This window comes from Ovis canadensis, chromosome 11 (assembly GCF_042477335.2).
Source record: "Ovis canadensis isolate MfBH-ARS-UI-01 breed Bighorn chromosome 11, ARS-UI_OviCan_v2, whole genome shotgun sequence".
NCBI classification, from domain to species: domain Eukaryota; kingdom Metazoa; phylum Chordata; class Mammalia; order Artiodactyla; family Bovidae; genus Ovis; species Ovis canadensis.
Genome location: NC_091255.1, coordinates 23849739 through 23919948, shown reverse-complemented (window position 1 = coordinate 23919948; position 70210 = coordinate 23849739). Strand labels below are relative to the sequence as shown.

Genomic DNA, 70210 nt, shown 5'->3' with positions numbered 1-70210 from the left:
GAGAATCAGATCTGAGAGGTGGGGTGGGAAGCTAAAACGAGGATTCCCATTTTAGGGGAACAGGAAGCAGAACCTGGATTTTGATCCAAACCCTGAAATGAGTTCCCTCTGTCCAGCAGAGGGATCACTCACTGCTTTGCTCTCCTTCCCGCCTGTAACACTCATTGATTTCCTGGATGGCCTCTAACAATCACACACGTCAACGGTGCAAGGACTTCCTCCCCAGTCGTGGCCCCCCTCTCATCTTCCCCAGCAGGCCAGCCCCGCGATCTCTACCCAAAGCAAGAATCCTGGGCGCTGCCAACCCCAGGAGCTGGGCAGAGCTGGTTCGACAATTCTGTGGGGGTGCAGACGACGGCTAGGGAGGCTCTGGGGAGAAGTCGGGTCCCTGAGTCCTTCCTCTTCCCCCTGCATCTGGCAGCCAAGTTGATGAATGAAAGAGAAGCTGAGTAAGTTGTAGGAACATCACAAGTTGACTACCATTTAGCTGCTGGGCTGTGGCAAAGAGAGTGCGTGCTTGCTCAATCTGTATCTTTCTCTCTCTCTCCCTCTGGCTCTGGCTGTGTACTTCTCCGCTGCACATTTGATCAGAGCTCTGCCCTGGAATTAAGCAGAGCTGCGTGGGGGCGGGGAGGAAAAGACGGGAGAGCACAGCCCAGCCCGCACGGCCTGAGTCCAAATCCTCCCTTGGCTGGGTGCCTGGGGGTGGGGGGGTGGTGCTAGCTCACTGTCTTCATGTGCCAGAGGGAGGAGGGACGGGGGATGGATGGCTAGATCGGGGTTTGGTAGGGGGTGGGGTGGCACAGAGTGCACTGCCTGCTGAGGAAATCGAGGTGGGGTGCTGCAGGGAAATGAGAGTAGAAACCCTGTAAACAGACAGTTCAGGGGTCAGCTCATCTCGTAAAGAGTTGGGATGTGTGCATGAGTGTGTGTGTGTGTCTGTGTGTGTGTCTGCGCACGTAGGCGCTAAGATGCTTTACAAGCATCTCTGAGTCTTTGACCAGTGTACATGTGAAGTTTGGTGCAACTGAACAGCGTAACCCAGGGGCACGTGTCATCACAGGCGCATACCTTTGTGTGCAGAGGCTGTGCACCTGCTCATCTCGTCAGCCTCCCTCCCCAGCGCCTGACCCTCAGCTCTCCACGCTCCAGACTTCTGTTTCCTGATCACACTGTATTCCCCCCTCCACTTTAGCACTTTATAAATAATCTGCTCCTTCTTCCTACAACAGCCTCTTCTCTCCCCTCTCCTCCCCATCTCCCTGGCCCACACCGACTTGTCTTTCCTTAAATGCAGCTCAGAGCTCACCTCCTCCAGGAAGTCCTTCCTTTCCCTGCAACACCCAGGGCCTAGGCTAGATGCCCCTCTTTCCAGGCCCCACAGAGCCTATGCTCCCTCCACCGCATCCCTCACAGCCACCTTTGTGTCATAATCCCATGTGTCTGCCCACTTACCTCTTTCACACAGTGGTGAGGTCCTTGAAGACAGAGACGATTTTATTTAGCTAGCATAGCTCCAGATACATAGTAGCTGGTTAATAATTTATTAATTCAATAACCATTAACTGATGTCTTGAGAGTCCTTTGGAGATCAAACTAGTCCATCCTAAAGGAAATCAACCCTGAATATTCATTGGAAGGACTGATGCTAAAGCGGAAGCGCCAGTACTTTGAACAGCTGATGCGAAGAGCCAACTCACTGGCAAAGACTGATACTGGGAAAGATTGAAGGCAAAAGAGGATGGGGATGGTTAGACAGCATCACTGACTCAATGGACATGAATTTGAACAAACTCTGGGAAATAGTGAACAGACCGAGGACCCTGGTGTGCTGTGATCCATGGGGTTGCAAAGAGTCGGACACGACTTAGCAACTGAACAACAACGAGCTGATGTCAGGTGAGGGGCACACCATAGGGACACTCTTTCAAAGAGGAGACAGACAAAGCAACACGCTCTGATGTGTGCTTAGATGCAGGAATCGGGGCCTTAGAGACAGGGATGGGATGTGGGCAGTGTCGAGGAAGGCTTCAGAGAAGGAGAAATGTCCAAAGTGAAATGGAATGAGTGAATGAGGATGTCAAGGCAAGTACTAAAACTGGAGTCCAAGATTTGAGCTACAGCAGCAGCCACGCTGAATCAGGATGGAACTCCCAAAATAATGACCTGGGGAGCCTCACCCCCTCCATCAAATGGAAGATTGGTTCCTAAGCCCATGGTGGAACTGAGCCAGGTACTGAAACTTCGGGGATGGGAACACTGTGAGGAGGGAGCTGGGCCCGTCCTCGCCTGGGGGTACACTCTTGTCTGTGTCCTTGGGCCAGTCACTAGCTCTCTCTGGGCCCTGTGTTTTTTTCAATGTATCAGATAGGAGGAGTGTAAATTCTGACCTACAATCCTAATCAAGAACATGACCTCATCCCAGAGGGGATTTACTGTGTAGTGATGACTGGGTCAATCCTAAAGGAAATCAGTCCTGAATATTCATTCGAAGGACTGATGCTGAAGTCAAAGCTTCAATATTTTGGCTACCTGATGCAAAAACCTGACTCATTTGAAAAGACCCTGATGCTGGGAAAGACTGAAGGCAAAAGGAGAAGGGGACAACAGAGGATGAGATGGTTGGATGGCATCATCGACTCGATGGACATGCCTCTGAGCAAACTCGGGGAGTTGGTGATGGACAGGGAGGCCTGGCATGCTACAGTCCATCGGGTTGCACACAGTCGGAGATGACTGAGCAACTGAACTGAACTGAACTGATGACTGGGTGCTCAAGATGCAGAGGGCAACGGGATCGAGACTTGAACCCTGACTGGTTCCCCAGACTCTGTTCATTCATTTTTCTCCATGAGGTCATGTAACACTGTCACACTGAGTCTGGGAAGACTCTTGAGCTGGAAAGTTAAGATGGGTGGGATTTCAGTTGGCGGAGAAGAACACCAGCAAAGCGGGGAGTACAGCAGAAGCAGAAGTGTGGAGAGAGGGGGTCCGGCAGGAAGAGGGACACGCCTGGTGGTGCTGGCGGCCGGCTTGGCCCGGCCAGGGCAGAGGATTCAGGCTGGGGAATAGTAGGAGATGCAGATGGTTCTCGTGTCATAGCCCAAGCCCCCGCTAGTTAGGGAGAAGTTGGCATGACAGCTGAAGGAACTCCAGCCTCAGCAGGGACTAGGGCACAGTAGGAGCTGGGACAATCACAAGGAGCATGAGGAACAAAGGTGACCAGGGCATTGGCCTCCTAGGCTCAGGAAAGTCTGGGGAGTGAGGTTCCAGGCAGAGCCCTTAAGTGAACTCAGCCCCAAACCTGACTATAAAGACTGGGTATGATCAATGATCTAAGTACAGAAATCAATGAATATGGATAAATAATCCCACTGATTTTCTGAATGCATATGCCAAGCATTCTGGGCACCAGGGTACACTGATGAATAGTTCATAAGAGCTTACATTCTATCACAGGAGACAGATTAAACAAATTATAAAATTAAATGTCAACTGCGGTGGATCAAACTATAACAGGGTGGGACTTCCTGGGTGGTCCAGGGGTCAAGACTCTGCGATTCCAACGCAGATGATATGGGTTCAGTCCTTGGATTCCCACATGCCACGGGGTACGGCCAAAACAAAACAAAACAAAACTAGAGCAGGGCATGAAGATAGCGCGATGGGGCAGAGTGAGAGTTGTTATTTTAAATCAAGTGGCCGGGGGAGGTGTCTCGGGGGAGGTGTCTCAGTGGAGGTGATAGTTTTACCTGAACGAAGTAAAAGAGCAAAATGCAAGTTCCAGGGGAAAGGCGTGCCAGGTGGAGGTAACGGGAAGCGGAAAGGCCCTGAGGCTGGGATATGTTTCATATTACTGCAGGGAGTCCTTTGTGGCTCCAGTGTAATAAAATAGAAGGAGAGTGGTAAAATGAGTTTGGGAAAGCAGCTAGGGGTCAAATTATCTAGGGCTTCATAGACCATAGTGAGCTGTGTGATTTCAATAACAGTAACAGCCAACGTTGCAGAGCATGCGTTTTGCCCAGTACTACTGGGCAATCAGTATGCATTAGGTGGTAAGTGACTAGGGCTTGCTATGATTATCCGCGTTTAACCAATGAAGAAACAAACCGAGGCTTGGAGATGTGGGGCCCTGAGCATTTGCTCTTAGCTGCTGACAGTTTCCCAGCTCCTGGCTTGATGCACGCATCAGTGGGTGTATGTGTGTACAAAGTCGCTTCAGTCGTGTCCAACTCTCTGCGACCCCATGAACTGTAGCCCACCAGGCTCCTCTGTCCATGAGATTCTCCAGGCAAGAATACTGGAGTGGGTTGCCATGCGCTCCTCCAGGGGATCTTCCCGATGCAAGGATTGAACCCATGTCTCTTATATCTCTTGCACTGGCAGGCGATTCTTTACCCCTAGCGCCACCTGGGAAGCCTTTGGTGCTGGTCCTGGAATCTGACCTGGGAGATCAGCTTGCAGGGTTGAGGCAAGAGATTATTGTAATAGCTACACACATGCAAGATTGTGTATTAACCGGGTGTATATCTTTTTTAAAATTAATTGTTAGCCACACCAGGTGGCATGTGGGATCTTAGCTTCCTGACCAGGGATCAAACCCGAACCTCCTGCATTGGAAGTGTGGAGTTTTAACCACTGGACCTCCAGAGAAGTCCCAGCTGGGTGCATATCTAAGAGCACGTAGGTTTGAGTCTGGCTGCTGAGGAAGGAGAGGCTGCGGAGAGAGCGCAATCCTTTCATCGCAGGCTCCTGTGCCCCTAGACCCCCGTGCTGGCCTCCACAGCACTGCCCCCTCCCCACACTGAATGACTGGTGGATGCTGGAGTCACAGAGGAGGGCTACTCACTGTAGCCCCTCAAGCCAGGAGTGGTAGCTTTGTCATCTATGTAATCCTGGGATCTTGCACCTCATAGTACAGTGATTCAGTGGGTTACATACCTGAGCTGTGGCTCAGCTACTTTCCAGCTGTGTGACCTTAGGCAAGAAACTTACCTGTTCTGAATCTCAGCTTTCTCATCTGAAAAACAGCAGTAAGAACAGTAGTAGTATCTACTTAACAAGGTCCAGATAATACATGCAAAGTGCCCAGCACAGTGCCTGGCAAGTAAAAAGTGAAAGTGAAAGTGAAAGTGTTAGTCCTTTAGTCATGTCCAACTCTTTGGGACCCTATGGACTGTAGCCCACCAGGCTCCTCTGTCCATAGAATTCTCCAGGCAAGAATACTGGAGTGGGTTGCCATTTCCTTCTCCAGGGAATCTTCCCGATCCAGGGATTGAACACAGGTCTCCTGCATTGCAAGCAGATTCTTTACTATCTGAGCCACCAGACACGTAAAAAGCACTCAGTAAATGTTAGCTATTAATAGGACTCAGCGTTCAATATGGGTTTGTGGAATTAAGCCCTTGAACTTCCCCACCAGGGTCTTGTCTGTCTATTCAACCTATATATTCTGCTACCTAGCACAATGCTGCACACACAATTTAGAGCTCAATTTAAAAAAAGTCAAGGTATTTAAGAAAATGAAGGTATTTGCCGCTGTAAAATGAGAGAGCTAGCTTAGAAAATCCCTGAGCTCCTCCCCAGCTGAGCCAGACTAGGATTCCAGGGGGATCCCAGGAGCCCGGCACAAATGGTGAGCTCCCTCAGGCCCACACTGGCCCGTCCTATCTTCCTCTATGGGCATGCATGCACGCTAAGTCGCTTCGGACTCTTTGTGACCCTATGGACCTTAGCCCGCCTGGCTCCTCTGTCCATGGGATTCTCCAGGCATGAATACTGGAGTGGGTTGTTGTGCCTTCCTCCAGGGGATCTTACAAGTCCAGGGATGGGACCCACGTCTGTTATGGCTACCTGTATTGGCAGGCAGGCTCTTTACCACTAGTGCCACCTGGGAAGTCCTCTTCTATGGGCAGGAGTCCTGAAAAACAGGGACAGATGTCATTAGGTCCACCACGGTGGCAAGTCAGGCAGAAGAGGAAGTGGGGGCCAGATTCTGTGTGGGTCCCTGGTGGGCATCCATGCAGGGCACCGGGCCCACCCTCAGCCCAGGTGCCTGGCAGGAGGCTGGGACCATTCCTGGGCCCATGAAGGTGGATCCACATAGAAAGTAACTGGGAGAGCCTGAGGCTGAAGCTACATTCTCTGATGACAGCGAGTTGCCTCCCCACAACACTTCCTCACTCTGGGCCTCAGTCTTCTCCGTAAGATGAGCAAGAAATGCTCACGTTTTTATGCAGCATATCTTATCACAGCTGTAATCAATCCCATGCTTAGTGTCTGCCTTCCCCCCACCCCCAGAATGGAAGTTCCATGAGGACAGGCTAGGTCTGTCTTGCTCACTGTTTTGAGCAGGGGCTTGACATCATAAATATGCACCATCTCTTGTAGGGACAGAGGGAGGGAAGGAGGGAGGAGGGGAAACTGAGCGGGCCAAGGAAGATGAGCTTCTTGTTACCTAAGGGCTGTAGGTGGCAGGGAGTGGAGAGAAGAACCAGAATACCGAGCTCAGTGCCCAGTCTCCAGAGGAGGCCAGGAGAGTGGGCTGAGGTTGCTGATCCACATCCTGGGGAAAGTGGGTCCTCAGCTCAGAAAAGCAAATGTGTCTGTCCTCTGGACTGGGCCCCTTCCTTAAGGGGAGGTGGGCAGAGGTGGGAGACCTCCCTACCCCCCAGTTCCTCTACCCCAGCAGGGTCTCAGGAGGCAGTTTGTTTCCCCCTTTCTCCCACACAGAGCCTGATTGCTGGCTTGCCTCTCAGTGGGATGGTTAATAAGCCCTTGGATGACATTAATTGCCAGCAGGCATTAGGGGCCTAATGAGAATCGTCTGCCTTGACGACTCCAGCACCTTCCATCCCCAGGGCCTCCAAGGGCCAGGCCAGCCGGCCCTAGGCTGCACCTCGGAGCTCCAGACAGATGTTGGGTGTTGGGCGGGCGGTGCGGAGCCGCTCTCTGCAGGCCCCAGTACCAAGCTGAGGAGCCACAGCCAGCAGGCTGGGAGGAGGGAGGCTTCTGAGAATGATCCAAGCCTATTTTCCAAACAGGAGATGTCACTTTTCTAGATGAAAAGGAAACTCACCATGTCGGAGATCTAGGACCAGTCAAGCAGACTGAGGGACAGAGAGGAAGCACCCCAGGGGGCCTTGCTCTGACCTGCCTCTACCCACATTCTCAGTCTGGATGGGTGAAGAAGTTTGGGGGGGGTGACCCTAAAAGTCCATACACCACCAGCCCACCCCCAAAAGAGCTATGCCCATAGGACTAAAGACCCTCTTCCTCCAAATTAGAGTGGGATTGAGACCCAGTCCTTGGAGTGTTGGGGCTTGATACCCAACGAGGCTGTAAAATCATTTCTATTGATCCGATGCCTGGCTGACAGCTGACGGTTGACTTGTCTGGTCTGATCTGGGTTGCGCTCTAATGGAACGGGCCTGACGGTGGGAGAGAACGCCACCCCAGCCCCCCTCCCCACCCACCATCAGCAGGTGCCTGGGTGAGTGTGCAGGAGGGCAGTTCCCCACCCCCACGCCACGTCCCTTTAAAGGTTTGCAAAACAACTTGTGGGAAGGCACATTCCCTCCTCTCCGCGCCCCCTCCATCCCCAGCAACCTAGAGGTTTTCCGGGGACCGGCGCCCCAGACCCCATCCCCAAACGAAGCTGGGCGCGGCCAGGCTGATTGCCATCCGGAGCTCTGGAGAGACCCCACAGCCAGACTCTGGGGGTGTGGATAGGGTACCCTCGCCCCGCGCCTCTGGCCGAGAGGCTGCAAAACGGCTGTGACGCCAGGCGAAGAGCGAGCATCCTTTGAAAAGGGACAGCGGGAGGCTGCGGTTGGCGTCTACCCGGGGCGAAACGCGGCCGCCGCAGCCGGCAGGCGGGCCCCACTCGGGCCCCAGCGCTAGCCTACACTGGGGAGGAGAAAAATAGGGGCTCGCGGAATCGCGAGGTCGGCCCTCGCCCAAGTCTCATTAAGGAACCGCGCGCGCCCCCAGGCTGGGAATGCGGAATGGACACGTGGACTGGGGAGGGGGAGTCCGGGCGGGGGAGGGGGGTCTCCGTGGCGCGGGAGTCGTGGGCCGCGCGCTCCGAGGCCACGTGACCACGGGGAATCTGGGAGGGGAGGGCAGGAGAGCGAGCGCGCCCGGCTCGGCGCCCGCTGCCGCCGCCGGGGTGGGCGCTCGATCCCGGACGGGGGAGGAGGGCGGGCGAGCGCTAGTGTGTGTCTCTCTCGAGTCGTTTACGGCGGAGCAGCCGGCGCGATCTCCGAGGAGGTGGCGGCGGCGGCGGCGGCGGCTGCTTCGTGCAACTGTGCCCCCCCCCCACCTCCTCTTCCTTTTTGCTCCTTGATTTTTCTTCTCCCCCCCCCCCCCACATTCGTCCATGGGGAGCCGGCCCTCCTGCCGGCACCTCCTCTCCGCTTGGCTCGGTAGGCACCAGCTGCCGCCTCCCCGGCCGCGGGCTGCGCCGGTGCCCGGTGCCCCGGCCCCTGGCGTGGCGCCCGGGTCTCGCCGCCCGCAGCCCAGGCTGGCGCGGCGCTCCGCTCACCCAAACTGACTCCGCGAGAGGAAGAGAGAGCACGAGCGGATGCCCGGCTGCACCGAGACCTCGGGCGTCCGGGGGCAGGGCGGGGGCGGCGGGGAGAAGGAGGCGTCGAAGACTCTGAACCCCGGAAAAGTTCAAGGTTTGTGCAGGCTCCCGCGGGGAAGGCGAGGAGCGCGGCGGAGCAGCGCGCCCCTCGGCTGAGACAGCGAGACCCGGGAGGAGAGGGAGGCTTCCCGGGGTTGCCGCGGGCTGACCGAACCCCTCTCCATCCCACTACTCTCGCGGCCAGGAGGCTGGAGTCGGCGCCCGGGCAGGAAAGGCTAGGCTCGGGCGATGTAGCCCGCCTTCCCGCTCAGTAGCTTCTCCAAACCCCATCTTCATGGGGCAGCTCGTTCCGGCCGCCCCACCCTCGCCCCAGCCGCGGTGCCGCTGCCCGGGCAGGCGGAGCTGAGCCTGCCCGTTTGGAGCCCGGGCCCTGGTCGAGACTGGAGAGCGAGCCAAGCAAGGGAGCTCGGCGAGGGGACCAGCCACTGGCCGCCCACCCCGGGGCCCTCGGTGCGGGCGTTGTCTAGGGTCGTGGCGACCCGCGCTGCCGGTCTCAGCACTGCACGGAAACTTTTCCTTCTCTAGATGGATTAAAGTTGCTTGGATTTTCTCTTTCATTGCGAAAGAAATTATTCATTTGCGCCTAACCTGGGATTTTTATGCTGGAGCTCCTGCTGCTGTTGCAGGCTGTTCGGGAGGAAGAAAGCCGCGCTATCCATGTGGGGTTACTACCGAAGCCGAAGAAACTGGGGCTTGCTTTGGGAATCTACACCCTCCAGCGAGTTCGGATTCGAGCTGGGCCGCGGGGCTGGGGAAACGGACACTGGGCTTTAGGCAAGCCTGCGAGACGCTAGTGGCCACCCGGCCCGGGGACCGCACGTGCGACTCCCCCCTCTACTAGCCGCACTGATCCTGCAGGGGGCACCAGACGGGGGGAGTTAGAGGCTCCTCCCGCCCCGAGCGGCGCCCCCACCAGTTCTGAGGGTGTAGCCGGCGGCGCCTGGGACGCCCCCTCCCCTCAAAGTGCCCCCAAATTGCACTCCCTGGCCCCCGGAGCCTCAGCAGAGACAGCCGGGCGCCCACGGCCACCTGAAGTTGGATGTGAACGAGCCCAGCCTGGGACCAAGTCGTCGTCGACCGCTGCCCCCTGCCGCCCCCTCCTCGGCCGGCCATGGCCCCAGGGATGCCGGGCCGCGGCGGCGCCGCCCTGCTCTGCCTCTCGGCGCTGCTCGCCCACGGTAAGTGTCGCGGCGCGGACTCGGGAGTGAAGATGCGGCGGGTACCGCTGGAGCCGGCAGACAGGAGCCTGGAGAAGACGAACCCCCACCCCCTGGACTCGCAGCCGCCGCTCCCGGCTTAGCATCTCGGGCTGCAGCTCGAGTTACTCTAGCCCCCGCAAACCCTTTGGCTGCGAGCCCCGCCCTGGGGAGCCGAATACGGCCCCGGAAAAGGGCGGGAGGGTGGGGGGGTATCCCTTCAACCCTCCCCGGATTAGAAAGAAAGGTCCAAACCCGGGAGTCTTGGGGGCGTGTCCACCCACGGAAATCTAAAGGGACCCGAGGGATCCGGCGGATCGCGTCCGGGCCACCCCTCCTGTCGCTCCCAACCTGGCAACCGGCGGGGCCCCGGGGAGCTGCTGGGGTCCGCGGGGATCGTGTCTACCCCGCCACTGCCGCGCCGCCCACTGCCTCGCTCCCTGCGGCGGTGTTGGAGAAGGGGAGTGGACTGACAGGGGCCCGGGGAGCCGCGGCGACTCGCCCGCCCGCCGTCCTGTGAGCTGCATCTAAATGGCCGGCTGAGCCCAGCCGGAGGGCGGGGGTCTGGGCCGCGGGCGCAGGCCGGGGCGGCCAGCGGAGGGAGCGGGCTCCGTGTTCTCTCGCTCGGGTTCTGCAATCTGTTGCGTCTGCTCCCCAGGCTCGCCTCGGGCTCCGCGGTAAAGCGGGTGGGAGAGGGAGGAGCCGGGGTTGGCGCGCTTTGGCAGTGGGACAGCAGGGATACGGATGGGGGCCCGAGGGTCGCGGAACAGCACCCCCCAGCCCCGGAGTGGGAACTCAGATCCGACGGAAGGAGGCTGCAGCGGGCCTTACGCAAGCTGGAGGCGCTCCAGGGGGCCGGGGGCGCTGACCGAGCGGGAAGGGAGAGAGCTGGGGGTGGGGAGGAAGAACGAAGAAAGAGAGCCTCCGACCCCTCCCAGCGGGAGACGAGCGGAGCTGGGACACCCTTAGCCAACCCTCAAGGGGGTGGGGGACCTGGTTGCCCCACACCGAGGGGTGAGCCTGGCCAGCCTGGAGGGGGGCTAGGATAGAGGGGGCAGAGGGCTCTCCGCATGGGCGGAGGAAAATCCATGTGCCACGCTCAGCTTTTGCCCACGTCGACCGGGTTCTTAGGAACCTGACCAGGCGGGCCGTGAGCGCGGTCAAGGTCTCTAACCGGCGGCCTCTCTTACCCTGAAAGAAAACCAGGAATAGGCTCTGGGAATCTAGGGTCCTGAGGCTAGGAGTGGGTGGGGGACGGTCGACTTCCCTCTACTAGTAGACTGATTCTCCCCGGCTTCAGGGGAAGGGGGTGGCTCAGGGTGGGGGGCTATTTTGCGTTCATTTCACCAAGAACAGCCAACCTCGGTGCTTTATCAGAAGAATGGGTTGGGGGAACGGAGCTGGGAACAAGAAATCCGGGGCTCTGCATGTAAGACTGCGGGTTGTGGGGGAGCTGGGGAGGGGAGCCTCTGGATGCCTGAGCACTGGACCCGCAGGGGCTGTGCTTGTGGCCCGTTCCCAGGGCCTTTGGGGTGCAGTAGGAAGGAAACACAGCTCAAGGCTGGGTCTAGGCATGGTTCTGCCCCCACCCCCTGTGTCTTGCTACCAGAATTCCCTTCCAAAAGCCAAGCGAGGGTCCCACCTCCAGGCAGCTCAGACACTCTCAGTGGGTTCCCACGGTGCACCCTCCTACCTCGGAGCCTCCCATTAAGGATCCTTTGGCCTCCCTCACCAGCTAGAATCTCACCTGCTTCCTAAAACCCAGCTCCAGTAGGGCCTCGGTGTCCTGGCTTTGCTTCTCTTGGAGTAAATCTATCTACCTTGCCTTCTCCTTGGATATCGGTGTCTTCTCTGTGCTCAGTCAGTTCTGAGTAGTGCAGGCAGGTGGTGGCCTTTTTCTGCTCTGTCCCCCACACCGCCAGGGCTTAGCACAGTGCCCAGGACACTTGGGGCCCTGGGTGGACAGGTGATTTGTTGTTGTCCAGTCGCTAAGTCATGTCCGACTCTTCGCAACCCCATGGACTGTAGCCTGCCAGGCTCCTCTGCCCTTGGGATTCTCCAGGCAAGAATACTGGCGTGGAAACATACACACTAACATATGTAAGATAGATAGCCAGGGGAAACTTGCTGTGAGACTCAGGGAACTCAAACCTGGGCTCTGTGACAACCTAGAGGGGTGGGAGGGAGTGGGAGATGGGGCGCAAGGCTCAAGCGGGAGGGGACATATATATGCCTGCGGCTGATCCGTGCTGATGTGCGGCAGAAACTATCACAGTATAGTAATTATCCTTCAACTGAAAATAGATTTTAAAAAAGAGAAAACTGTAACGTGGACACATTTTGCTAAAAAAAGAAAAGAATACGGCAGTGGGTTCCCACTTCCTTCTCCAGGGCATCTTCCCAACCCGGGGATCAAACCCTAGCGTCCTGCCTTGGCAGGTGGGTTCTTTCCCACTGCCACCAGGGAGACCCTAGACGGGTGGTCAGAAGGAAGCAGCTTGAGGAGATGGAGCAGGGTCCCCCCGCCCCCATCGAGCAGGCATTTCCCCCTTCTGGTTTTATGTCTCGCTTTCCAAGTTTCTTCCCTGAATCCCCATCCCATGCCTCAGTCTCCACTTCCCTAGGGGAAGGTACCAGCAGATGTTCAAAGCTTGGGAACCACCCCCAGATGGATAAGGCCAAAGAAGTTCCTCCCCCCAAAATATCATCTCCCCTGGGCCTTCCTTCTTCAGGAATACCTAACACCCACCCACTGGAAACATGCCTCTATCAGGAAAAGGATACATGGATTTAGTCTCATTTCAAGCTCACTCTTCCTTGGGTTCTGGGCTCTTCGAAGATGCTGGGATGGAGGTGGGGGTGCAATTGCAGCCTTTCATGCCCGGCAGGCTCCTGAGGCCGCAGGGCTCTGACCACACAGCCAGACTGGGAGCCAAATAGCCTGGGTTTCTGACTCTGGCGCCATCGGGTGGGGTGACCTTGGGCTGCCTCCCTCATGTTCCCCATCTTTCCCAAGCAGTGTGGCCTCTGGCCCATCCCTCCTCACTGTCTGTCAAGACTCCTGGGCCAATGGCGTCTGGGAACAGAGTCCTGCTACCTTTCAGGGCCCAGCTCGGCCCGGGGATGGCAGTCCTGATGCTGCTATCACCAGCAAGGCTTCTGCCAGAAGCTGTCTGAGAAGGCCACTTCCCTGCATCTGGTCTCTGGGGAGGCCTTCTGCTCCATTTTTAGTTTGGATAGGAGTTCCGTGAGGCCTGGTGGTGGTTTAACCTATTCAAGGACTGATTATGTCAGCTTCCCACTGAGTAGCCCTCACTGGTTCCCCACTCCCTGTACGATCAAGGATATACCCTTTGCTTTCTTAACATACAAAGCCTTTTCTGTTTATGTCTCAATTTACATCTTCACTTCTGTGGTACTGTCCTCTCTTCATCCTCCGTGCATCTTATGAGATATCATTCTTCTCACCTTTCTGCCTTTCTGCTTTTGCACCCACCAGCCCCTCTCCATCTGGAATACCTTGCCTCCAGAAATCCTTACGTTGCCTTCAAAGCCCAGCTGAAATGTCACCTCCTCCAGGGAGTCTGCCTAGATTACTCCTTGGCTTCTCAGCAGCAGCATCAAACCCCCAACAGAAATAATTGGTCTCTTTCTGGTGCGGCTTTGGCCCCTCATGCTGCCTTCTCAGCACTCCTCAGGGACAGCAATGTGTGTGTGAAGGGTATTTACAGTAATATTTATATATGGACCCCTCCAGATCCCCACATACCTGCATTTGGGACAGGAGCCATGTCTTGTTTTTGCCCCACTCTCCAGTTCTTGACACATAGTAGGCACTCAGAAGAGATGAATGGTGCTGGAAGACAACTCTATTGTGGGGCCCTCACAGTATTAATTGAGAAGGGAGCTCTGGGGTGTGGAGCATAAGAGGGCAGAAGGAAGGGACAGAGACACCAGGAAGAGAGCAAGAGGGTGGGCCAGGGCTGTACCACACCCCTTAAGTGGCATACACAGGATACACGTGTCTGGGGTGACATGTTACGTAACACAGACGTGAAGGTAATGTCTCATGATGCTCCGAGTACGTGCCCTCAAGTGTCTGTGTCCTCACCTTTGTGGTCACCAGCCTGGCTTCTCTTCCAGGCCTGTGCTCTCCCCACCCCACTGATCACCCAAGCTCTGGGCTCCTTTGGAGATGCAGGAAGGACATGGCAGGAGGACAGGGTCACTGCTGGCCTTGGGAGGCTCCTTCGCTGCTGGAAGTGAGAAATGATGCTCCCCCGCACCCCCCAACACACACACCCATCTTCCAGGCCACATGGAGCCCTACACAGCACACCCTTGTTAATGTTTAAGACCAGTAGGTGGGGATGTGTTATAAACTTGGTGGCAGAAAATGAGCTTTATTGGAATCCGTTCTGAAGATAGCTCAATGCTTGGCTGCGGGAGGTAAGGCCACTTTGGAATACCAGGGCAGGACCTGGGTGTCTCCTAGGTCCTCAGTGGGGGCCTGTCTGAAACCCCAAGATCCCCCAAGCCTGAGATCAGTCGTAAGTACTTGTGATGTTACAGACTGAGACCCAGAGAGGCACCAGGGCAGAGGGATGGAGTGCCCGGGGGAGAGGGGTCTCTCTTTGTTGCCCTGCCCACAGTGATGTCCATTCACAACCCTGAAACTAAAAGAGATCACAGACGCTTCAATCCAGCCCTCGTGTGGAGGTGGAAATGGACACTCGGGGAAGGACCGGCCAAGGTCATCCTGCCAGTTCATTCTGGAAGCAGAACTAGCACCGGAGTCCAGCTTTTGAGACTGGCAGTCTGCTCCTGGCCCCGCGGCAGAGGTTCCACCTCCTCTGTCGTACCCTCTGTCTGCGGCTTCGGCTTCGTGCAAAGATACACTTCCGGCCTCAAGCTAGCCTCGGGTCCCACACAGTCAAGATAATCAATCACCAGTAGTGTTAACAAACCTTGCCAAGTACTCCAGAGGGCACGTGGATGGGCTCAAAACCTAGTCGTCAACTCCTTTTCATGAACTTGAAGTCCAGTTGGGGAGAGGAGAAAAAAGACTCTGATTCTGATGTTTGAGGCAGTCTGGAATCAGAGTCCCCAGGATCCAACAGATAGGGCTTCAAATCTGGACTTGGTCATCACCTGCTGTGTGCCACAGAACAGTCCCTCCCTCTCCAAGTCTTGTTTTTCTCCTCTGCCAAGTGAGAGCGGGTGATGCCCAGCCTGCCCCCTTCCAGTTCATAGGCTGTGCCACGGAGAAGCCTCTGGTCACCTCCCTGGTCTGCCCATCCTTGGAGACCAGCCACGGATGCTAACGACTGGATACAACTCTTCCTCTCTGTCCCCTCCCCAGGTCTTCTTTACTTCTTCTTTGCCAGTGCTCAGCACAGAATTTTAATAAGAGATTAATTAATCAGTTGTGGGTTTGTTTTTTTTTTTTGGAAAATAATTTTTTTTTCTAATTTCCTATTCTGTCTCTTTAAACGAAAAGTGGGCCTCCTTATCATCAATTCAGCTGGCGATGCCATACTCCAGCAGTTCCCAAGGATGGGGCAGTGTATCAGGGAGTGCCAACGCTCTGTCAGCTACCGCATCCATCTCCAGAGGATCACAAGGCTGCCAGGGTGGGGAAGGGTGCCCTAAGACAGATGTGGCCTCGTGGGAGACAAGCTGAGGGTCCAGAAGTCATTATCTCCTTTCCTCTGATGTGTTCACCCCTTTCTGATCCACCACCACCTCCCAGCTCCGCCTTCCCACACCTCCACCCCAGGCCCTGCTGGCTGGCAGACAACCCAGCAGGATGAAGTGGAAAATGGAAGCAATTACCTGGATTATTCAATGCTTGTTACACAAATGAATGAATGCAAGGATGAATAATTCAGTGCCAAAAAAAAAAAAAAAGATAGAAAAGGTAATTGAAGAAAAAAAATTTTTTGTCCAAATTATCTAGATAATTATCTGCTTTTGCAAAGTTCTGCTTTTTCTCAAACTTGAGTCCTTTCTGCTTCATTCTCGCCCACACTTTTTTTGGCCCATGAGGGTGGACAACTGGTTACTCTCTTCTCTTGTGTGACTTCCTGGGCCGTTCCAGCTGTAGGGCAGTGGGCAGGCTGTGTGCTTGCTGGAGGAATTTCTCAGTTTGTGTCTGTTTCCTGAGCCCACCATTTAGGATCCTTGGGGCTAGGAGAGTCACCTGGGTAGAGGATGGTGCTCAAAATGGTCCAGGTTCTCAGAGGCATCTCATCCAAGGATCCAGGTCTGAACATCATCAGACCCTATAGGACGGGCCCCTCACTCTGGGAGAGAACAGGCAGCCAGGGCACCCTTAAGTCTGACCTCCTTCCCAGGGACACCACCCCAGAGGTGGTCAGCCCTTAAACAGAATCAGCCAGAGTCACATTGAGTGACAACCTCACTGCTATTCTGGGGGAAGAGGGGAAATGATTCCTGCCCACGGGGACTGCCTCCTATGGCAAGGGAGGCAGTCTCATCTTCAGAGAGGCCCCAGTCTGATGAGGGAGGCCCCAGTCTGACGAGGGAGGCCCCAGTCTGATGAGGGAGGCCCCCGTATGACAGGAGAGGCACTGCCCCAGCCCTCAAGGGTGGCCTTTGTCCTCCTGCACGTTGGGGGTCTGATGGTGAGAAACAAGATGGCCTCGTTGGCCCAGCAGTTGTAGGACCCCACTCTTCAGGCCTCCCTTCTCCTTCCCCCCAGCCTCCAGGACTGTTGAGAAGCCTGGCTTGGGGCCAGAAGCAAGTGTATTTTTGGCATCTTGGGACAGATGATGCCGCACACTTGTCACGGCAGGAGAACGGTGTCGGTGGGAGCTGGCAGTGCAATGCGCTCAAACGCGCACCCACAGTCACGGGCTTGAGGGTCCCAACAGTCCTTTGGAGTTTAGCTTTGCGATCTCATTTGATTCTCCCAGCAGCCGCCAGGTAAAGGCAGCAACTATGATCCTATTTTACAGAGGGCAAAGCTGAGGCCCAACGGAGTCCTGGCCACACCAGTTCTTGCCGTCAGGTTTTCTGACCCTGAATATGGAGGTCTTCTTGCCCTACCTCTGTGTTTCATGCATACAGGGAATCAGCCCAGACAGGGACCGACAGCCACATGCCCACATACCTGAGTGAGGCCCACCTATCCCACCCCACTCAGCTCACCAGTCCTTTAAATGAGTCACGTTCTTTTTTACGTCAGAGCCTCTGTACATCCTGTTCCCTCTGACCAGGACACTCTCCCACCCCATCTCCTACTTAGCCTTCAGGCCCGAGTGTATCCACACTTCCTCCCGGAAGCCCGCCAGATTCTGAGTTGAACACACCCACCATCCCCTGCCACCCTTCCGCTTTGCCTTCTTTGTAAACTGCACAGCCTAGCCTCCCTGCTGGCTGTAAACTTGGATGGACCTGGAAGATACAGACCACTTGCCTGCTGTTGTATCCCCTGGGGTCTATCAAGATGTTAGGAATAAAGTAGGCATTTAACGGTTTGTCAGATGAGTCAATGAACATACAGTCAGTCACTCAAATACATGTGGTAGAGACCTCTTCCTTGTCTCTCAGCAAGTATTCAGCTAGTGGCTACTCTTCTAGGTACTTGGTCTTAATCCATGAATATAGCAAAAAGTCCTGTACTCCTGGAGCCTTATTCCTGTGCAGGTGGAAGGGAGGCAGATAGTAAGTAATACATGTGAAAGTGCGAGTCGCTCAGTCGTGTCCGACTCTTTGTGACCCCATGGACTGTACAGTTCATGGAATTCCCAGGCCAAGATACTGGAGTTGTGGGTAGCCTTTCCCTTCTTCAGGGGATCTTCCCAACCCAGGGATTGAACCCAGGTCTCCCGCATCGCAGGCAGATTCTTTACCAGCTGAGCCACAAGGGAAACCCAAGTAATAAACACATACGATAAATGAATTATATGATGTGTTAGAAGGCAATGAGAACCAAGGAAAATAAGAAAAAGGTAGGGAATGGGAATTGGGGATTCCAGTGTGTGTGAGTCTGTGGGAAGGGGTTGTGCAGTATTTAAACGAATGGTCACTTGATTCAGTGTCATTAAGCAGACATGAACGAGGCAAGAGGACAAACTAAGCGAATGCCTGAATATCACACTGGGACACGTCTTAGGGCAGGGCTGAGTACCATTGCAGACAGCAAGGAGCCAGAGGGGCTGAGCACAGGGGAGGTGTTGTGGGCTGGGGAGGGTGCAGGGAGGTTAGGGGAGCGGGGAGGCCCTTGGGAGAAGATGAACTGGTAAGCTGAGTGAAATGGGGAGACATAGCTGGATTTGGAGCGGGAGTGACCTGAGCTGCTGGGAGCTGCAAGCTTGCAGAGCCGGGACCTTCCTCTGCTCTCTTTATAACCCCTTGCCCCTCACCATCCTGGCTGTGACTGTCTTTCCTGCCATCCTGCAGCCATCCTGTCAGAGGCAGGACCATGGTGTGCAGGGGGGCAGGCTATGGCAGAGACCACCCAACGATTGACAAGGCTGGCTTCCAGACACGTCCGGCCAAATTGGCAGCGGCCATACAGGCCTATTCTGTGGGCTCAGGCCTCCTGTCTGTAAATTGGGGCTGCAGCCAAACCCAGTCTGTCCAGATCTCTGAGAAGTCCCACGGGCGACTCCAGATTACCTGTTGCTTTGACCCCCTCTGCCTGTCCCTGTTGCAAGTCTGCCAGGGTCTGATTGGTCACCTCCTCCTCCCACGTCCAGCCCCCTGCCGCAGCAAGACCACAGCAGCCCACGCCTCTTAGCCAACACGGTGAACTGCCCCCGGGCTGACCTACACTCTCCCCTGCCCTGCCTCCCCTGGGAAGAGAGAGGCATGTGGGGCCTTTGTCCAATAGGGAGAAACTCTTGGATAGGAAATAGGAAAATTTGCCATTTTCTCAGCTGCCAACACAGCAGAGAAATGATCTCAAATTTTCTGTGGCTATTCTCTGTGGGAGAAAAACTGCCAGCCACCAGCTCCTTCCATGAGGCCTGATGCTGGGGAAAGAGGGCTGGAACTGGAGGGAGTGGTCAGATGAGAAGCAGGGGTAGGGGCCAGGCTTGCTTGGCACAAAGGACCGGGCTCTCCACTTCGCTGCAACCCCCCTGTCTGGGAAGCCCTTCCCCACCCAGCCCCGCTGACCACACACATGGGTCTGAGCAGCTATCAGACTATCTAGCTACCTTCACAGTCACTCACTACTAGCAGAGTGCCTAATACATGCCATGGCCTGTGCTGGGCACCCTTGGAGCCAGCAGTCGGCTGTCCGGTTTCTCCTGACACTCAAAATTCTCTTTTTCCACCCCCACCCTCTCCCTGTACTGAGCTCTAACACCAAACTGCCTGGCTTTGTCCAACCCCTTGTGATTTTGGGGCCAGTTGCTTAACCACTATGCCTGATTCCCTCATCTGAAAATGATTATAAAAACATCCAGCTTAGAGGGCTATTGTGACGATTGAGTCATTGCTGGTAAGTCACTTCAGTCGTGTCCGACTCTGTGTGACCCCACAGACGGCAGCCCACCAGGCTCCCCCATTCCTGGGATTCTCCAGGCAAGAACACTGGAGTGGGTTGCCATTTCCTTCTCCAATGCATGAAAGTGAAAAGTGAAAGTGAAGTCGCTCAGTCGTGTCCGACCCTCAGCGACCCCATGGACTGTAGCCTTCCAGGCTCCTCCATCCATGGGATTTTGCAGGCAAGAGTACTGGAGTGGGGTGCCATTGCCTTCTCCAATTGAGTCATTATTCCAAGTCAAATATTTAGAATAGTCCCTGGCACAGAGTGTCCGAAAATGATAGTTCTCAGTATTATTGTTACTGATATTATCAGCGCTTGCCAGGCACTGTGTTCAAAATGCGACAATGAAGACAAGACGAGGCCTGTCCCACGAGGAGCTTCTAAGGTGGTGTCCCGAGGAGATGAGCCGTTTCTGTGCAGGCGGTGATGAAATTCTGCCACGGATGTGCTGGAAGGGATACAGAGTGCGTGAAGGGAGAAACCTTGAATCTGCTGGAGAAATCAGAGGAGGCTTCAGGGAGGAGATGCCACTGCAGATGGCTTTACCAAGTTCAGGAATCCTGCCTCTCAAGACTAATCAGTCAGCACCCACTGTGTGTTCAAGACCCTGAGGGAGACAGAAACATAGGACAAAAGTGGTCCCCGGCTTACCGGCTCTGAGTCCAGCATGGGAAGAGCCGCAGCTGCCTGTGAGGGAGCAGCAGGCCAGGGGGCTAAGTGCAGGGCTACCTGGATGATCTCTTAAGATTTCTCAGAACTTTGACCCTGTGTTCCATGGAGCACTAGGGAGCTGTGGAGCTTTGTGGAGCGAGGGAGTGGCTTGATCAAAGCAGAACTCAAACAACGGTGACTTGACTGGGGGCAGTTTGCAAATGGTAGCAATGCTAAGGAAGGTATTCCAGGAGCCATCTCCGGGGCTGAGAGTAAGGGCTCTTGGGATGGGGGATGACCATTGGAAGTCATCAGAGGTGCCACCACATGGCAGAAGGCCCCCTCTGAGAAGCAGGGAGGTGGATCTGAGAGCTGGCTCTACCTCTTAGCTTCAGCCTGACCTCTTTTCTACTCCTTGGTTTCTGCCTCTGTGAGACTGGACGGTGGGCTTCCCAGCTACTGTGAGTGGTAAAGAATCCACCTGCCAACGCAGGAAAAGTAAAAGATATTGATCCCTGGATTGGGACAATCCCCTGGAGAAGGAAATGGCAACCCACTCCAGTATTCTTGCCTGGAGAATCCCACAGACAGAGGAGCCTGGCGGGCTACAATCCATGGGATCACAAAGAGTCAGACACAACTGAAGTGACTTAGCACATTGGATGGCAAATGGGGAGTCTAGCATGTGGCTCAGTAGTTGCAACTTTTTTGTTTATTATTATTATGTTAGCAGCCAAAGTCCAGAGAGCAGAAGGGCTTCCCTTCCTAGAAAAGCAGTCTCCAGCCTCGCCCCACCTTCTCGGGACCTCTGCATCCCTGAGTGGAGGAGGCCTTCCTGGGAACGGCTAGCCCCTGCCCACGCAATGCCAAGGTGGTACCTGGCCCTCAAGGCCACAGCATCTCAATATTTGCATCTCCTCCACAGCAGCCCCAAGCTGGATGTAAAAGCTGCCTGTATACCATCACAGCAGGCAGCCGGTGCCATTGCCAGAAATAAGATCTAGGGGTGTAAGAAGTTTCTGACAGAGCCCAGGGGCCCCTGAACGTCTTCCTCTGGTGCCTCCTGCAGCCTGAAAGCTTGTGGAGACCCCGATCCCAGAGCTGACTCCTCCTGCTTTTCAGTCTCAAGATTCCTCATCTGCAAACGGGAAGAAAAACAAAAGCATCCTGTACGGTTGTTGGGGCCTGGAAGCAGAGACAACACCTTGCCGACAAAGGTCCATATAGTCAAAGCTATGGTTTTCCATTAGTCATGTACAGATGTGAGTGTTGGAACATAAAGAAGGCTGAGCACCAAAGAACTGATGCTTTCGAATTGTGGTGCTAGAGAAGATTCTTGAGAGTCCCTTGGACTGCAAGGAGAGCCAACCAGTCAATCTTAAAGGAAATCAACTCTGAATATTCATTAGAAGGACTAATGCTGAAGCTGAAGCTCCAGTATTTTGGACAGGCTAATGTGAAGAGCCAACTCACTGGAAAAGACCCTGATGCTGGGGAAGATTGAAGGCAAAAGGAGAAGGGGGTGACAGAGGATGAGACGGTTAGATAGCAACACTGACTCAATGGACATGAATTTGAGCGAATTCTGGGAGACAGTGAAGGACAGAGGAGTCTGGCAGGCTGCAGTCCATGGGGTTGCAAAGAGTTAGACACAACTTAGTTATTGAATAACAAGAGAAAATAGTCAGAACTCAGTCTCTGTAACCATTTATAATTCATCTTGAACCGTTAGGAGTCCTCAAATGTCCCGATCCACCCAGCGGGCCCTGGTCTCCCCAGTGTCCTACCAGATTCTTCCTCTGCGTCCGGTTTCTCTCAGCCAATTACTTGCCTTTGGACAAATCCTTTCCTCCTTTCGGAGTTTAGCTTCCCTGCCCATGAGACCAGGGTTGCCATGCTGGGCCGGTGCTGTTCCACAGAAATGTACCATAAGCCTCATCTATAATTTCAATTTTTCTAGTTATCACATAAAAAAGTAAAAAGAAACAGGTGAAATGAATTTTAACAGTATATTTCAACCAAAATATTCAAAAGGTGATCATTTCAATATGCAAAGATTTTTACATTCTGTTTTTTTTCCCCTTTGTGTTACATCTTTGAAATCCCCCATGCCTTTTACACTATCAGCAGCTCATCACAATTCCAAATTGGCCCCGTTTCAGCTGCTCAGTAGCCACACATGGCAAGTGGCTGCCATCATGGAAGTTGCAGGCCTGGGTGATCCCCAAGGGCTCTACCACCTTCTTTCCCTTGAGAGGTAATTTTGGGAGTGAGGCTTCAGTGCTCTGGGGACCTGTGAGCCCTGGGGACTCTCTGCGGTCCTTCTCGGAGATTCCCTGCCCAGCCTGGAGCTCACTCAGCTCCTCCCCAGCCCTGGCATGGTGCCTGCTGGCCTTGGGGGCTCCCATTCAGGCAGGCAGCAGCTCTCAGCTCCTTCCCCTCCTACCAGGAGATTCTGTAGACCTGTAGACCGTAGGTCTGATCAAGTCACCCTCCTGCTCAGAACCCCTGAGCTCACTGAGAGTGAAAGCTTGAGTCCCTCGGGGCAGACAAGGCCACTCGATTGTCCCTTTCCCCGACAATGCTTCTCTGACTGTATCTTCCTGTCCCCTCCTCAGCTCCAGCTGCACTGTCCCTTTTGCAGTCCATACCCATGCCAGGCACCAAGCCCCAGGTCCTTGCTACCCCTCCACCTGGCCTTTTGCCCCACAGAAGCATGACTCACCACCCCCTCCCTCTTTCACGTGTGTGCTCAAGTGCATCTTATCAGAATGGCTCTCCCCGGCCACCCTCTATATAAAACAGCCCTGCTCACCCCTTCCTCTGCCCCGACCCTGCGCTATTTTCCTCGTTCTGACATACTATACAGTTATGTCTCTGCTTGTTCATAACTGACACCCACTCCCCTTGGAATGGAAGCCCCCGAGAACAGGGCAACATCTGTTCACAGCTGTACTCCCACCACCTGGACTGGCGCCTCACCCACAGGAGATGCTCAGCATCTATTGTGTGGAATGAATGAACAGAAAGGTTGCTCCTTCCCCTCCTCTCAGCGTTTCTTCCCAGGGCACCACCAGGAAGAAACATCCGGGTACTGAGCAGATGACAGGGACCAGAGGGGTGATGTTTATTTCTTTCCCCCTGCTTGTGCTCACTCAGTCATGTCCAATGCTTTGGGATCCCATGGACTAAAGCCCGCCAGGCTCCTCTCTATCCATGGAGTTTTCCAGGCAAGAATACTGGAGTGGGTTGCCATTCCCTACTACAGGGGATCTTCCTGACCCAGGGATCAAACCCTCATCTCTTGCATCTCCTGCATTGCAGACAAATTCTTGATTACTAGCACCACCTGGGAAGCACCCCCCTGCCTGCCTGCCTTCAGTCAAACATTCAGCTGCCGTGTCTTGGCTTTGAGGTCTCAGGAAAATGACTTTACAACACCGTGGCTTAGTTTCCACACCTATAAAGTGGGATAATAAGAGTTCTTTCCTCATAGGATTGTAGTAATGAACAAATAATTAATTCATGGAGTGTGCTTGGAGCGGAGCCTGGCTTGTAGTACGTGCTCAATAAAAAGTATCTTCAGGTTGACTCAGCGTGGGTGTTTGAGTATCTGCTCCATGCCAAGCACTGTGGCAAATACCAGTCACGTGGCAGGAAGATATGGTTACCGGCTGATGTGGGTGGAGGATGCAAGTAACTCCAGTGCAAGCGGGGAGAGGCGAAGGCAACCAGAGACTGGCTAACCTGGACTTCAGAGAGATGCAACCAGTGCCAAAATCTCTGTGATCTGGTGTGATGAGTTCCAGCAACCACATGGGGTGACCTTTGTCCACCTGCTACAGCAGTGAAAAGTCCACAGCAAGGCAGCCAGGAACCCCCACTCTGCCACCAACCCAGAGGGAGTTGCTTCTGTTCCCTAAGCCTCAGGCTTCTTATCTGTAAAGTGGGAGAACAGCAAATACCACCTGCATCTCAGATCACGGGAATTCAATGAGCCAATGTGTGTAGAGTGCCAAGCACTGCCTAGAGGCTGGATAGACAGGAGATGCTATCAGTCCCCTCCCTGCAGAAGTACTGGCCAAAGGGAAGAGAGTGTGTGAACCTCTGTGGGCAGCGCCTGCGTGCAGCTGGCCCTCCATCAGCGCCTGTTGGATGCACTAGAAGCTGGTTTGCACCCTGAAATCCTCTCTAGACTGTGGCACACAGGGGCTGCTCAGTGGCGGGGGGAGATAGATGGGAGCTTCCAGCATCTCTCGTCCTGGAAACATCCCTATTTGGAAGGTGGGGAAACTAAGGTTCAGAGAGGGGACTGATCTTAGCCCCACACACACAGCAGTCAGAAGTGGCAGAGCCAGACCTGGGGCCCAGGTCTCTTCTCCCAGCCAGTGTCTTCAGAGGTTTTACGTGAGGGTGTTTGAGGTTGAGGAGTCAGCCGGGCCAGCCACCACTAGAGGAAACTGATTGGTCACAGATCAGAGCACCACCCCCTCCCCACCTTCCACTTCTCCAGGGGCGTTTCCAAGGGATGAGCCAGCCGGGATGCTGTTTACATGGCGTAACCAGATTCCATAGCCAATAATCACATCACAAGCAGCCTGAATATAAACTGCAGGGAAGACTTTGATAAATGATTGGCCGGTTTTCTCACTTTCCCTCCGTCTCCCTCCCTAGGATCCCACTCCTCTTCCACATCACATGCGTGTGGACACACACACCCACACCCCTGCATTCCCAAGGCAGCCCCATCAGGCCTCTGATCCCGGCTCGGGGAAGGCCAGTTTTGTCCTAGTCCAACCTAGAAGTGTGAGTTCTCCATCTTGGGGGTGGGCTCGAGGAGCAGGTATTAGACCTAGATTTCTAATCCAGGATGAAAGAAATGAGGTCCTCAACCCTGAAGTTTCCCCCTGTTCTCCACCATGACCAAGGCTCCTGGAGCCACTGGCAGTTGAAAAACTGGCTACACTTTACGACCTTATCACAGGTAAGCCTCACCTGTGAGGTTGACATGCCCGTCATGTGGATGGATGAGGAAACTGCAGCTTCAAGAGGGGAAGTGATGGGCTCGGGTCTCAGAAGGGAGGAGGCGGAGAGACTGTCTCCCACTCCCCTTGGGCCCTAATCTCCTGAGTCTGCAGCTCTAGGTCCCAGGTCCCCTTCTCTGGGCCCCAATATCCTAGAAGTGACACACCCATTCAGCTTGGTCCCCGTGTGGTTCGTTCACACCTGCCGGTGTCCTGATTACAGAGGAGGAAACTGAGGCAGAGTGCTGGCTCACCCACCTGTGACCCCCCTTCCCGCCTCCTCCTGAGTCTCTGCTCAAGGCACCCTTCCCACTCATCCCTTTTCCTCGGTCCCTGGCTGCTGCCTAGGGCGGGGGCAGGATGGGGGTGGGGAGTGCTCCCAGCCAGATTTATCAGACTGGAGTCCTCCCCTCCTTCCCACACCTTTAAGAATCCAGACTCTCCTTCCTTCTCCATATCCCTGAAAAACCCATCTGCATAAAGCCATCCCCAGGCCCTGCCTTTAAAAGTCTTCATCTTTTCTCTTCTCCCTAAACGGCCCCTAAATGATTTCTGTAAATTGCTCTAAGTAGCTCCAAAAAAAAAAAAAAGAAATAATAATAACTCAGCCACTGGCTGCCTGACCGGAATGTTGATGGCTCCCCTCCTGCCTGGCCACAGCTCCCAGCGCCTTGCTGCCAGGCACCCAGATGCATGCTCCTCCGCTCCAAACCCAGGAAGGGGTGCATGGCCTCTGAGCCCCAGCCTCACCTCCTCCCTGAGGCAGGAGGCTGCCCATGTGCATCTCTCATTAGACGGGGAGCTCCCCCTAGGCAGCAGCATCTTTCTCTTCCTTTCCCTCACCCCCACCAGACTGCAGACTCTCCCAGGAGACAGCTGGGTTCCATCATCACTCTGGGGCACCTCCAGAGAATGCTGTGCCTCTCGCATCAGACTAGGGGCTTCCCCAGGAGAGGCTGTGCCTGCCCGGGGATTCTCTCTGGGCAGGGCTGCGGGGAGCATTCAGCAGCCCCTCTGATTCTAACTTTCCTGGTTCTGCAGCCTGCTCCCTAACAGGGCCTCATTTCTTTCATCCTGGATTAGAAATCTAGGTCTTGCTTCCTAGACTGAGATCTGCTTTGTTTATTGCTTCCTTCCTTCATTCATTCTGCAAAGCTTTCCTTAATACTCGCTGTGTTCCAAGTGCTCATCAGACATATGTCCTTCTGCAGATGGGGCCCCTTTGAGGTGCTCCTGTGACCAGAGCCCCCAGACATGACCTGGTTCTCCATGGAGTAGGGCATCCAGCCAGAGGGCCCTGTGGACATGAGTCCAGCCTCAGCCCCTGGTCACCACCCATGACCTCCTGGCCTCTTTTCAGGGTGGACCAGAGAGGGGTCCCTCTTGGAGGGCAGAGGCCAGAGGTTGGAGGTAGGCGCTTCCTACAAGACCCCAGCCTGGCTCACCCTTTCATCCGATCCCCATCTCACCTCCTGCCCCTGGAACGTCACCATCTCCTAGCCACTAGGGAATGAGATCAGGGCCAGCAGACCTTGATCCAAGCAGCCTAACCTCTAAAATGGTGGTGGTGTGTGGACATGAGCAAGTCCCTTCCACTTTCTGGGTCTGTTTCCTTTTCTGAGATGTGATAGGATCGCACTCAATCATTGATTTTCTTTTTTTAACCAGAAAAATGCATAGTACATAGAACATATAATACATTATACTATACAACATATTGGGCTTCCCAGGTGGCTCAGCAGTAAAGAATCCACCTGCAATGCAGGAGACTCAGGTTCGATCCCTGGATCGGGAGGATCCCCTGGAGGAGGGCAGAGCAACCCACTTCAGTATTCTTGCCTGGAAAATCCACGGACAGAGAAGCCTGGAGGGCTACAGTCCACAGGATCGCAAAGGGTCTTTGTGATATAGGTGGTATATAATGTAGATCAGAGCAGAGCCGCTGGTTGGATGGAGGGCAGCAGTGTCTCCCTATTATCTGTCCCACGCTGTCACCCTGTGGCAGCCCTGGAGACCGCGGTGAGCCCAGCTGTAACCTGTCCCTGGGGCCCTGATGCTCTGCCGTTCAAGGAATCTGGATGGTGCTGCTTGATGGGGGGAGGTCCCTTCACTTTGGCCGCTGATTCTTTAGGACGCTACTCAGTTTGGGGGGCAGGGAGCCCATAAGAAGAATCGGCTCTTGCCTGGGCACCCAGCACCCGCTAGGACTGTTGAATGAGTCCAGCAACCAGTTAGAAATGCAGGCCTGAGAGTCGCTTGGCAAGGGGCAGGGAGCCCCAGCCCAGGACAGCCCCACCCACCTCAAAAGAAGGCAGGACTGTTTCCGATTCACGATTCACGAAGCCCTGTTTGGCCTCCTCCCTGCACCCTCTTTGATGTGCAGAAGGAGGAAGGGGGGGAACAAACACAGACACAGCCCTCCACTCCCTCTCTGATTTAATGGGAACCCAATTAAGGGAGTAATTGTTACAAATGTGAAATCACTTTCCAGCCACCTGAGGATGGAAGCCCATGCTCAGCGTGAGCCTGTGGGACCCAGGCTGGGACCCGGCCCTGGCCCAGCAGTTGAGGGTTTCCACGGGGTGACCTACAGAACTCCTGACCACACCACCCCATGGGAAGAGCTTCAGAGCAATCCAGTCCAGCCCCTGCTGCTGCAGCACAGCCTTGGGCCCCCAGCCTTTGGTAACCACACTGAGCCACACGGTATTGACCCAAGGTGTGGACCTGCCCTCCCAGGTCCCAGCAGATGGAAATAGGGTCATCGTGGAGGCACGGACCTGAGCCCCAAGGAGAAACAGAGAGGTGGAGGGGAGTAGGGAGAGAGGGCAGGGATGAGCTTTGGTCATCTGTGGATGCGGGGGTAGGGAAGGGAAAGCTTCTGTGAAAAATAGAACAACCCAAGCAGTGATTCTCAGGGTTGCCTACACAGTCAGGTTTTGCCTTTTTTTGGAGTATAGTTGCTTTGGACTTACCCTGGTGACTCAGAGGGCAAAGAATCCTCCTGCGATGCAGGAGACCCGGACTCGATCCCTGGGTCAGGAAAACCCCCTGGAGAAGGGAATGTCAACCCACTCCAGTATTCTTGCCTGGAGAATTCCATGGACGGAGGAGCCAAGGAGCCAAGAGTCGGACACAACTGAGCAACTAACACTTTCGCTTTTTCATAGTTGCTTTATAAGGTTGTGTTGGTTTCTGCTGTACAACGAAGTGAATCGGCTAGTCTCTACATATCCCCCTCCCTCTGGGCCTCCCTCACACACCCCCATCCCCACTCTGGGCCATCACAGAGCACCGAGCTGAGCTCCCTGTGCTCCGCAGCGGCTTCCCACGAGCTATCCATTTTGCATGTGGTAGAGTGTATATGTCAAGCCTAATCTCCCAATTTATCCCCCACTCTCTTTCCCCCAACGTGTCCACACTCTGTTCCTGCCCTGGAACTAGGCTCTGTACGATTGTTCTAGATTCCACACACATGTGTCAATATATAATATTTGGTTTTCTAATAAATGCGTGTGCCTTGGATCCCAGCCCCAGGGATTCTGGATTCACTAGTCTGGGGTGCGGTCTGGTCTCCCGGGTGATTCTAAAGGGAAGCCATGATTGAGGCTCGCTACTAGAGCTGAACAGGTGTAGGGGCAGAGGGTATATGGACTTCCCTTCCACTTGGTTTTGCTGTGAACTTAAAACTGGTCTAAAAACTAAAGCCTAGGGACATCCCTGGTGGTCCAGTGGCTAAGACTCTGCACCCCCGATGCAGGGGGCCCGGGTTTGATCCCTAGTCAAGGAACTAGATCCCACATGCCTCAACTAAAGGGCCCATGCCATAACGAAGACCAAAGAACCCGAGCACCAAAACTAAGACCCAGCATAGCCAAATTAATTAATTTTTAAAAAATCCTAAAGTCTGTTTCAAAAAAATAGCTCTGTATTAGCAAGTTATTCAGGGTTTTTTTCCTCCCTAAATATGAAACTTTTAGAATTATTCCAAAGGACATGCACTTGGGCAAACTCCAGGAGATGGTAAAGGACAGGGAAGCCTGGTGTGCTGCAGTTCAGGGGGTCTCGGATTGTCAGGCATGACTTGGCGACTGAGCAACAGCAGCGACTAGAGCAAGACCCTCCAAATGTGGTAGGGGGAGTGGAAATGGAGTAGGAGTCCCCTCTCAGGACACCCCCCCCCCCGCAGAAATTCTGGATTAATTTGGCTGGGGAGGAGCTTGGGAACCTGCATTTTATAAAGCTCTCTGAAACTGGGATGATCCTAGAGGGGCCATCCCAATGCTGGGGGTTCCACTGGGGAGGGGAGACTCGGAAGCCCCAGAGGAGAGGGCCCTGGGAAGGAGGAGGCATGTAGAAAAGGTGTTGATGATTGGACTTGCCTATTTTTAAACGATTTGCAGGGCAACTTCTTTCTCTCTCTTTCCCTTTCTCTCCCTCACTTAGGCCTCTGTCCTGGGACCCAGACCAGCATAGAACCACTGTTCAGTCTCATGATAATGCATAGTAGATGCTCCATAAATATTTATGGGATGGATGATAAGTAACAGCTCTTTGGTGGACTACCCTGGGAGGTAGCTGCTATTGCTAATATTGTCTCTATAGAGAAAGGGGTGGAAATGTGTTTCCAAATTCTAACAGCCAATTTTCAAGGGGCCCATGGACAAGTTGGAGAGAGGGTGAGAGAGAATGTTCTGGCCTCATTGAACCTAGCATGGACTCCACCCTTGGGGGTCTGTGCTTTGTAATACTGGCACCTAGATCGAAGCTGACAGTGTTTATGGAGATGAAGAGAGGAATACAGCCAGAGGGAGGTGGGCCTGAACGATGGCTGGGGAGGGAAGCATGAGGGAGGAGCCAGGGAAGGGTTGGTCCTTAAAGGAAGGCAGACCTGTGGAAGGGAGGGGCAGGGGCTAGAGTGGGAGCCCAGGAAGGATGCGTGAAGTGCACAGAGTATCGGGGTACTTTCCACACAGCCTCTGCCAGCGATGCAAGGACGGTCCTGGCAGATCAGAGATTCCCAGCAAGAGAGAGACACGTGCAGCTGGAGAGGGCAGCTGTGAGCTGGAGGCCCTGAGGTCCCAAGACCAGTGACCCGGTCGTGGGGCCAGCTGAGCTCAGGCCCAGCCCCCAGTGGGTGCCGTGGGAAGGGAAGGGAGGAGGGACAGTCCCCACCAAGCAGCAGGTGGACACCAGGAGGGGGTTGGGGGAGAGGGGAAGTGTCCTGCCGGCCTTCTCGTGATATGGGACTTGGGCAGTGATAGCCAAAAGTGATCCTGGTGACAGTGTCACCAGAGGCCAAGGAGGGCTCCAGCTCTAAACCTTCTAAGGGTTTGCAGGAGACTCTGGTTTGATCATCGCCCCAGCATCACCCCGGCCATTATGGTGGAAAGTGGAAAGAGAGAAGCGAAGCCGGTCTGGAGGCCTGGGCCACCTGCCCTTCCGTGAGCTTCTGCAAGGAGCATGCGTTGGGCAGCATCTCGGAGGAGGTGCGTTGGGCAGCATCTCGGAGAAGGTGCGCTGGTCAGCTGGCCCCAGGGGAGCCCTCTCGCTCCAAGGGGTGGCCGTGGAGGTCAGAATGAGGGGTTTGGGAAGAAGCCCCAGCTCCCAGGGCTGCCCCGTCTCAGATCAGGCTCTCTCTCCTGAAGCCAGGCTCTGCTCTGCAGGGTGCGCCGACCCCTGGCCACTAAGGCTGCCTTTGTCCTCAAAGTCCCAGCCCTACTTCCTGTTGACGGAGGACACTCCAGAGAGGCGGCTTTCATTAGGGAAGATGACCTGATGGCCTTGGGGGAGGGGGCCAGCCCCGACCACACAGGGTGACAGTGATTAAATGTACCGGCAGCTGGTCCGTCGGGGCCCTCCCTGCTGCTAATTTGGGTCAATTAAGCCAATTTGTCTTTGTCGACTTGAAGTCCCTCCTCAAGTAATGGCTCTGTCCCCTCTGGGGCCTCCGAGAAGGGAAGGAGGGAAGGAGGGAAGGAGGGGGCAGTGCCCTGGCTACACGGCTGCCTCTCTCCCCCTTCCTGTCCCAAAGCCCTAGGTTCAGGGACATTCCTGAACCTGTGACCCCTTCCGTGACACTGCCCAGGAGACTCCACAGCTCTCCTCCCTGCAACCGCCCTGTAAGGCAGGTCAGGCAGGGTTAATCCTCCTCAGGCAGATGAGCAACTGAGGGTCCTCCAGGGAGGAAGCATCTCTAGGTTAGCGGACGAGAAAGGATCTGAGCCCGGCGCTCTGTGCCCTGGGTTAGTCCTCCCCTCGCTGCATCATTTGGGCTCCAAGATCATCTCCAGGTGCTCCGTCTGTGGTCCCTGGGGAGTCCTGGCCCCGGAGGGTTCCCAGGAACGCAGTTTGGGAACCACTCCCCTACCCCATCAGGTGGTGGGGTGAGGGGGAGAAGAGGCTAGGAAGTGAAGTGCTCCCTCTCTATGTCCATTCCCGACAGGTGCGAGCAGGGGGGACACGTGTCACCTTGGGAGACCGGCAGGAAGAAGATCCAGAGCTTTCCAGTGTCCCTTTCAGGAGCCTGAGTTCAAGTTTCAGCCCCGTGGAACCAGTTAGAACCTAACTCTCACTGCAGAGGGAGGGCACGAATCAGGCAGTGGTTTCTGAGGAGGTCATCCAGGGAAGAGAGTCTGGGAACCGTGCACCAGCAGGGCCAGCGTCCACTATGGAATTGGCTAAGTTTCCCTTTCAGACCCTGCCAGTTGGCTGCCTTTAACCCATCTTGCGACCAGAATCATGTACGTCAAGGGCGGAAGGTGGGGAAGCAGGGTCTAAGCGGGATGGAAGTCATCGGACTGTCCGCAGAGAGAAAAGAGCCACCCCTCAGGAGATCTTCCGGGAAATGCTGGTGCAAAACACCAGCAGCAGCTGCAGGAGGCAGGGCGGGAGTACTGCCTCCCGGGGCGGGGGTCCTCCTGCAAGATGTGGCCCCCTGGCCGAGGCCTGGCTTGCATGTGATGGAGATGGACCGGATGGTCTGTGCAGGGCCCAGAGTAGTTTCTGAGGGTTAAGTTCTTAGATTAATTCATCTCTGTGGCTGCATCTTGGCTGATAGAGAGTGGGATCGGGGAGGGTCAGGGTGCAGGATGGTGACGAATGGAGGGGACCGTTCCCTCCTGTTTATCGTCTCTTGGTTTATTACCTTTGAGGATAAGCCAGTGCTGCATCCCAAACCTGTGTGAACTCAGAGTCCCCAGCCGATGGGTACGGGGGCCACCACGGAAAGAGGCTTCAGGGTGACCGACCACTCAGAGCCCGAGGGCAGAGGTCATCAGGGCTGGACGGGTTTTCAGGAAACCCCCTCCTATTATTACTGGTGGGGAGACTGAGGCCCAGATGGTACACAGCCTGTCTGAGATCACACCATACAGAGGTGCTCCCTGGAGGCCAGCTGATGACCCCAAGGCTCAGTCAAGTGTTGCTCTCTTAATCATATTTCATAAGCCTCCACGCCATGCCACAATGGACTGGTTTCAAACTGAGAAAGGAGTATGTCAAGGCTGTATATTGTCACCCTGCTTATTTAACTTAAATGCAGAGTAAGTACATCATGTGAAATGCTGGGCTGGATGAAGCACAAACTGGAATCAAGATCGTTGGGAGAAATATCAATAACCTCAGACATGCAGATGACACCACCCTTATGGCAGAAAGTGAAGAGGAACTAAAGAGCCTCTTAATAAAAGTGAAAGAGGAGAGTGAAAAAGCTGGCTTAAAATTCAACATTCAAAAAACTAAGATTATAGCATCTGGTCCCAACACTTCATGGCAAATAGAGAAACAATGAAAACAGTGACAGACTTTATTTTGGGGGCTCCAAAGTCACTGCAGACAGTGACTGTAATCATGACGTTAAAAAACACTTGCTCCTTGGAAGAAAAGCTGTGACCAACGTAGACAGCATATCAAAAAACAGAGACATTACTTTGTCAACAAAGGTCCATCTAGTCAAGGCTATGGTTTTTCCAGTAGTCATGTCTGGATGTGAGAGTTGGACTATGAAGAAAGCTGAGTGCCGAAGAACTGATACTTTTGAACCATGGCTTGGAGAAGACTCTCGAGAGTTCCTTGGACTGCAAGGAGATCAAACCAGTCAATCCTAAAGGAAATCAATCCTGAATATTCATTGGAAGGACTGATGCTGAAGCTGAAGCTCCAATACTTTGGCCACCTGATGCGAAGAGCTGACTCATTAGAAAACACCCTGAGGCTGTTTTCCTTCCTCCAGGATCTTCCTGGAAGGGACAACAGAGGATGAGATGGTTGGATGGCATTACCAACTCAAAAGACATGAATTTGAGCAAGCTCTGGGAGATGATGAAGGACAGGGAAGCCTGGTGTGCTACAGTCCATGGCGTCGCAAGGAGTCAGACACGACCACGTCATGCCAGATTCCGTGGGAAACGGGGATGTGTCCTGTCCCACCTGCCCCTGCATGGGCATAAAGTGGACAGGACACGCAGTGGACAGTGCAGGTGGTGATGCTGAGCGGACCTTGGCCAGGACCCCAGAGGGAGCCCTCAGGGGCCAGTCCTTCCCTGGTGTGGTCTGTAGCATGCTCCTCCTCTGGCCAGCTCTTCCCTCTGGGTGTCTCCATGCCCTCTGACCCTGCCTTCTTAGCCCCACTGTGGCTCCTCTTCAATGCCCACCACTCTCAGCCGTGGGCCTCTCTGGGCAGCCCTGCCCTGTGGCATCTCAGCCATGCTCAGAGCCCCGAGTGCCAGGCCTGGCCCCATCCACCATCTCCTTTGGGTTCCCATGACTCCCCCAGGCCTGGTCCCCCTGCTGTTTCCCCATCTCACCCGGTGGAGCTGCCCTCCTTCCATCCAGAGGTCAAAGTGAGACACTTGCTCGTCACCCCCGCTCTCTCCCTCTCCCCCTTCCTCCCTCCCCACGGCTGGCCTTGAATCTGGTCGATTGTGCTGCTTTAGTGAAAGTGAAAGTCGCTCAGTCATGTCCAACGCTTTGCAACCCCGTGGACTATACAGTCGGTGGAATTCTCCAGGCCAGGATACTGGAGTGGGTAGCCTTTCCATTCTCCAGGGGACCTTCCCAACCCAGGAATCGAACCCAGGTCTCCCACCTTGCAGGCGGATTTTTCACCAGCTGAGCCACAAGGGAAGCCCAAGAATACAGGAGTGGGTAGCCTATCTCTTCTCCAGCAGATCTTCCTGACCCAGGAATCAACCCGGGGTCTCCTGCATTGCAGGCGGATTCTTTACCAACTGAGCTATCAGGGAAGCCCTGTGCTGCTTTAAAGTAACAGCAAAAGTAGTTGTCACTAGCTTGTGCTCACCCACTTCCAAGCATCTTTTTCAGGGCTTTGCACATTAGCTCATTTAATCCTCACAACAGCCCTCCAAGGTGGGTCCCGGTGCTGTCTCCACTTGGCAGACAAGGAAGCAGGCCCAGAGAGGGTGGCGACCTGCCAAAGGTCACACAGCAGCAGTTAAGTGTGGAGCCAAGACCCGGCTCAGGCAGCCAGGCCCTGGAGTCTGTGCTCTTCAGAATGAATGGCTTCAAGGGAAGGGTCCTCTCCTTCCTCACTGTCACCATGCCGCTCAGGCCCCCCATCTCTCCCCTGGACCACTGCAGTCACATCCATAGTGCTCTGCCTGGTCCCAAGCTCTCCCCTGGGACCACCCTCCTGGAGAGCGTCTGTTTTTTTCTTCTTCTTTTTGCCTTGCCGCGCAGCTTGCAAGATCTTAGGGACTGGAATCCAGGATGTGGCTGTGAAAGCTGAGAATGTTAACCACTAGGCCATCAGGGAACTCAAGAGTGCTTCTTTTCAAATTGAAAATCTGACTAGGTCACCACTGCCCTTCCACCTGTAATAGCTCCTATCTCCCGTTGCGTGTGTTTTGGATGGCTCCTCCGAGCTCGCCTTAGTGATACCTGACGCCCTTGCCTATTCTCCTGTGTCGTCACCCATCTCTGCCTTCTCCCCTCCAAACACACACACTCAAAGTGCTCCCCCCACACTAGTGCCTGAACGTACCGAGCTGTCACCCTGCCCCGCTCATCCCTTGCTCCTCCTGGCAGAGCCCTACTCACCTTCCCAGCTGAGGGCTCTGCTGACTCTCCAGGCCAATTCCATCATTCCTCACTCCGCACACCTTCAGCATCTTAGCTGCCTGCGGATCCGTCCCCCTCAGAGGCTAACCGTGACCTCTCTGTGTCCCACCCGGCCCATGGGAAGCCTTTAAAGGACCAAGTAAAGGAATGAATGCTTCTTGGGGAAGATAAGTTCCCAAGTCTAATGACAATGATTTATTATTTTTTAATTATTATAAATTAAATAAGACTGCAAGGAGATCCAACCAGTCCATCCTAAAGGAAATCAGCCCTGAATAGTCACTGGAAGGACAGATGCTGAAGCTGAAACTCCATTACTTTGGCCACCTGATGTGAAGAACTGACTCATTGAAAAGACCCTGATGCTGGGAAAGATTGAAGGCAGGAGGAGGAGGGGACGACAGAGGATGGGATGGTGGGATGACATCACTGACTTGACGGACACGAGTTTGAGCAAGCCTCAGGGGTTGGTGATGGACCGGGTAGGCTGACATGCTGCAGTCCATGGGGTCACAAAGAGTCGGACACAACTGAGTGACTGAACTGAACTGAATTATTATAAAATTATTGAGTAATGATGATTTGTTATTTTTAACGTTTATTTATTTGGCAGCGTCAGGACTTTATTGCAGCACAGGGGATTGTCATTGCAGGATTCGAGTTCTTTCATTGTGGCGCTTGGACTGTATAATTGCGGCATCAGCTTAGTTGCTCCATGCCACGTGGAATCTTAGTTCCCCAACCAGGGATCGAACCCATGACTCCTGCGTTGCAAGGCAGATTCTTAACCACTGGACCACCAGGAAAGTTCCTGGCTTATTATTAATAGCCCTTGCTGACATGTATCACCAAGCACTCCTGTGCCCGGCTTCACGCACAGGACCTGCATTCGTCCTCAAGGCAACCCATGCAGTGTCTGCTACTGTAGAGGAGCCCTTTAGAGGAGAGACGGCAGAGGCTTAGTGAGGGTGAGCTGCTTGCTCAGGGACACACAGCTGGAAAGAAGCAGGACAGGTATTCAAAGCCAGGTTTATCTGAGTCTGGAAGCTAAGCTGCAGACTTCTGCTGCCTGCAACCTAGCTGCCCAGAATACCAAGGCGGAGGGCCAGCGAATGCTTAGGCAGCACTGAGAGAGATGTGCCTGTCCCCCGCTGCCTAAAGAGCTGCTTGCATTTCCTTATGTAATCAGCCGCGAAGCCCTAAGTGAGCAGACTCAGGTCCCTCGTCCCTGACTGTCACACGGGCAATTGAGGCCCTCGGAGCATGAACTGTATGATGAGACAGCACGGCTCCAGAACCACGTGGCTCTTCAAAGCTCAGCCCAGCAAAGATGCCTCCTTTTGGAATGAGAGGGGCCTCGGTGGTGGGGTTAGCGGCCCCTTCTGCATTATCCAAAACAGGCTCCAGTGGGCCAGGCTCCCCAAAGACACCCCCAGCCTCAGAGCAGCCTGGCCCTGTCCTGCTGTCCCCTTTGGGCTGCAGGGAACCGCTCTGTGCCTCCAACAGGCTGTGGCCTTGTCTACAGGCAGAAGGGCTGAGCCAACCCCTCAAAGCACCCCCTCAGCACCAGGATTCCATGCACCTAGGAAAGATGTATTAGTCAGCCATGACCATGATAACGCCACATAACAGACTGCCCCCATTTATTTATTTATTTATTTATTACACATTTATTTCTTGCAAGACTTCTGCTGTCTGGGGTTTGGATGTTCAGGACTGGGATTGGCTGGCAGGACTCCAAGCTGATGTTTACTCCTTTTGTCCATGTTTCTTGCGTCTTTGGACTGTGTGCAACTTGAGGCTTATTATTCTGATGAAAAGGCCCAACTGTGCAAGCGCATTTCAAGCCTCTTTGTGTGTGTCATTTGCTAAAATCTCATTGGCCTAGACAAATCCCATGGCAAAGCCCCGAATTAGGACTTGGGGAAGTAAATCCACTCCCCACAGGGTGGGACAGGGGCATGGTTGTGTCATATTATTGCAAAGCCCAGAATAATAGAAACAATAATTCTGTCTACCATGCAGGGAGAGAGTGGTCCAGAGTCCGAAGTGGAAAGGGCCCGAGAGGTCACAGATACAGAAGCTGAGGCCCCAGGAGGGGAGGGGAGGGGCCCATGTCACACAGCAGACGCTAGGCAGAGCTGGGCACCCAGGGCTCTGATTTGGCTCTGCCTCTCAGGAAAAACTCAGGGGAGGAGGGGAGGGGGCCAACAGAGAAGCAAATGGACTCAGCATTGAAGAGGATATCCTCTGTGCTTGTACAGCCTCTTCTGGAATCTAGGGCTGTAGGGACGTCAGAAATGTCTAGGTGGGTATGCCCATGTGATGCCAGGAGCCAGGAGGGTGAAGACCTTGAAGATGTGACGTTGAAACCACTGTTCCCATCCGGCACTCAGAGCAGACATCATTCACTGATTGTCGCTCTCTTTTTCCCTGAGTGAGGGCTCAGATTCCGAACCACTCTCAGCTCAGGTTCTATTATAGCAGCCCAGACAGGCTTCCTGGAAGAGGTGGGATTTCAGCATCTTTTAAATTGGTGGGTGAATCACAGTGAGTGGATGTGGGGAAAGCATGATCTGGACGTGGAGTTTGGGGGGATGTCTGGGGAGCGTCCTGTGCTCGGTTCTGCACATGGGCTGGGGGACCAGCCTCTCTGCTGTCTCAGCACTCTCATAACAGGTGCTGGGCAAGGACAGAGGAGGGGATGGATTAAAGCAGGGTGAAATGGGGATGGGAGAAGGAGGAAGGGAAAGGCGACTGTGAGCAGAAATGGGGGGTGAGCTGGGGAAGGGGTCTGCCGGGGGTCTCTGCCCCTTCACCTCAGGATGTCAGGAGTTGAGCCCGGGGCAGGGAGCCCAGGCCAACCTGCCAGGTTGTTGAGATAACAGAAGCTCAGGAAATTAATCATAATGCTTGCTTCTCATGCTGTGTATCAGCCCCTTGCGGCAGCAGCTTTATCCATCTCCCCTGCTTTTGCCCCGCTGTCTTGAGGGTATATGGCAGGGAGGGGATAGGGAGACAGGGCCAGGCACCACCTCCTGATGTCTCTCCCCGCTGCTCAAGAACCCTAGCGGCTCCCCATCATCCATGGCATGGTGGACAGACTTTCAAAGGCGTAGGAGCCACTATTTCCTAGGTGGAAACTCGTGACTACCAAAGCTGATGGCGATGGCTGTGAATCCTCCCTGCGCTGGGCCTGGATGCTTCCATGGAGCCTCAGAGCTCCACAGAATACAGTTTGAAAATCCCTAGGATGAAATCCACAGATGCCTCTGCCTGGCATTCGAAACCCTGTGCTCCCTGATGCCCACCCAGTCTCAGCTGTCCCTGGGACATGGCATTCAACCCAAAGCGGCCTTTAACCCCCCTGGCCCCTTTGCCATGCTCTTCTCTCCACCTGAAAGGTCCCCAACACATCCAGGCAGCTGTTGAATTCCCACTTATTCTTCAAGACCCTATGGTCCCATCCCTCCTCCTCCTCCTCCTTCCTGCGTTGCTTGTGTAGGCATCTGACCCTTCTTTCCATGCCCAGGGAGCTCTTCTCTTCTGGGAAGCCTTACAGCACTTCCTACCTTGTAGCATGGTTATTTATGTACTTGTCTGGCCTCGCTGTTAGCCAGAAAATTCCTTAAGGGCAGAAACCATCTTCTTTATCTCTGTCTCCCTGGGCAGTTCCCAGCAGGGTCTTGCACGGAGAAAGGGCTGAATAAATATTTATTTGTTGACTGTCTTTATTGAGGGTTGGTTACAATATGGTACTAGGCAGTCAGGCTGCAGAGTGAAGGGCCCGCTGCCTGCCCTCAGCAAGGCTTCAGTCTAAGAGAAAGCAGAGGACTCGCCTGGTGGTCCAGGAGTTAGCACTGTGGAGCAACTGAGCCCCGCGCCACAACTACTGAAGCACGCGTGCCTAGAACCCATGCTGCTCAACAAGAGAAACCACCTCAGGGAGAATCCTATGCACCGCAGCTGGAGAGCAGCCCCTGCTCACCGCAACTAGAGGAAGCCCACACACAGCAACCAAGACCCAGTGCAGCCTAAATAAGTTATTTAGGAAAAAACAAGAGAAAGCAAAATCTGTAAACGAACAGTACAGAGGGGAAGAAAGGTCCAGCACGATGTAGGCAGGCGGGTTTACCACTGAGCCATCAGGGAAGCCTATTATACTGTGACAGTCTTGAGCAAACCAAGACAGACTGGTGCCCCTGGGCATTCTGCAGAAGGTAAATGGGAGCCCAGGTCTCTCCTTGCAGGTGGTGGTTCCCTGGTCCTTGAGTTTCTTCCAACACACACACACACACCCTTTCCTCCTTCCCAACTGCCTAAGTGCAAGGGAAAAGGCTTCCATCTCAGGACTGCTGTCAAGACATTAGGGATGGTTCTGTGGACCAGCAACAAAATCTTACCTTCATAATCGTGCCTGAAGCTCCAATACTTTGGCCACCTGATGAGAAGAGCCAACTTATTAGAAAAGACCCTGATGCTGGGAAAGATTGAAGGCAGGAGGAGAAGGGGGAGACAGAGGATGAGATGGGTGGATGGCATCACTGACTCAGTTGACATGGGTTTGAGCAAGCTGGAAGAGAGTGAAGGATAGGGAAGCCTGGCGTGCTGTGGTTCATGAGGCCGCAAAGAGTCGGACACGACTTAGCAACTGAGCAACAGCAACAGTCGTGCCCACCTGCAGTGCCAGTCTGGGAACACAGTTTATTCGATCGCCTAGTCTCCAGCCTCCAGGCTCCAATGCTCCTTCTCATTGAGGTCAGGGAACTCAGAGGGGCCGGTGGGGCCTCACCCCGGCTGTGTGTCCCTGGGCAAGCCCCTCAGCCTCTCGGAGCTTTGGGTTCCTTCATAGGCAAAAGCACGGATGCTAGTCCCCAGGGTTATCAGTGAGGAATCTGGGACCCAGTCCAAGTGGCTGCTCTCCATAAGCAGCCTCTAAATATGAACCCCAGGCCCACCCTCCACCACCCTCCACCACCCTCCACCACCCTCCACCACCCTCCACCTCCAGAGTGTGTGTGTGGGGCTGCTGTTGGCTACAGCCCTGACCCCCGACCTGATGGAATGAGCTAGAACAGTGATGTGGTTCTCCAGCTTCCCCTAGAGCCTTTCCCGCGGGAGCAGCAGGGGGAGGAGAGTGTGTCTGTGACGAGGGAGGCCCAGCTCCAAACCCACCCCCACTCACCGCAGGCGCACTCAGGAACACTCTCCCTCTCTCTCTCACACACACACACTTTCTTTTTCTGTTGTTTGCGGCTAATTGTTTATTAGGAGATGCAGGCGGCTGCGCCAGTGGGAAGGCTCAGCTTGCTCCGCTATAATTAGGATAATGCACATTAGTCATTTAGTGAAACTCGGAGAGCAGCCCCCTCCCCCGGGCTCCCCTCCCCCACCGCTCCTGCTGCAGCCCCTGGCTGGGTTGTACCGGTTTGCCCAGGTTCCTGGGTTGTGGGGGGCAGGCCTGGGCCCCCAGCCCCCAGCCTCCGTCCACCCCTTATCCCCTGCCCTCTGCTCACCTCCTCCTCCACCCACTGGCCACCCACTCAGATGGAGTTACCTCCTCTCTGTCCCCCACCACTCTCCCCGCACCGCTGTTCCCTCCCACCTCCTGCCATCCTTGCCTTATTTCTGCTCTTTCTCTCTCCCTCCCCGAGCCCTCCCTAGCAGCCTGACCAGTGGTCTGGTTAGGTCGGTCAGTGAGCAGGTCAAGGCCGGGTTTCCATGCCCTTGGGGTGGGGCCGGTCCTCCTGAGTGGGGTGACCCCCCTCAGGCTTGCTCCCTTCGAGGGTACCCCGCCCCCGCCCCGCGGCTGTCCACCCCTCTTCCCTGCCCGAGGCCCCTGATGCTTGCTCGCTCAAGGACTGGACTGGCAAAGGCAGCCCTTTGTCTTGAAAGGGCCCTTCCCGCATCAGTGAGGCTCTGTCCCTCACTCAGTCAGGGAGGGGCTTTCTGAAGTGGGGACAACCAAGCTGCAGGAGAGGTGAGTGTGTCTGGGGTGAAGGCGGGGCTGAGTCCCCATACAGCCTTTTGCGGCACTGAAAAGGCGTCACATCCGGCCCACTAGGTGGGGCAGACTGAAGTCTGGGGCCCGAGGTTGTGCCCCGGCCTTGCGGGTGGTCACTGGGGCCAGCGGTGAGGATGGGGTCCCTCCAGATTTTCAGAAGTAAATGAAAGAGCTGTTCCAGGTGGGGAGGGGGGCGGTGAGCGATGCTTGCCTGAAAATACAGGCCTCCTTGTCTTCAGGAGCCTGTTTTGAGCCTCTGGTTCTGATCGTGAGGTCACAGACGCTGACAAAGAGACAGACACGTGCTCACAACTCACAAGGGTAGGCTCACGGAGCAGGCACTAGGGAGGTGGCCACCCGCAGCCCAGGTTCACTGTCTGAGTGGTCCATTTCTCAAGGTGCTCACCCCCCAGCAAGTCCACAGCCTCACCTCCCGGGCTACCCTTTCTCACCCTCCCTCTATGTTGTGGGTCCCAAGGCTCTGCACCTCGGTGTCATGTATGAAAGTGAAAAAGTCACTCAGTCGTGTCCAACTCTTTGCAACCCCATGGACTATGCAGTCCATGAAATTCTCCAGAACATTGGAGTGGGTAACCATTCCCTTCTCCAGGGGATCCTCCCGACCCAGGGATCGATCAAACCGGGGTCTCCTGCACTGCAGGCAGATTCTTTACCAACTGGGCTATCAGGGAAGCAGCTTACAGGATTCCGTGAGAGCAGAAGCTGGAGGGGAAGGAATGATCTCAGCCCAACCAGTCTCTCGGGACCAGGAGACATGTCCTCAATCTCCCATTGGGATTGCTTCTGTCTAGCATCAAGGCTCTGGGGCCGGTAAGAAGATGCTTCTGGGAGAAGCAGTGCAATAAGAACCCTGTTCCCCTGGGCCTGTGGCCTACTTTGCTGTGTACCCAGCAGGTCTTCCTTCCATCCTGGAGCCTCAGGTGCCCTCCCCCAGCCCCAGGAGCAGGACTAGACAGTCATTTCCAGCACACAGGGGCTGTCCCAGGAGCACCTCCTTGGGGGCCCGTGGCTGCTGATCTTCCAGTGCCCTGGTCCTCTTTTGACCCTCAGGAAGCATCCCTACCTCCCACCTTAGCTGAGTTTGGTTCCTTCTTTCATCCACCAGCATCTGTTCCTTCCCTCCTCTCTTTTTCACCTGTGTCTTTCTGATTTCCTGCAGTATCTGGTCCAGTGGAATGATGGATTTTAGGCTCTGAAAGCAAAAGGTCAGGAGAGGCGAGATGGCCAGGTCAGGAGAGACAGCCCAGGATAGGGCCACCACAGTCATTGTTTCATTCATTCATGGCTCTGTGCAGGGTGCCAGGGAGAAAGAAAGCAACAAGGCACCCACCCTTAGTGGCATGCCAGTCAGCCACCTGTCAAAGCATGAGACGATTAGGGTAGGGGTTCATGCATGGGAAAGGGGAGCCCGTCACTGAGTTTCCAAGATCTCCGGGCCTGGACTCAGGAGGCTGTGTGGGGATCCATTTAATGATGAAGATAGTAACACCCAAACAATAGCTAACATTTCAAGAGGGCTAACTGGGTGTTAGGCTTCCCAAGTGGTGCAGCAGTAAAGAGTCCACCTGCAATCCCGAAGATGTGGATTCGATCCCTGGGTTGGGAAGGTCCCCGAAGAAGGAAATGGCAACCCTCTCCGGTATTTCTTGCCTGGGAAATCCCATGGACAGAGGAGCTGGCAGGCTACAGTCCACAGGGTCGCGAAAGAGTCAGACACGACTTAGCAACTAAACAACAACAGCTGGGTGTCAGGCACTGTTGAAATGCTTTGCTTCTTATAACACTAGCATTTAATTATCAAAGTAACCCTCTCAGAGAGGCATCTCTGACTTTCCTGGTGGTCCAGGGGTTAAGAATCCACCTGCCTATGCAGGGGACCCAGGTTCAATCCCTGGTCCGGGAAGATTACACATGCCACGGGGTAACTAGGCCCACGGGTGACAACCACGAAGCGCAAGCACCCTTGAGCCCAAACTCTGGGACGAGAGAAGCCAGCTCAACAAGAAGCCCAAGACTGCAGCTAGAGAGTAGCCGCCACTCTGCAAGTAGAGGAAGCCCGTGCGTAGCAGCAAAGACCAGCACAGCTAGAAATTAGTAAATATTTTTAACAGTTAAATTAAAAAAGAGACTGCTGTCACCTCATTTTGCAATTTTTCAATGTGAAAGTGAAAATGAAAGTAAAAGTCACTCAGTCGTGTCCACCTCTTTGCAAACCTGGAGTGGGTAGCCTTTCCCTTCTCTTCTCCAGGGGATCTTCCCAACCCAGGGATCAAACCCAGGTCTCCTGCACTGCAGGCGGATTCTTTACTAGCTGAGCCACCGGGGAAGCCATGAAATCCAATAGAAGGATGTTAGGCCTCTTGGCTAAGGTCACACAACTTATAAATGACAGAGCCTGTCTGACCCTCAGTTGCTTTATCTGTAAAATATGGGGGAAGGGGCCCTGCCATCCTTCAGTTAAGACTCCCGGGAGTTCCCAGGCAGATGGCCGGAAAGGACCTGGCCAATCACCCAGTGCTGCTGGGACTAAGCAGGCCAACGGGATTTAGGGCAACGTGGGGGAAGGGGGCCCCTCCTACTTGCCCCTCCTCCTTGCCCCTCCTCCAGCTCACTATTCCAGTGCTCCTGCCCCATGGGGGGTGGGACAGTATTGGGAAGCTGCTGCCCCAGGATTTGTAGCCTCCAAGGAGGCAGCAGGAGCCCCTGGGGGCTACAGGGGCCACTGGAAATTTCAGGGGCCCACCCTGACCCTGCCCCCACCCCTGCAGTGAGTTATTAACATATACTCACTGAATGGAAGTCCTCCCCACCAGCTCCTGCTGCTCCCAGCCCAGCCCAGGCTGCCAGCACACAGGGGCCCTCAGTGCTGAGGACACAAGGGCTAGAGGACAGGGAGCCTCAAGGTTGATGGGGGACACACAGCCCTGCCCCAAGGGCGCTGCTTTGGGAAGGGGTAGAGCTAAGTGGAGGAGGGAGGTGCCGGGGTGCTCGGAGTGGGGGTGGACATCTGTCTCTGGCCCCACACCTCACGGAGCCTCCCTCTCCTCTGCTGGACTCCTTCTCCAAGGGGTGGATTATCACCGTCCCACCTCGAGTGGGGTCTTGCCTATATGGACCAGCCTATAAAGCATCTTTGTCAATTTGAAAAGAGACAGACGCAGCCTCACACTAGGCACTGGGTTTGATGAGCAGGAGTGGGGCTGGGTTTCAGCATCTTTGTGCAAGACCCAGACTGCTCTAGATTACATAGAAGCCCTACCTTAGTGTAGAGGTGGGGGTGGGGGGCGTGTTTGGGTCCTGCTGGGCCCAGCTGTCACCTCCCTTTTATCCGGCCATCCCTGCCTGGATGAGAACCCGCCAGGATTCCCTGCACACATGGCTCCTGCCCAGCCCGAGGTCACCCAGGTGGCAGGCAGGGCAGGGACTAGCCTCTTCTCCCAGATGAGGACACTGAGGCCCAGAGGGAGGAGGAAGCTGCTAAGGTCAGGTTCCTGGGCTGGGTTCCAGGGACCCCAACAGCGAGCCCTCGTTCCAGCCTCGATGCCACTTTCCAGGTCCTCGGGACATTCTGCTCCATGTGCCTGTCACCTCAGCACTTGTCCTGTTCAACTTAACGGATGTTGGCAGGGAACCTGCCAGGAGCTAAACAAAGCAGGTCAGCGCTTCCCTCCTCTCAGAACCAAAGAACCAGTAAATGATGAATGAATGAATGAAGAAGCACTGAGCGCTGACTCTGTTCCAGAAACTATGCCAAGTAATCTGCTTATTTAGTCATGACACCTCTATGAAATAGAGCCTATTACACTCATTTTGGGCTTCCCTGATAGCTCAGCTGGTAAAGTATCCACCTGCAATGCAGGAGACCCCAGTTCGATTCCTGGGTTGGGAAGATCCCCTGGAAAAGGGAACGGCTACCCACTCCAGTATTCTTGGGCTTCCCTGGTGGCTCAGACTGTAAAGAATTCGCCTGTAATGCAGGAAACCTGGGTTGGATCCCTGGGTTGGGAAGATCCCATGGAGGAGGGCATGGCGACTCATTCCAGGATCCTTGCCTGGACAATTCCCGTGGACAGAGAAGCCTGGAGGGCTATAGTCCATGGGGTCGAAAAGAGTCGGAGACGACTAAGCACAGCACAGCACATCCTCCTTTTACAGATGTGGCAATAGAGGCTCAGAGAGGTTATATAACGGACTCAAGTTTACACAGCCAAGAAGTGTCAGGTCTGGGATTTGTCTGTGAGTTTGTGTGGCTCCCAAACCACACAGATTCTTCTCCCTTTTATTTTTTAATTTCCTTATTTTTTTTTTAATTCTTGGAACAGCTTCAAACACTTTCCTTCATTTTTAATGACATTTATTGTTTTCTTTCTAATTTTACAAGCAATCCATGTTCTTTGCAGACAACTAGAAATACATAAAAGCATAAAGTAAAAAATAACCATCGTGCATAATCCTCGCCCCCAGAGATAACCACCATTAGCATTTTGATGTATTTCCTCCCAGTGTCTACATATTTTTATAAAAAATTGATATGCTGCCATATTGCCAGTTTTGCATCCTCCTTTGTTTAGTTCAAACTATTTGGGGAGCCTTTTCCCACCTGAGCAAATATTTTTTGAAAACCTCCATGCTCAGGTGTTTGCTTTTATTGAACGATACCCTGCTTTTAGACATTTAGCTTGTCTCTAATTTTTTGCTAATAAGCATAGCATTGTGGTGAATATCTTTCAGCATAAATCTTTGAACCAGTTTCTGCTTAATAGATTCCCAAAGGCAGAGTTACTGGGGCAAGGAGCATGAATGATTTCAAAGCCTTTAAAACATATTTTGAAATTGCGTTATAGAAAGTTTGCCCAGTTAACCCCCCAGTAGTGGGTCATGTGAACATCTTATATCTTAAAGCCCTTACTGACACTACATATCACTAATTTAAAAAACAAAGTCTTTCTCAAGATGTAGGTTTTTCCTACTCCAACACTCACTTTGGAGTAACTAGTACGTGTGTGTGTGTGTGTTAGTCGCTCAGCCATGTCCAACTCTTGGCAGCCCCATGGACTATAGCCCACCAGGCTCCTCTGTCCATGGAATTCTCCAGGCAAGAACACTGGGGTGGGTAGCCTATCTCTTCACCAGAGGATCTTCCTGACCCAGGGATCGAACCTGCGTCTCCTGCATTGCAGGCAGATTCTTCCCTGCCTGAGCCACCAGGGAAGCCCAGTAACTAGTACTGCTGCTGCTGCTACTGCTGCTAAGTTGCTTCAGTCGTGTCCGACTCTGTGCGACCCCGTGGACTGCAGCCTACCAGGCTCCTCCATCCATGGGATTTTCCAGGCAAGAGTACTGGAGTGGGTTGCCATTGCTTTCTCCTAGTAACTAGTACATTTGTTGCTAAATCATCATTTTGCTGATGGGGAAATAGGGCCTCAGAATGCAGAAATGACGCGCTTGCACTGGATCAGATCCACCCATCAGCCAGGCATCCCTCCTCTCTCTTCTAGTTCTTCAGGGTCTCAGTGGAGTTTCCTCCACTGCCAACTCGTGGGCCAGGGGAGTGTACTCTGCAGGTCATACCCCTCCTGTGGGCCTGGAGGTCAGGGTTAGGAGGGGTCACTGGATATAGCCCATCCATGGGCTCTTGATTCTGGACCACACGGCCTCCAGTATTGTCAAACCCTGGTTCATGTGCCCAATACCCAGTAAGGCCAAACAAACTAAAATGTTGGCATTTGGGGCAGAGAAAGTTTCATTGCAAGGGCCAAGCAAGAAGGATAGGTGGCTTGTGCTCAGTAGACCCAAATTCCTGAATGGCTTTCAGGCGAGGGTTTTTAAAGATGATTTAAGGGAGAGGTTTGGAGGATGGGTGATCAGCTCACGCACGGACCTTCTTCTGATTGGTTGGTGGTGAGGTAATAGGGTGATGTTTTGGGAATCTCAACCTTCTAGTCCCAGCCACTGTGGGGTTTGCGTGCTTGTAGTCAGCATATAGTCACCATCGTCCACCTGGGTCAGGAGGGGAGTCTTAGTTTCTGCAGAACAATTCAACAACATGCATCAGACTGTTATTTTCATCCTTGCAGGAGGACCCAGGAGCTCTGTGACTCTATTCTCCGAATCATTAACTGCTTGTGCCTGCTCTTTAGAACTCAGGGAAGATTTCCCCGAGTTCCAACTGGGAGACTGAAGCCTTTTTCCTACAGACAAGAAACGAGGGGGCAGGGAGAGGCTTTTGTACCCAGAAGGGTGCTGCAGGGTCCTGCTCAGTTTCACCAGCATCCTCACCACCTGCGTCAACCCCGCCTCTTGCTTCCTCTCTTCTGTCATTCATCCGCCTGTAGGTTTGGCACCAGTGTGTGCCTGGCACTGTTCTAGGCTCTGGATGCTTCATCCTGCACCGTCAGCACTGCCACATGATGGCATGCCGGTCGCAACCCTTCAGCATCTCCCAGTCCCTCCTGCTTAGTGCCCTGTGGTCCAAATGATAATGGCAATGCCTGGGAGGCTTAGCAAGCACACAAGGGACCCGGTCTCTCCCCTGAACACTATGACTGTGTCACCCTGGGTCCAGCCCTTCTAGAATCTGTTTGCTGTGGCTGTTTTATTTGCTGTGGCTGAGTCTTACATTCAGGCAAGTTCAAGAGTAAGTGTTGAAGGATCCCTAAGCACCAGACATTGGGTGTGGTGCTTACATACACACACACACACACACACACACAAAACATACGTGAGTAGGCCCTCTCCCAGCACAAACCTGCATCCTCTGGCCTTGCTGACCTGCCCTGCTGTGACCCCACAGCCTCAAATTTATAAAGCTAATAACAATCTTTTTTTTTTTCTGATTTGCAAGTGATTAGTTTTAATTTGGGAACAATTAGAGATAGAAGCAGGAGGCATCTGATCTTGATTAGAGACAGGGAGATGGCCAGAGGTGCCCCCGCCCCTGGCCCTAGCCTCCATGCAGATTCATTTATAGATTTGGAAGGAGGTGGCCTTTGTGTCTGGGGAGAAGGCATGACGCATATCTGGGGGTAGCAAAGGCCCCTACTGCCCTCCTAGACACCTAGGGCCAGGCTAAGGTGAGAAGGGAGGGCCTATGTCCCAGCCGATGGCCCTAAGCAGGTGCCCCAAGCCTTAGAAAAGGATAGAATTGACATTCGTTAAGCACATACACACACCTACGTGTGTACCAAGCCATGCGCTATGTGAAACTGCTTAAGTCCAGTGTCTGCCCAGATCCCAAGCCAGCTGGAAAGGCGAAAGCATAAATAAGTACCTGCCCGCTGGTCCTGGAGGTGACTTGAGAGACGAAGAGCCACATGGACCAGCATCCTGCCCACTCCACCCCCCAGGGAGCATTCACAGAGGTGACCAATGAAACACAACATCGATTTTGCATTTCACGGTCATACCAGGGCCAAGCTCCAGATCAGCCGGAGCTGGAGCTGCACAGAACAATTAACCACCCAGGTGGTGGCAGCGGAGATATCAGGAAGGCTTCAGGGAGGAGGTGATGCCTGAGCCAGGCATGGCAGAATGCGGGGTCCTCACTCCCCCACCCCCACACCCTGTGCAAATCTCCTCTTCGGTGCTGGTGGGGTCCAGTGTCGTTCTCGCTCCAGTGATGCCTCAGTCTCTTTCTGGAACAAGAGGGGAAGGATGAAGCCTGCTGCCTCCCAGCTGGGCATTGTCCTGAAGCGGCCTCAAGGATGGTGCTCCCAAGGGTCCCCAAGCCTGGGCAGGTTCAGAGCCCAGGGGAGGGGGCGGGAGATTGATGGAGGTCAGGGGATGGGAGTTCAGACCTCTTACATTCACAGACACCCCATCCTTAGTTACTGTCTGAGCCACCAGGGAAGCCCCATCCTTAGTCCCCAAATGGTAAAGATCTGGATGTACCCTCCCGGGGCTGCGGGAGGAAGGAGTGAGCTCAGCTCAGCTGGGAAGGGTCCCAGGCCAGGCACAGTCATGGGAGGGGGCTGGGAATGTACCATCATTATCACCGAAGGAAAAAGCTGCATGATTCCAGGGATTTCCCTGGTGGTCCAGTGGTTAAGACTCCACAGTTCCAACACAAGGGCTGCAGGTTCGATCCCTGATAGGGGAACACACACCAAGCATCCAAGAAGAAAAATTGCATGGTTCCAGCCTGTCTTCCTCCTCCACCCCCCTTACAGTGTCTCCACATCTCACTGGGGAAACTGAGACTGTGAGGGGTGGAAATAGCCCATCCCTCTTATCATTAACCTGCTTGGGCTGCCAGAACAGGGTGGCAAAGCTCAGGAACTTACGTCCTTGCAGTTCGGGAGGCTGGAAGTCTGAGCTTAAGGTGATGGCAGGGTGGGTTCCTTCTGAGGCCTCATGCTGTGCCCCGTAGACGTCCGCCTTCTCTGTGGGTCTTCGTCTCGTGTGTGTCTGTGTCTTAATCTCCTCCTTTAAGGCCACCGGTTCTACTGGATTAGGGCCCACCCATATGACCTCATTTTAATTTAATCACCTCTTTCAAAGATCGCTATCTCCGAACACTGTCACATTGCGAGGTGCTGGGGGTTGGGACTTGGACGTATGAATCTGGGAGGGGGCACAACTCAGCCCGTAATGCTGATGGTGAGATATGATGAGACGGGGAGAACCGCCTTCCTAGGGAAACAGCAATGGGGTCAGGAGCAGATTCCGCAGGCCCAAGGCTGTGTGGATGGTGGGGTGGGCAGGGGAGAATCCAAGTGATGCTGCTCGGGGAGGGGAGGCCACTGACAGGAAGACAATACCGTCTGGTCCACAGGGTGAGCCGAATCAGAAGTCAGCAGGCGGAGTTTGGAGTCTGGCAAGTCGAGTGGAACCAATGAGAGCCGGGGCAGCAGGGGTTCAGAACCACCTGTCAAGGGGTGCCTGCTGTGGGGCTTGACAGACAGGTGTGTTCCCAGCTCTATGTGAGCACGAGTGTGTGTGTGTGTGTGTGTGTGTGTGTGTGTGTGTGTGTGTGTGCTTCCCACTAGACTGGAGGGAGCTGAGCTGTTTCCAAGGCAGGGTGAATCCAGGCCAGCACATCCACCCCTGCAGGACCCCTTCCCGCCTCATGACTAGCTCGAGATGGAGGCCAGCGTGCACGTCAGCACACGCGCATGTGCACGCACATTCACACACCTCGTCCCTGAAAACTTGATCTGCTGGCAGCTCCACCGGTCTCCCCTCCCTCCCCGCAGCCTCACCGGACTGCTTCAGGGCCTTCCCCACCTCCCTGGGGAAACTGAGGCCCAGAGAGATCAAGCCACCTCCTTTAGGCTCCAGAGTCAGTGAGCGGAGAGCAGAGATTAGCGCAGGGGTCTCGGGGACACCCCCATCCCCGCTCAGCCCACAGAAAGTCCTCAGGGCCCCAGAGGATAGAATGATTCATGGTGGTGATGGGGGGCAGTGTTTGCGTGTCATGATGCCATCAGCACAAACACGGTGGTACCCTAACACTACCTTTCCCTTTTCTAAATGCTAGTTGGTTTCTTAGGGTAAGTTGCTTCCTGTTTCAGAAGCACAGTCTCCTTATCTGCAAGGTTGCTGGGAAGGGTCAGGAGTCCCAAGCCTAGGGCCAGCAGCCCTCTGCCCACTGGCCATCAGGTCTTCCCTGGAAGCCCCATTGAGGGTGCTCTCATTAGCCCATGGTTTCCCAGTTGGTGCTGAGAGGTTCATTCAGAGAACTGCATTCGTCCAACTAAAATCTGTTAAGGGTGGAGGAGGGCAGGCAAGCATGTTTTTCCAATCCCTTCCTCCATGCCCCTCTGCGTCTGCTGCCCATCTGACGGTCTCCCCCGCCCCCAACTGTGCCTCCAGGGGGTCCAGATGGCCAGCCCTCAGGTTGGGACGGTGAGCGGGTCAAAGGGGACTAAGTGCCACTTAGCAGCCTTCGGGGTCTCCTGGGGATGATAAGCAAGGCAGGGACGGTGGTTCTGCCATCCATGTCCCCGCCCTGTCCACCCAGCCTAAGCATGGTCCTGACAGCCGCTGCCCTGCTCCACCCCCGCAGGATGGGCACGGTGGCCTCTCCCCATCTCAGCTCAGTACCCACAGGCCCTGGACATCCCATCACGTGTAGCAGTGCCCCACCCCTCCCCCTTGGTCTTTCAGCTCCCCTCAACATCTCCATGAGGGGCCTGATGTTACCACCTCGATTTTAGAGATGGAAACTGAGGCTCAAAGTAGGAAACAAGTTGCCGTTTGAGTGTGGCGAGGATAAGCCTTGAATTTGAGTCTCGAAGCTTCTGTTTGACTGCTTCCTGCTACTTCCAAAGCAGTTGGTTGGCTGTGTGCCCTGGCCCAGGTCACCATCTCAGATCCCACCTGTGTGCCTGGGACCAGCCCCTCCACACACACCTTCTCAGAGACTCCAGTGGTAACCATCAGGCAGGGATTCCAGGCGCCAGCCAGGAAGCCTCTGTCATCTCTCCAGACACCTTCCCATCCTCAGCTGGGACCCGGCCCCCACCTCCACTTAGTGTAAATCAATCGTGATTTGTTAAAGGCTTGCTGAGTGCAAGGCCTCACAGATTACTGTCCCACCAGACAGGATGAGAGGTCCCCACAGAGAAGGGCAGAACTCTGAAGAAATTCCCAGGAGTGGAGGTCATATCTTGGAGGGCTTCGTGGAGGAGGCGCCATTTGAGCAGGGCCTTGGAGGAAGGTTTGGATTTGGATGTGGGCAGATAGGAAAGGAGAAAATCCAATGCAGAGGGCACAGCATGAGCATAGGAGGTGCGATAAGGCAACATCATGCTAAGTCGCTTCAGTAGTGTCCAGCTCTGTGCAGCCCTACGGACTGTAGCCTGCCAGACTCCTCTGTCCAAGGGATTCTCCAGGCAAGACTACTGGAGTGGGTTGCCATGGCCTTCTCCAGAGAAGGCAGCATCAGCAAGCACTAAAGCCAGTAGTTGTTTCGTTATGCTAGCAGCAGGGGCTTGGGAAGAGGAATGCTGGGGAATGGGAAGCCTAGAGCCCCGCTAGAGGACCCTGAATGCCATGCTCAGGCGCAACGTGAGTTTGAATTTTATTCTGTAAGAAGAAAGAAGAGAGTCTTTAACAGTACACACGTGTGCATTGTGTTGCATGAATTATAGGGGAATTTCCTGATTCTCAAAAATGACAACACAACATCAAAAGTGAAGAACACAGTTCAGAGGTCCATCGGAAGAGCCAGAACTGATTCTCAAACCTCAAACCTCCCCATAGTGGCCCTTCTTGTCCCCTGGCAGTGTCCAACAGGTGCTGAGCTGGGAATGGGGAGCCAAGAGTTGGTGTCTGGGGGAAACAGATCCTTCTGGCTGTGATGCAGGGAGGGGATGAGAGAAGAGCCGGAGAGAGGACAGACCCAGTTAGATTCTGTTATGTTGTCATAACAACAAGAGGGAAGCCAAAGCTGGAGCAGGAACCTGGGGAGGGGGCCAGCAGTAGGATTTGAACCTGCGCCCACCTGGCTTTCAAACCCAGAAACAGAGCACCAAGAGGTGGATTTGCTAGAACCTGGCGCAATCCTGCGAGGATGCGGAGAGGGGCCAAGAGGAGGGAGAAGTCAAGCCCAAGAACCCGAGGCCCACGCTTGGGTTTGGGGAGTGGCGATCCACTTCCCTGTGTGAATCTGTGGGCTGGCAGGGCTTCCCAGGTGGGTCAGTGGTGAAGAATCCACCTGCAATGCAGGAGATGTGGGTTCGATCCCTGTGTCGGGAAGATCCCCTGGAGGAGGAAATGATAATCCACTCATGTATTCTTGCCTAGAAGAATCCCATGGACAGAGGAGCCTGGTGGACTATAGTACATGGGGTCACAACTTAGCAACTGAGCTTGCATGTAAGCATAAAGGGAGTGGGGAGGGCCGCGTGGAATCCCTGGGGACCCTGCGCCACCTGAGGCATCTGGAGCCATAAAGCCTTGGGTCTGAAAGCCAGGTGGCCCCAGGTTCGAATCCTACTGCTGGCCCCTTTCACTCAAGTGGACTTGAGTAAGTTAGTTAAGCTTCCAGCCCCTTCGTTTGTAAGAGCTAAGTACAGGCCCTCAAAAAAGAGAACTTGCTGCTAGAAAACTGGTTGAATCAATGGAGATCATAATAATACTTGCTTCAAAGGCTTAATTGGAGGATCAAATAAGTCATTGCCTGTCATAATACACAAATAATCATTTTATTTTAATAATTTTAAACCATTAAATATGTACTGTGTGTGCATGCTAAGTGATTTCAGTCGTGTCTTTTTGCAACCCTGTGGACTGTGGCCCACCTGGCTCCTCTGTCCATGGGGTTCTCCAGGCAAGAGTACTGGAGTGGGTTGCCATGCCCTCCTCCAGGGGATCTTCCTGACCCAGGGATCGAACCCACATTTCCTGAGGCTCCTACATTGCAAGCAGATTCTTTACCGCTGAGCCACTGGGAAAGCCGGTAATATGTACTGCACTGTACCATTAATAATGGTAAGAAGGAAAACTCACTGCCTCAGCACCACACTGTACTCTGGGCCCTCTACACACGTGACTCTGGTAAGTCCTCACAATAGCGCTTGGAGGCAGAAACAATTTTCATAGCCATTTTACAAATGAGGATGCGGGAGGAAAAAGCCTCTTTAAAGCTTCCCAGCGCTTTGTACAGGGATTAGTTTTACCCTTTCCTCAGGGATGAAGGAATCAGCAAAGAGGGCAATTAACACGCCAGTAAAGGCGGGGCCCGGCTTGGAGCCGCGAGGATGGAGAGCATGGTCTGGCGGGGAGGGGCCAGCCGCCTGTCAAGGTGAGAGGCCGGAGTGCCCTGGGGTCCGAGAGCCCCCTCTCCTGACCACCCTGGGGTCTTTCTTCTGTCTGTCCCCAGCCTCTGGCCGCTCCCACCCGGCCAGCCCCAGTCCGCCAGGGCCGCAGGCCAGCCCCGTGCTGCCGATCAGCTACCGCCTGTCGCACACGCGACTGGCCTTCTTCCTGCGCGAGGCACGACCCCAGCCGCCCACGGTGGCCAACGGCTCCCTGCAGCGCTCCGAGCCCTTCGTGGTGTTCCAGACCAAGGAGCTGCCCGTCCTCAACGTCTCCCTGGGGCCCTTCAGCACCAGCCAGGTGGTGGCCCGGGAGCTCCTGCAGCCGTCCAGCACTCTGGACATCCCCGAGCACCTGACGGTCAGCTGGAAGGTGCGCGCCTTCATCGTCCACTCCCGCGTGCCCGCCTCGCAGCCCGTGGCCCAGGTGCTGTTCTACGTGGCCGGCCGCGACTGGGATGACTTCGGCGTCACCGAGCGGCTGCCCTGCGTCCGCCTGCACGCCTTCCGCGACGCCCGGGAGGTCAAGAGCTCCTGCCGCCTCAGCGGGGGTCTGGCCACCTGCCTCGTGCGGGCCGAGCTGCCCCTGGCCTGGTTCGGGCCCCCGGCTCCGGCCGCGCCGCCCAGTGCCCGCCGCAAGTCTCCGGATGGGCTGGAACCCGAGGCGACCGGGGAGAGTCAGCAAGCCGAGCTCTACTACACACTTCATGCCCCCGATGCTTCGGGTGGGTGTGGGGGGACCCGACGGGGCGCCGGACCCGGAGCGGGGGCCCGGGCCGAAAGCCCCACCCAGCACCCGCTGCTGCGCATCGGAAGCATCAGCCTGTTCCGCCCGCCCCCCAGGAAGACCCTGCAGGAGCACAGGCTGGACAGCAACCTGATGATCCGCCTGCCAGACCGGCCCCTCAAGCCAGGGGAGGTGCTCAGCATTGTGCTCTACCTGGCCCCCAACTCCTCCTCTCCCTCCAGCCCCAGCCTGGAGCACTTCACTCTCAGGTAGGGGGCTATGGCTGGGAGGTGAGGGGCGGGGGCGGGGGGAGGCTGGCTGGCCTCCTCCCAAGGTCTGAGGTACACCTGAAAACCTTTAGGGGGCGCGCCCAGACCTGCTCCTCCAATATCCTAGTCTCAATTCTTCCTGTTACTACTTTAGCAACTTCAGAAAGACAACTCACTGATCTGAGCCTCAGTGTTCTCATCTGCCTAATGGCCACAAAACATCAGCTCTGACCTCCCTGTCTCACAGACATAGTGTCGTGGTTGGCCAGTTCAGTCATTCAGTCGTGTCTCTTTGTGACCCCATGCACTGCAGCATGCCAGGCTTCCCTGCCCATCACCAACTACCGGAGCTTACTCAAACTCATGTCCATTGAGTCGGTGATGCCATCCAACCATCTCATCCTCTATCGTCCCCTTCTCCTCCTGCCTTCAATCTTTCCCAGCATCAGGATCTTTTCCAATGAGTCAGTTCTTTACATCAGGTGACCAAAATATTGGAGCTTCAGCTTCAGTATCAGTCCTTTCAGTGAATATTCAGGATTGATTTCCTTTAGAATAATTGACTGGTTTGATCTTGCAGTCCAAGGGACTCTCAAGAGTCCTCCCCAACACCACAGTTCAAAAGCATCAATTCTTCAGCGCTCAGCTTTCTTTAGTGTCATGGTAGAGAGGGAATATCTATTTTCACAAGCGAGGACATCCAAAATGATAGAACTGGGGCTGGAAGGGCCCTTAGACAGTAGTGGGTGCAACTCCCCCATTTTACAAATAATGAGACTGAGGCCAAAGAAGGGAAACGGACATGAGAGAGCAGCCCCTTGACTGCAAGCCAAAATAGGAACAGGACAGTGTCCACGTGTCCGGACATTTGGTTAATCCTGGGGTTAGGAGAATACTTGGGGGGAGTCCCAGCTTCTTCTATACCCTGAGAATGATACAGTTCACAGATTCAGAATTGCCTTCAATCATATCACATCCCCACAAAATATAATGATGTCTCACAAGCAGAATCCATGGTTTGAGCCTTACGGAGTGATTCTGAGGATATAAGAAAAGCCCCACCAAAATGCTCCCCACCAACCCAAGCACACTATACATGGGGCCCAAAACAGCACCATTAACCTCCAGCTTCTTCGAGTATTGCCTTCTCTCCTGAGTGTACCACCCTGAAGTACGGATATTCCTGGAGAGCTGCTGCTTAGTTGCTTTAGCTGTGCCCGACACTGTGCCCGACACCGTGCGAACCTATGGACTGCAGCCTGCCAGGCTCCTCTGTCCATGCGATTCTCTAGGCAGGGGTACTGGAGTGGGTTGCCATGCCCAGGGTGATACCTAATTCAGTGATTAATACCTGAATGTGAATGTGAGTTAAATCAGTCCTCAGAGGTCTCAGGCTACTTTAATAGGAGTAGAGAGTGTAGAATTAGGGAGGTGATAATCACTCTGCTTTAGTTAGTGTTAATTAGAGCACCGCTGAAGACACTAGGTATATCTCAGAGTGTCCAGAGGAGGGTGACTAGGCTATGGGTGACTTGAAACTATGGCCAAAATTGACAGTTGGAGGCCCTGACGATTTCAGGCCTGAAGAAAAGAATACCTGCTCACCTCCCCAGGTGTCTATTCAGGTGGAGAACTGTTCTCTCTTGCCCCAACAGAGCCCATGACTGTTCTATTTCAGCTAATTATAGGGAAGAGGTTTCTCCTTTTAGGGGCTTTCTGAAAACGCAATGTGATGTGTGCCGAAGTAGTGAGTCCCCTGTCACTAAGGTATGCAAATAGAAGTATGGCAAGACCTGGTAGAGGTATAACAGAAGGGACTGCAGCTTCCACTGAGGGCCAGAGGTTGCAGCTATGTGATACCAGAGTCCCCAAATTAGTTTCAAGCTTTGAGTCGAGAACTCGGGGTAACTTACTCACCTGCTCCCCCTTCTCCCAGCCCCAGCCTAGGCGTGGCAGCCAGGGTGGGCAGCCTTGGGCTGACCCTCTCCCTCTTCTTCTTCCCGCTTTGTCCCAGGGTGAAGGCCAAGAAGGGTGTGACCCTTCTAGGAACCAAGTCGCGGAGTGGCCAATGGCACGTGACCTCGGAGCTGCTGACTGGGGCCAAGCATTCAACAGCCACCGTGGATGTGTCCTGGGCCCAGGGCACACCGCTGCCCCCCTGGTGAGCCAGGGTGGCTCCTCTATCCACCTCTTCGCAGGACACCACGGGGAGTGGGAGGGAAAGTCTTGATGGAGGAGGCCAAGCCGGCAGAAGGGCTGGGGCTTAGTTTCTGGGGACTCCCCAGGCTGGGGAAGGCTCAAAGAGCCCTGGGGCAGGCCGTTGAGGAGGGATAGAGTCCCCAGCAAGGGTTTCGGGGCCCCTGAGCTGCTCCCAGCCCTTCTTCCTGGGCTCTCGTCCCTTCCCCCACCATGCAGGGAGGGCCAGGGGCCCCTGGAGATTCTGCAGCTGGACTTTGAGATGGAGAATTTCACCAGCCAGTCAGTCAAGCGCAGGATCATGTGGCACATTGACTACCGGGGCCACGGAGCCCTGCCGGACCTGGAGCGGGCCGTGACCGAGCTGACGGTCATCCAGCGGGACGTGCAGGCCATCCTGCCCCTGGCCATGGTGAGTTGCCCTCGCATGAGGCAGGCAAGTTCTGTGCCTGGTGCTGGAGTGGGACAGTGGCTGCTGAGGGGCGCGGAGGTGAGAGATGTCACCATGGGGGGCTTCTTGGAGGAGGTGAGCATACGGTGGCGCCTTGAAGGACTCATGGAGGAAGAACTCACACGGCGAAGATGATGAGGGTGCTCTAGACAGGGGATCTTGTGCACAAATGTGCAGCGATGGGAAAGGGAATAATTTATTCAAAGAAGCAACGGGTTTTAGGGAGAGTGCACTGGAATGATTGTCTGGGACCAGCCCAGGGGCATCTGGAATGGCCAGGAGGAAGTGGAGCCAGCCTAGGGGAACGTGGAAGAGCCAGGCAAATGTGCTGGATATTATTCTCAGTCTGGATGAGCATCAAAGACATTGAAAAGACGGTGCGGAATTGGGGAAGCATTGCTTTCTGGCAGCAGAGTGGGGGAGACCCTGAAGGCACCCATGGGAGTCCACGTGAGCAGAGCATCAGAGAAGACACATGGGGCTGGGCAGATGCGTCTGTCTGTGCATGTGTACCAGTGTCCTTCCAAGGACACGCATCTGCGGGGTGGGGGCAGCCAGGAGCTGGGGGCCTTGGCTGGTGGTCCTGGGAGAGCAGGGGGCCTCAGGCAACTCACAGAGCCCACCCTCCTCTCCTCCCTGCAGGACACAGAGATCATCAACACAGCCATCCTGACGGGCCGGACAGTGGCCATCCCTGTCAAGGTCATCGCCATCGAGGTGACCGGCCTTGTCCTAGATGTCTCCGCCCTGGTGGAATGCGAATCTGACAATGAGGACATCATCAAGGTGGGCTTCCTGGAGGTGGGGGCCCTGGGAGAATGGCCTCAGACCTTCAAGGGGCATAGGACACCAGTCCAGACAGGAATTCACATCTCAGACAGGTTCCCTTGGTAGACAAGAGGAGGGAAGTGGTAGGGGATGGGGGAGGAAGAGCATCCCACGTCCAGCCTGAGCAAGGGGAGGCCCTAGAAGAGCCCTTCTGGCAGGCTGACGGGAGAAGGCAGCGTTGACAACTTGAATTCGATCCCCAAGTCACTATGGAGCCTGCTGTCTGGCAACCACTGGGTAAGAAAATGGGGGAGGGGTCCTGGGGGGACTCGGAGACAGGCCCTAAACCTGGGGGCTGGCAAACAGACGGAGATCCAGCCCAGGGTGGAAGCCTCCAGAAGAGCATGAGTTAGGGGACTTCCCTGGTGGTCCATTGGTTAAGAATCTGCTTTGCAACATAGGGGACATGGGTTTGATCCCTGGGTGGGGAACTAGGATCCCATATGCTGTGGGGCAACTATGCCCATGAATAGCAACTAGAGAAGCCTGCACACCGCAACTAAGACTCGATGGGGACAAATATATAAATATTAAAACATTTAATAATATTGTTAAATGTTCACTTTAAATATTTTAATTAAATTTTAATTAAATATTATTTTAATTTAAATATTAAATACTATATTTGATATTATTAAAATTATTTTAAATAAACATTACAAATATTTTTAAAATGAAGCAGCAGCAGCTCACGAGTTAGGCCAGGAGTGAAGGTTGTATGAAAGGCCCCACTCAGGGAACACCCACTGCAATCCCTCCAATTCCCGGAGACCTCTCTCTGAGCTCCTCCCCAGAGACCCCATCTGGGCCGAACGTCCTCCATGGATGGTGGTCATGGATGGCCAGTGAGGGCCATCTCACCCAGTTTGCCATCTCACCCCTGAAGACCTTCAGATTTCCCCTGGCTTTCGACAGTGCTCAGAGGAGAGATGTGGGGAGAAGGCAGTAGAGCAGGCAGTGATGAGAGAGGCATCCAGCTCCGGTACCTGGAAGTGGGCGAGCTGCTTGCTATGGCAGCCTCCAGCTGGTGTCAGAACCAAATGATCAGACAGCAGAAGCTGTCTCTGTTCCTGTAAATCCTTCAGTGGGGGCACCTGGGATATGCGTTTCCTTCTCCCTCCCTGGGAATGTGTGCTCTCTCTCCATGCTCTACACCAGATCCCTCCCGGAATGGGGGTGCCCGAGGCTCACCTCCTCCTTCCCCCGAACTCAGGAATAACGTCCCCAGAGTGAGCCAAAGCAGATGGCTGGGCACCACACCCCCACAGCCTCCTGAGGACCAGAAGCTTTGCCCAGGCCTGTGGGGCTCTCCACTGCTTGCAGGCTGGGATGGGGAGAAGTGGGCCTGCCCCCGAGAGCCCTCACCCAGCACCTTCCCTGCCACCCAGACTCCCCCAGCCCCACCCCAGAGTAGACCAGAAGACTCACCGTGGCTTAGACACCAAAGGGAATTAGCAAAGATTCTAAATGGAATCAGTTTCCATTCTCAGCGAAATATGCTCAGGTTCTTTCTGGAGTTTGCCAACATTCTAAATGGGATCTGCCAGCCTTCAGCTGGATTCTCTGCCTTCCAAAGCGGGAAATGAGCATTTCTGGCGGGGTCACCATCCCACGCCCCTTCACCCACCACCCACCGCCAGATGACTAAGAGAGCTTTGAGGAGCTTGGGACCGTCAGGGGCTCTTCTCCACAGATGATCCGCCATCCCAGCCCCCTCCCCACCACCCCCCACCGGAGACTTCGAGGTGTCATCAGCCTACAGGCTGCCTGATACACGCTCCTCCAAATGCAGGGATGGGCACCCCTGGGTGTGCACACGTAGAAGCTCCTAAATGCATTGCACACAGGATTCTCTCCAGTTACATGGGCATTTCCACACGCACCAACTGCATCTACCCTCAAGTACTAGCACGGGCACCTCGGTGAGTGGGCACAGCTCTCCGCCAAGATGTGTTCATCGAGCATATGCTCACCGGGGAACCTCTAAGAATGCAAGGTGGTGTCCCGGTGGGCATGCATTTGCAAAAAAGCTCCTCCCATTGGTGGCAGTCATCCACCTGTCTGTGCTTAGGGTTCTCTGGTCCTGAAATTCCCTCTCTCTTCCCCTCACCTCCACCTCTGGCTGGAACAGCCCCCCTCCTGAAACTAAACAGCTGGCCTATCTCCTGGGAGCCTCAGGGCCAGAGGCACCTCGGTGGAGCTGTTGGCTTGCCCCTCTGCCACCCTCTCCTCCATGACCTCCTCCCCACCCAGTCACACCCAAGTGTCCTGCTCAGGACAGGCCACTCCTTTGCCCATCAGACACCTGCTCCAGAACCCAGACGGTCGTGCTGGGGAGGGGAGCCAGTGCAGGGGACCCTCAGCATGCAGACTTGCCCTCGGTGTGGCCTGGCACATCAGAAGCAGCCCCTTTCAAAGGAATGGCACATTGACTTCTTGCCAGGGAGCAAAAAACCTCCCACAGGAGCCGCTAAGAGATGATCTCTGGAGACGAGGAAAGCTGACATCTCCTCCCAGAGGAGAAGGAAATGGCAACCCACTCCAGTACTCTTGCTTGGAAAATTCCATGGATGGAGGAGCCTAGCGGGCTACAGTCCATGGGGTCGCAAAGAGTCGGATAGACTGATCGACTTCACTTCACTTCACTTCCTGCCAAAGGAGTTAAATTAGGAGCCTTCTCCCACCCGGTCCCGCCCCTTCAGTCTCTTGTGACTGGCACTTTCTCTATCCAATGGGCTTCTGGCTGACTTTCCTGGTTAGACTTAAGTCCCTCCCCTGCTCTGCCCCCAGGATGACCTGTAGGGCAAAATAGGCCAACCAAGCTCTCTCCCCACCCCCCAACCCCCAGGTATCCAGTAGCTGTGACTATGTGTTTGTTAGCGGAAAGGAATCCCGCGGATCCATGAACGCCAGGGTCACCTTCCGCTACGACGTCCTCAACGCCCCCCTGGAAATGACCGTCTGGGTGCCCAAGCTGCCCCTGCACATCGAGCTCTCGGATGCCCGCCTCAGCCAAGTGAAGGGCTGGAGGGTTCCTATCCTTCCCGACCGAAGGTACGGCCCCACCACACACCACAGATGTTGGGAAGATTCATCTGCATGTGTGTGTTATGACCCTCAGTGTACACAGTCGGCAGGTCAGTTATGCAATCAACAAACTCTTATGGAGCAGCTACTGTGCGCCAAGGCCCTGATGGGGGGAGGGGGTCAGTGTGGCCGGAGCCTGACCCAGCCGAGCTCTGGGTCCATCAGGGAAGCCGCCATATATATGCCGCTGAGCAGTGGATGGGGGAAGCCCCAAGTGCAGAGAATCAAGTGGCACAAAGGAAAAAGCCACCTCTTCCTCCAGAAGAAATCAAAGCAGGCTTCCTGGAAGAAGTGACTCTAGAGCTAAGTTTTAAAGGATACGTGAAAAAGGAGTTGGCCCAGTAGCCGTCAAGGAGCAGACAGAATGGAGTAGAAACACCAACACAGGCATACCCACAACTGTACATGCGTGCCCCAGCCTGGGCACACTAGGGACACGCTTGTGAGTATGTCAGCCAGGTACACAGTGACTCACACTAGGCCCCCTCACTGGGATCCAGGCTCACACACCTGGATGTGTGCCCATCTGTGGGGCAGACCCATGGGTACTCAGCAGGCTCACTCACCCACTCATCGCTGCTGGAGAGAAAAGCCAGCAGAGAAGAGAAGAGAGGCAGAATGACAGGCAGCTAAGCGCAGGAGGGGTGAGGCTGGGGAGAGAAGCAGGTGGCACGGCAAGAACTGGACGGGGCTTGTAAGTCTGCATTTCAGGCCAGCTCCTGGGTGATGCTGAAGCTGCTTTGAGTAGTGAGGACCCTAACCCTACAAAATTTGAACACTGGCCACCTGGGTCTCATAACTAGTTAGCATGCCAGACTCTCATTCATTATCAGAATTAACCAGAATTCTGAAGCCAGATGGCCTGGATTGAAATCCTGACTCTGCCATTTGCTAACTGGGCAACCTAAGGCTACTGTGCTTCGGTTTCCTCATCTCTGAAATGGGCACATTAACACTTAACTCAGAGGACTGCTGTGAGGATTAAATTAGTTAACATAAGGAACCCTCTATGTGAATGCATTTTCCAGTGGTTTGATCCTTGTGAAGCACTAGCCACTCCCTCTTCTCTCTCCAAAGCCCGCTTGCCTGGGTGAACCTCCTGATTTTCACATTTTTTGGCAATCTGGAGAGTTTGAGAATTTCCCCAGTTGTCAAGTCCGGGTTCCCTTTTGCTTGCCGGTTCCTCCCTCCATTTATCCCTCTCCTCTTGCATTTCACTGTGAGCAGTCACAGGAAGCCAGGACACACCTCCCACACGCCGCTTGGAAATCTCACCAGCTAAACATCCAATTTCTGCCTGCCACACAGCTGTAGGTAGGACACGAGGCAGCTAAGCCTGCTGGCACTCGAGCAAGGATCGCCTTTGCTCCAATTTAGAGCTGAGCCCAGGCCCCAGCACGTGCTTAGTGCTGAGAAAGAGGCAGTATTTGCTGATATTTGATGCCAGTTAGTCACAGGTGTGGATTCAGCCAAGCAGAGGTGGAGAGGGACCTGGGGTGGATGGGGAGGGTCAAGAAGTTACCCATCCAGGAAAGCAAAGCCTGAGACTCTGGGCTTCAAGCTTGGCAGAGACAGAAGGGATGAGCCCAGGCTTCCACCCATGGGAGCTGGGGAGGGGCCGGCAGGGCAATGGAGAGAGTGGGACCTGTGCAGGTCCAAGCCAGGTGGGGAGCCCTGACCTCCGGCCTCACCCACCCAGGTCAGCCCGGGAAAGCGAGGATGAGGACGAGGAGGAGGAGCGGCCGCAGAGTGCGAGCCGTGGCTGCACCTTGCAGTACCAGCACGCCACCCTGCAGGTCTTCACCCAGTTCCACACGACATCATCAGAGGGCACCGACCAGGTGGTCACCATGCTGGGCCCCGACTGGCTGGTGGAGGTCACCGACCTGGTCAGCGACTTCATGCGGGTGGGTGACCCCCGAGTGGCACGCATGGTAGACAGCAGCACGCTGGCTGGGCTGGAGCCGGGCACCACTCCCTTCAAGGTAGGCATGGGGTAGGGAGTTCACCATGATACAGATATCCCCAAGACAGGGTTTCTGGGGCCTCAGCCTCAGGGAGTAACCCCAGACGGCCCCCGAAACACACTTGCTTCCCCACCTGCCCTTTTGCTGGAAATTCCATCATCGAAGGTCAAGGTCAACTTCACCTTGGCGAAGGTTCTCTCTCCCAGACTCATCAACCTTGCATGGCTCAATGTGGTCCCTGAGAGTAGATGGGGATGAGGAGGGGGTGGGGGCAGGGGGGAGGGCTCAGCCAACCCAGAGGCCAGGAAAGGGAATTTGGAGATCTAGGAACTCAGCTTTGACCTTCCTCCTTGATAACTGGGTGCCTTGGCAGATATCATCCACCTAAAGGATTATAAATAGTGATCCATGGGCTGGAATATGCTTGTGGACATATTTGGTTTAAAACCCAATGGACCCGCCATTTAAAAATTGGGAGATCCCCCCCCTTTTTTAATGTAAATCTCTGATCTTAGAGAGTATGAATCTGGTCACACTGGGCCTGCATTCTGACCTGGCAGTCATCAGGCGGAGTCAGTACTGATGCCTTTTTGACATGGTCACAAATTCTCCCATTTGCCCCAGTCCCCACCACTCCTTTTTGTCTCCCTGACATCGAAGCTGACCACCAATTGCTATTTACCACTGTGGGGGGCGGGGGAAGGGCTGTTGTTTTCTTTAAAACTCAACCTCTCACCTGTCACCCACTCTCACCCCACTCTGCTGCAGGTGGTGTCCCCTCTGACGGAGTCTGTGCTCGGGGAGACGCTGCTGACGGTGACAGAGGAGAAGGTCAGCATCACGCAGCTGCAGGCCCAGGTGGTGGCCAGCCTCGCCCTCTCCCTGCGACCCAGCCCTGGGAGCAGCCACACCATCCTGGCCACCGCCGCCGCCCAGCAGACCCTCAGCTTCCTCAAGCAGGTAACTGGATGCCCAACTGGCCAGCCTGGGGGCTTGGAGTGTGGAAGGAGAACCTGCAGGTTCTGGCTGCGGGTCCCCCCAGATTGGGGCTCTGATAATGGAAGATCCATTTACTCTTCATGCCCAGCAAGCCTGCCCCACCCCATCGCCCTGCTATCTGCACAGGAGTCTGGCCAAGGCCTCGCATCCTGCACCTGCCGCCTCGAGGCATTCCAGCGGAGGGTTCCCTCCTGGATTCTCAGAAGGCCCGTTAGCTTTTCCTCCACCCCCAGGAATCACCCTCACCCATCTCTGGACCCCCCAACTATAGCTGCCCCGCCCCACAGATATACCAGGACACTGGCCGTGGTCTAAGGTGAAAAGTTACATGTGGGGACACAGGGAGGGCAACAGTGGGTATTGAGCACCAAGCCAGAAGTCAGGACTCAGGAGTTCTCGGCTTTAATTTGCTTTGTGACCCCAGGCCAGTGGCTTGTCTCTGGGCCCTGCTTCTTCATCCACAAGGAGGTCAGTTCTCAGGAGATGTAACACACAGAGGACAAGGCTGAAGTTGAGTATGTTGTGTTCTCGATGTCCACGTGTCTGCTGGGGGTGATCCCAAAGTCAGGCATGGAGATGGGGTGTGGCTCCTAGAACAGGAAGGAGGATTCGAGTTAGACCCAAGGTGGGATTTACCATCAGCTCATCCAGGGGAGAAGGGTGAAGTGGGAGAGATATCCTCGGGGAGGTACGAGTCTGTAAACTTCTATGTACCGTCTCCACCACCTCCAAAGGAGAACTCCCATGCAAATAATGGTTCCGAGCACTGGTCACCCACCAGGCTCTGTTCCAGCACTGGGAATACAGCAGGGAGCCAGAGCACCTGGGCCCCACCCTCAGGGAGCTCAGGATCTAGCAGGGAAGCCAGCCCTAGGAGTTCTCTGACTCCTGTCCTCTCCTGCTCGTCCACCTCCAGGAAGCCCTCCTGAGCCTCTGGCTCTCCTACAGCGATGGAACCACGGCCCCACTCTCCCTCTACAGCCCCCGGGACTACGGGCTGCTGGTGAGCAGCCTGGATGAGCACGTGGCCACGGTGACCCAGGACCGGGCCTTTCCGCTGGTGGTGGCGGAAGCCGAGGGGGCCGGAGAGCTGCTCCGCGCGGAGCTCACCATCGCCGAGAGCTGCCAGAAAACCAAGCGCAAAAGTGTGCTGGCCACGACCCCCGTGGGCCTGCGGGTGCACTTTGGGCGGGACGAGGAGGACCCCACCTACGACTACCCGGGCCCCAGCCAGCCAGGGCCCGGCGGGGGCGAGGACGAGGCCCGGGGAGCTGGCCCGCCGGGCACGGCGGGACCCCGACCCGAGGCCGCGGCCCCTGGCACTGCCAGCCCGGCTGTGCCACCCACAGAAGACTTCCTGCCGCTGCCCACCGGCTTCCTGCAGATGCCCCGGGGGCTGACGGACCTGGAGATCGGCATGTACGCGCTGCTGGGCGTCTTCTGCCTGGCCATCCTCGTCTTCCTCATCAACTGCATCGTCTTCGTGCTGCGCTATCGGCACAAGCGCATCCCGCCCGAGGGCCAGACCAGCATGGACCACTCTCACCACTGGGTGTTCCTGGGTAACGGGCAGCCACTGCGGGTGCAGGGGGAGCTGTCGCCGCCCGCCAGCAACCCGATGGAGACCGTGCCCGCCTGCTGCCACGGTGACCACCACAGCAGCGGCAGCTCGCAGACCAGCGTCCAGAGTCAGGTGCACGGGCGGGGCGACGGCTCCTCGGGGGGCTCGGCCCGGGACCAGGCCGAGGACCCCGCCAGTTCGCCCACCTCCAAGCGCAAGAGGGTCAAGTTCACCACCTTCACCACGCTGCCCTCGGAGGAGCTGGCCTATGACTCGGTGCCCGCCGGCGAAGAGGACGAGGAAGACGAAGAGGACCTGGGATGGGGCTGCCCGGATGTGACGGGCACCACACGGCCCGCCCCGCCTTCTGACCTGCACAATTACATGCGCAGAATCAAAGAGATTGCGTAGAGGTGCCGTCCCGACTCCCCTGCCCCACGAGGGCAGGGTGGGCTCTGTATGATTCACAGCCGGGACCCTGCTCACATGTAATGTGGGCTGGCGCGAGCGAGCGGATTTTATAGTCGGGCCCCTGCAGCTTTGCTCCTCCAGGCTGGGGATGGCCGCCCCGCCTCACGGTGGTTCTTCTTCCCTGCCTCCCCCTACCACTCCTCTGCCCCCAAAGGTGGAGGCGCCTTCCTCCTGGAGCTGGCTAAGAGGAAAGCAATCCCAGCCCTCCTTCTCCCGTTTCCCACCCTCCTCCCATCTTAGACAACCCCCCTGCCCCAAGTCGGGGGTATGGAAGTCAAGTTTGGGCAGAGAGGGCCCCGCCCCCCCATCTCCTGCTTCCCCCATTCAGGGGGAGGGGTTCTGGGGGGAGCCTTGTGTTACAAGCTGCACAAAGACTTTTCTCAAACCACTATTCAGGGATTTCTGTCCTGCAGGGTGGGGAGGCAGCGGCTGCCTGCCCTGCCGAGGATCTTGCTGTGGACAAAACATTTAGGGGGGCGGGGGTGGAGGCAGGGAATGTTTGTAGCATCTGCTGGCTTCCGGGTGCCCCCCCCCCAAGTCCCTTCCTAGGATCTGGGAGCTGACTCTATAGAGAAGTCTGGGGTCAAGCCAGGCCCCTCTCTGAGATCTCAGGACTCCATCCTCTGCCCCCAAGGGCTGTGGGCAGGTCCTCAGGGGGAAGAGTCCTGGGTCCACCCCAGAGCACTGTGGTCTGGGCACCCAGGAGTCCTGGGTGCCTCCCGCCCACCCCTCAGCAAGATCAACACCACGCCTTAGCCGCCCCTCCCGCTCCGCCCACTCCTCCTTCCTCTCTGCAGCGGTGGCCACCCCCTTCCCACAGGGCAGCATCCCGTGGGAGAAGACGCCCAACTGCTGGGAAGGACTGTGGGATGAGCAAGGCAGAGGGAGCCGCGGCTCCCTGACCCCATCCCACGGCCGCCCTTCTCTCGGGTTCTACCCACCACTGTGTCGGATTTTTCTTAAATAAACAGAGGCAACAAGACTGGGGGTGGGGCAACAGCTCCCGGAGAACAGACAGCGTGTGGTGGCTGGCTCTGTGTCCCTTCCTTGCGGTGCAGGTGCCTGCACGCGCGCGCGTGTACACACACACGGAGGTCACACTAAATGACGTGAGACGGAAACACGGCTGAGCCGCCTGGGGTTCTGTGCCTCCTTCTCCTACATCCGGGTCCCTTTAAACCCCCGGTGCTGGAGGGATGCTCACACGGGGATGGAGGACTCTTAGACCCGAAAGTGTCCCCTTATAAAGAGATGTTTCCTCTCGGAGAGGGGTAGGGGAGACAGAAGACTAAGGAGAGAGGTGAGAGGGCTGTGTGCACAGCTGAGCTCACTCCAGTTTCCTCCTCTGCCTTCAGTCCACCTTTCAGAGGGTGACCCTCCTTGTCACCATCAACCTCTCCCAGGGAAGCCTCTCTTCTCCAGGGATTGATGGGGACAATCTGGGGGACTCCGGGTCAGAAAACCACGTGGGAGAGAGCAATGGCTGTTGGGTGAGCCCCTCTGCAGCTACTCATGGCCTCCCTTGTCCCTGTGAGACCTCTCTCCAGTGCAGGCCGCAGCCCTGGGGACCACTGGAAGCCTGGGGGGAACAAGAGCCCAGCCAAGGCGCCCTGGCCAGCCTTCAGCACCCTGAACAGGTGGCTCCAGCTGGTTTCATCTGTCCCAGAAGGGATCGGGGGCAGGACGAGAGCTGTGTGTGCAACTGCCCCAAACAGCTGTTGCCCACGACCAAAGGAAGACTGCCGGCCGGGATCCTCTGCTCAACCGACAGGGGCAGCCCTGGGGTTGGGGTAAGGACTGGATGAGATCATGTCTATAAAGTGCCGTGCACAGTGCCCAGCAGCAGGCAAAGCTGTGGGCACAGATCCTAGCAAGCAGAGATGTTCAGTAAACGGAGACTGCAACATTCAGGTCTTCGTGTTCAGGTAATATGTGAGCCTAAAAGAATGCTAGCTCTGCCCCAGATGTGCTGGCAACAAAGAACAGGTGTGGCTCAGCAGCAGGGAAGCTGGGAGCTGCCAGAAAGCCATGTAGGGCATAACCATAGGTGGGCTTGGCATGAGGGCGCTCCTGGAATGTCCAGGACATCAGGTACCTGCTGTTCCAATGTGCCCTGACGGTGGCCTCCTAGAGGATCCTAGAGGAGCGGGGAGGGGGGCTCTCTGTCATTTTCTTTCACCCATGGTGCCCAGAATTGGCAAGTGCTCAACAAATATTTGGTAACTAAAGTCCAGACGCAAGCTATGAGTGGCTTTCCATTTCAGTGGCTTCCCATTTTTATCTCCATTAATCCCCATCCACTCTGCCACTTCACCACTTATCCACGCAGAGTTTCAGGGAGAAACAAGGACATAGGTGTGTATCAAGGGAGGATGAACGTCTCAGCTGGGGTGTGTCTGCATGGGAGGTGCTGGTGTGGAATCTGGAATGCGGGTCCAATTCGTTTATTTGACACCTAAAGCTCCTACTGTGTGCTGGGCCCTGCCAGGGAGAGAGGAGGCAAAACCGTGGGCTTGTCCCCAAGGAGCTTCAGCCCCACAGAGATGATGGACATGTCATCTGACCACAGTCACCTGGGATGATTGATGATAGAGCTTTGCCCTGGGTTGGAGGGATGCAAAGAAGGGAGGGGCAGACATACTCAAACTTAGTTTGAGAACAAGGCCAAGGGCATTCCTGGAAGGGAGAGCAGTGGGTGTGGGGGTCCAGAGGCTGCATATTCGACACCCCAGGGGCATTTTTTTTTTTTTTTTTGCTGCCTTGTCTCTGTACGCGCTTTCCTTGTGCCTGGACCATGGGTCTCTGGTGATGGAGAAACACACAAAATGTATATACCAAGGAGTGGACGTCAACAGGTTCAAAATGGACTGGGAAGTCAGGCTTAGGCTTGAGGTTCAGGTCATTTCCCTCTTGCTGGGTGAATGAAGGAAGGCTTGGAGGGGCAAGGGGACCAGTTAGGAGCAGGCTACAGCAGAAAGGCAGTAGCAGCAGAGAGCCAGTGGATACCGTGGCATTCACTGCAGAATTTGCCAGCTGCATCACCCCGCGTGAGGATGAAGGGATGAGACATGAGATGCTACTAACACCGAGATCTCCTTCCTAAAGGAGCCTCAGAGAACTGGCCGCTCCAGGGACGACCGCGGAAGCGATGCCGTGGTATTTGTCAGCATCCACGCTTTCACAAACAGGGAAAGAGGACCCAGGGAGGGGGAGCACTCGGGCAACAGTCACACAGCCACCCTAGCAGCGGAGCCCGAGCCTTGCCTGCCACCCTGGCTTGTCATCTGGGTTCCTTTCTCTTCATTCTTCACCCCCCTGTTCTAAGGCAAGGACCCAGAGAAGCAGTTGCTGGAAACGGCGAGTCCTGACCCACACAGGGATCAAGAGGCAGGAAGCTTGGAGGGAATGAGGCGGGACATTAAGTTAACAGCCCCTCTGGAATGGCCCGGATGCTAAACTCTGCTTTAAAATTTGTCTTCAACCACAAAAACGAATCAAGGGAGCTTGTAAAGAACAGTTATTGACAAGAGAGCTGTTCAGGGAGCACCGGGGAACCCGGCCCATGAATCAGCTTAGTGGCCAAATGAGATTTCTCAGGCAGCCAACAGCCGGGGGCGGGTGAGGGCAGAGCCAGGGTGCAGAAAAAAATCCTGAGCTCTCCCCTCTCCCCCACCCGTCAGTGCTCCCTGTCACCGCCTGCACACTGGGACGCACCTCCAAGCCTGTCTTCACTAAATATTAACAGGC

General features: G+C 55.0%; 1 protein-coding gene across 1 annotated transcript; it reads left to right on the top strand.

Moving 5' to 3' along the window:
- The first annotated feature begins 9671 nt into the window (after positions 1-9671).
- TMEM132E (transmembrane protein 132E) lies at positions 9672-67480 on the top strand. Its single transcript, XM_069542664.1, has 9 exons — positions 9672-9825; positions 53973-54903; positions 56918-57064; positions 57319-57511; positions 58193-58336; positions 61227-61432; positions 63165-63450; positions 64201-64392; positions 65348-67480. Exons 1-9 carry the CDS (start codon positions 9759-9761, stop codon positions 66401-66403), a joined length of 3222 nt encoding a protein of 1073 aa, XP_069398765.1. The 5' UTR covers positions 9672-9758; the 3' UTR covers positions 66404-67480.
- The last annotated feature ends 2730 nt before the right edge of the window (positions 67481-70210 follow it).

Bases quoted from the DNA above. Each gene is read 5' to 3' on its own strand.
- TMEM132E (XM_069542664.1), top strand. From the start codon at position 9,759: ATGGCCCCAGGGATGCCGGGCCGCGGCGGCGCCGCCCTGCTCTGCCTC. The intron at 54,904-56,917 runs GTAGGGGGCTAT...GCTTTGTCCCAG, and splicing joins CTGGAGCACTTCACTCTCAG to GGTGAAGGCCAAGAAGGGTG. The intron at 57,512-58,192 runs GTGAGTTGCCCT...TCCTCCCTGCAG, and splicing joins CCATCCTGCCCCTGGCCATG to GACACAGAGATCATCAACAC.